Source organism: Aquila chrysaetos, chromosome 3, assembly GCF_900496995.4.
Source record: "Aquila chrysaetos chrysaetos chromosome 3, bAquChr1.4, whole genome shotgun sequence".
NCBI classification, from domain to species: Eukaryota; Metazoa; Chordata; class Aves; order Accipitriformes; family Accipitridae; genus Aquila; species Aquila chrysaetos.
This window is the reverse complement of record NC_044006.1, coordinates 11691616-11757652: the sequence shown is the minus strand read 5'-3', so window position 1 is coordinate 11757652 and position 66037 is coordinate 11691616. Positions and strand designations below refer to the sequence as shown.

General features: G+C 58.5%; 4 protein-coding genes and 1 long non-coding RNA gene across 15 annotated transcripts in view; 2 read left to right on the top strand and 3 right to left on the bottom strand.

Moving 5' to 3' along the window:
• Positions 1-24125, top strand: part of SRC (SRC proto-oncogene, non-receptor tyrosine kinase) — a 31300-nt gene extending 7175 nt beyond the window's left edge. The window contains exons 2-14 of one of the 4 annotated variants that reach the window (XM_030009606.2): positions 7483-7558; positions 11346-11595; positions 11846-11945; positions 12414-12431; positions 15999-16097; positions 16848-16951; positions 18532-18681; positions 18960-19115; positions 19263-19442; positions 19523-19599; positions 19983-20136; positions 20353-20484; positions 20951-24125. In XM_030009606.2, the coding sequence (XP_029865466.1) occupies positions 11355-11595; positions 11846-11945; positions 12414-12431; positions 15999-16097; positions 16848-16951; positions 18532-18681; positions 18960-19115; positions 19263-19442; positions 19523-19599; positions 19983-20136; positions 20353-20484; positions 20951-21159 (1620 nt within the window). In that variant the 5' untranslated portion in view covers positions 7483-7558; positions 11346-11354 and the 3' untranslated portion in view covers positions 21160-24125. Of the gene's footprint in view, positions 1-7482; positions 7559-9586; positions 10846-11345; positions 11596-11845; positions 11946-12413; positions 12432-15998; positions 16098-16847; positions 16952-17861; positions 18682-18959; positions 19116-19262; positions 19443-19522; positions 19600-19982; positions 20137-20352; positions 20485-20950 lie in introns of those variants that run through there. The other 3 variants (XM_041122446.1, XM_041122447.1, XM_041122448.1) reach the window with 3 other exon arrangements.
• A 5370-nt stretch (positions 24126-29495) lies between these two features.
• On the bottom strand, positions 29496-38127 carry LOC115339643 (BLCAP apoptosis inducing factor). Of its 6 annotated transcripts, XM_030009896.2 has the most exons (4): positions 37974-38127; positions 37332-37449; positions 33572-33699; positions 29496-31195 (listed from the first exon to the last, which is right to left on the bottom strand). In XM_030009896.2, exon 4 carries the CDS (start codon positions 31101-31103, stop codon positions 30840-30842), a length of 264 nt encoding a protein of 87 aa, XP_029865756.1. In that variant the 5' UTR covers positions 31104-31195; positions 33572-33699; positions 37332-37449; positions 37974-38127; the 3' UTR covers positions 29496-30839. The 6 variants fall into 6 exon arrangements, with proteins under 6 accessions (XP_029865756.1, XP_029865760.1, XP_029865758.1 ...); XM_030009900.2 differs by lacking the exons at positions 33572-33699; positions 37332-37449 and adding an exon at positions 35624-35716 and having other exon boundaries at positions 37974-38087; XM_030009898.2 differs by lacking the exon at positions 37332-37449 and having other exon boundaries at positions 37974-38079.
• A 3141-nt stretch (positions 38128-41268) lies between these two features.
• Positions 41269-47026, bottom strand: PIGT (phosphatidylinositol glycan anchor biosynthesis class T). 2 transcript variants are annotated; one of them, XM_030009609.2, is made up of 12 exons: positions 46519-47026; positions 46016-46193; positions 45014-45141; positions 44417-44517; positions 44174-44260; positions 43825-43912; positions 43644-43736; positions 43174-43341; positions 42869-43069; positions 42169-42334; positions 41951-42034; positions 41269-41815 (listed from the first exon to the last, which is right to left on the bottom strand). In XM_030009609.2, exons 1-12 carry the CDS (start codon positions 46763-46765, stop codon positions 41563-41565), a joined length of 1794 nt encoding a protein of 597 aa, XP_029865469.1. In that variant the 5' UTR covers positions 46766-47026; the 3' UTR covers positions 41269-41562. The 2 variants fall into 2 exon arrangements, with proteins under 2 accessions (XP_029865469.1, XP_029865468.1); XM_030009608.2 differs by having other exon boundaries at positions 43174-43339; positions 43639-43736; positions 46519-47024.
• A 1211-nt stretch (positions 47027-48237) lies between these two features.
• Positions 48238-55449, bottom strand: DBNDD2 (dysbindin domain containing 2). Its single transcript, XM_030009610.2, has 4 exons — positions 55196-55449; positions 50249-50404; positions 49634-49777; positions 48238-48830 (listed from the first exon to the last, which is right to left on the bottom strand). Exons 1-4 carry the CDS (start codon positions 55407-55409, stop codon positions 48622-48624), a joined length of 723 nt encoding a protein of 240 aa, XP_029865470.1. The 5' UTR covers positions 55410-55449; the 3' UTR covers positions 48238-48621.
• On the top strand, positions 48732-62677 carry LOC115339516. Of its 2 annotated transcripts, XR_005932078.1 has the most exons (6): positions 48732-48845; positions 48935-49803; positions 49975-50080; positions 50271-50416; positions 57256-57403; positions 62413-62677. It is a non-coding gene; the product is annotated as an uncharacterized LOC115339516 (long non-coding RNA). The 2 variants fall into 2 exon arrangements; XR_003922751.2 differs by lacking the exons at positions 57256-57403; positions 62413-62677 and adding an exon at positions 51033-52330.
• The last annotated feature ends 3360 nt before the right edge of the window (positions 62678-66037 follow it).

The window sequence follows — 66037 nt, the reverse complement described above, 5'->3', positions numbered from 1 at the left end:
AAATAAGCCAATAATCAGCATAAATTTGCTGTGTGGGATCCTGCTTATTTGTTTCGAACTGCTCAGGGGTCTGCAAAGTGGGAAGTGTTGGAAATCGGTGATGGAGGACCCTTGGTCTCTGCTTGGCTTCTCCTTCACACCCTCCTGTTGCAGTGAACCCTGCATGTGTCCTGCCAAGCCCCTGTGGCTCCCGGCCGGGAGCGGGGCGATGCCTCGCCCCACGGGGTTTGTGTTGAGGGTGCAAATACCCTCCCTGCATTTTCCCTTTTTTACCAGCAAGTGTTTCAGTTCCTATTCCATGTCAGGAGGGTTGCTGGAAGGTTTCCTGCCATGGGGGTCCCGCAGGACCCCTTTGCAGGGCCGGTGGGGCTGCAGCTCCAGCCCCGGAGGGCCGGTGGAGCCCCAGGGAGCTCCTCTCCTCGCTGGACTGGATGGGCTGGTTTCTCTGAAAGTGGAAATGTTTTAGCAGTGACGCCAGCGTGGCCAGGGGTGGTTGTAACTTGCTCAGATCCGGAGCTTTTCTGCCTCCTGCGTGTTCCTTGCCCCCTTCCCTCCCCCTGCCCTGGGGGTTTGCCGCCTGCCTGCTCTGCCATCCTTGCCCAGGGGTGAAATGGCTGCCGCGCTGTCGGGTGCTGTCGGGTGCGGCAGCCCTCGAGCCGAGGCACGCGCAGGTGGCACCACCGTTTCGGCCGGATCTGAGCCACCCGTGAGTCACATCAGCCTCTCGCTGCCACCTGCCCCTTCCCCAGGAGCTGGGCACAGGGTGGGCTGGGTGCTGCGGCACGGCCATCCCCAGAGAGCACCCGGGGCAGATGTCCCCTTCCAGAAAGCAGAAGCAAACTCTTGTTTCCCGAAGCCTGAGGCTGGCCATGCTGGGAGAGGCGCTGCAGAAATGGGGAACAGAAATCTTCCCTCCTCCTCAAGAGGCTAGCTTGTGTCACCGCGTCTCCGTCACCCCCTGCAGCGGGGCCGCCCAGTCCCTCGTCCTGGTGCTTCACCTGGAGGAGGATGGGAATGGTGTTGATGTGATGGGGGGCATGGGAAACTGGGGAATTAGGTGGCGGGTGGTGGGAGTGCATGGATGCCAGCATACCTGAGGGCTAGTATTAAAAATGTACATTTTGGGGGGCATTGAACCCCCAGTGCTGAGCTAGAGGGCTGTTTTGGGGAAGCATAACCCCATGGCTGCAGAAAGTCCTGGTGGATAGGAGCTCTGGCTCCTAGTGCTGGCCTGGCTTGACATCGGTGCTCCCCGGCCCCGCAGGCACTCCCGCCCTTGGAAGCATTTCCTTTCTGTTTTCTTCTCCTGGTCTTGGCAGGAGAGTGGTGCCCTCATCACCTGCCTGGGAGAAGCCAGCTTCAGGTTAATGCAGGCCAAAGGCTTTGTGTGCCTTTGGAAAGCATTTACTGGGGCTGGTTGGGCAATTCCTGGCTTTGGCTGGTGTCCTGGTGGGAATGCTGGAAGCACAGGCTGAGTCGGGCTGGGAGGCACTGGTAGGCATCCCTGCTCTGGCCCAGATCAGTGCCAGTGAGGTCAGGCTGCACAGCACCCAACCAGCTTTGAGCATCTCCTGCTGGAGATCCCACCGCCTCTCCAGCCCCTGTTCCTGTGCTGGACCACCCTTGTGGTGTGACAGCTTTTTTTCCCATCTCTCATTGCCAGGATGCCCTTGCAGTGCAGAAAGGGACGGGGGATGCGTGCTGGCCGGGAAGCGAGGTGCTCCTCACTCCTCTGTGGCTCCCCTTTCCTCTGTGTGTGCAAGCAGCAGACTCGGGCTGGGTTTGCAGGACCTGTGTGTTTGTTCTCCGCCTGTCCCAGAGCTCTCCCAGAGTGCTCATGCATGGATAGCAGGAGACAGCGGGGGCTCCAGGAGCCTTGAATCGACTTTCATTTCCTCCCTGAGCCCAAACACTTCCTAGCAGCGCCCTGAACCCAGGGGTTCTCCTTTGGACCAGGGCATGGGGCTGGCAGAGCTGTGGGAGCCCTGATTTTTGGGATGGCTTTGTTGCTGCACAGGGGTGGAAAGGGGTGGTGGGGCACCGCTGGCTGCTCACACTCCCTTATCGTAGCAGCGGCTCGCCATGCAGCCCTTTGCAAGGGGCTGCAGCTCCCAGCACCCACCGCACAGCACGGCTCGGTGTGTGATGCTGAGGAGTGGTGTGCCAGGAGCTCCCACAAGCTTTGCTCGGTGGCGTGCCAGTCAGGAAAGGCAGCTGCCAGCTCCCTCCGGAGCCGTCCGCGCCACTCGGTGATGGACATTAAAAACCCGCTGCCTTGGAGGAAACTTTGAGTGTGCACAGCTTTGCCGGCTCCCAAGGACCTGGTGTGTGGGGCCGTGGGTGAGCATCGCGGTGGGTCAGCCCAGGCTGCCCGCATCCGCACGCTGGGGCATCTGAAGACGTGGCCCCATCGGTACCCAGGTCTGCTGCGGTGCTGTGATGGGGATGTGACACGGCATGGCAATGGCCACCTTCCCTTCTCCCACCCGTTGGGGGAGAAGAAGGCTTAAAACCAAGCACTGGGCAGCTCAGCACCAGCAAGCATAACTTGCCACACGTCCCGCTCACTCCAGGCAGCCGGTTGCATTATTTCGGGGAGATAAGGCTCGTGACTTTTTCTTGCCAGCCTTACGCAAGATGGTGCTTGCTCTGCCCACTGTTGGGCTGCCCCTGCCCTCGCCCGGTTTCGGGGTGCTGCAGGGGTAGCGAGGGGGCACTGCCTGCAGCTGTGTGCAGCCGCTGGTGTTGGCAGATCCTCTGCCCATCTCCCTGGCAAGCCAAAATCTGTGTGTCGAGGGGCCGGCCCTGTGACAGTGGGGAGAGCTCGAGCTCCCTGTACGGCTCCCTGTGTGTGTATTTGGCGTTTCCCAGTTTCTTGGCCAGGTAAACATCTCGAACTTGCTTTTGTGCTTCTCAGGGGTTTGTTTTGGTCTTTTAAACTCCCTGTTTTGACATGTCTTTTTGGAGGCATTTTGCATTGCTCCTGACTGTGACTCTCACCCGTGCTTGAGGGGGGGTGAATTTGGATGGTTGATTTAATTATCCTTTCCCCTTTTGTGACCCACTGGCCCCTGCTAGCTTGGGCTGTGGAGCTTTAATTAAGATGGTTTTAAATTTAACGGGAGTTGACAGGGTCAGATGGGAGGGGCTGGGACTTACATATGTGGGGAGTGTGTAGCCGGGCCCCCGCACAGCAGCCGTGCTGCCCTCCCCTCTCCTCCACCAGCAATTCCTTTCATCTGGGCGAGTTTTCCATCAGCCAGAGGAAGCAGAGGAGGGCTGGGGTGCCTTAACTCAGCTGCCTTTGACATAAAGTTGCTGGGCAAAGTGGGGGTCCTGGGGGGGCATCAGGGGCACCTGCCCACGGCTTCCCTGGTCCCCGAATTGGAGCCGAGAGATGAAGTGAGCATCTCTGCATCTCTCCTTCTGCTTTAGGAATCAGTGCAGGCGAGAAACAAGCGTCCTTGTGGAGGAGAAGGGCTGGAGGCACAACCCAGGCGTGCCCTCACTGCGTCAGGCGGGCAGGGAGAGGATCTACAGCATCAAACCCTGGTTTGCAGGGCTGGGGGAGCAGCTCCCCCTTTTTACCAGCCCTTCAGACTCATTGCGGCAGGGCTGGTCCCAGCCGGGCAGAGATGTGCCCCTGTGTTGCCCCTTTGTACCGAGCAAAGCCCAATGACATGGGACAGGGGACAGGAATTGCTTTTTCTATGGGGGACATGGTGACCTGCTGTATTCATGTGGCAGGAGGGGATGGTGGGCTGAGCTGGGGCAGAAAGGCTTTCCCCAAAGCACCGGGGGCTGTGCTGCTCTTCGCTGGCCCCCAGCCTTGATGCTTGCCATGGGAGAAGGCAAAACTTCGGTAGCATCCCCTGGGACCAAAGGGGAAAATGCTGTGAGAGCGTGTCCGGGGCTGCGTTTCTAACCAAAATGCAGGGAGGGAGCAGGGGGTGATGCAGGAAGGGGAACGGGGTGCCGGGGCGCTGGCTGTTCGGGTACCACCCTCGCAGCGGTTACGGCAGCGCCGGCCAAGCAGCAATTCATCGTCCCTGGCGCAGCAGCCACCGTCTCCCCGCGGCGCGGTGCCGCGGCACCGACCCCCTGTCTGGGTGCTGCGATCGGGGCGGTCAGCCCTGCCGCCTCTTCGTGCTGCCTGCGCAGGGGGATGGCGAAGTGCCCTTTGGCTCTTGGCTGCCTGCCTGCCTCCAACCTGGGATCTGTGTTTTTAATGGCACAACTCGTAGGCGGCTTCTGTTTTGGCCTGCGTGGATCTGGCCCGGCTGGACCCCGGTCCTGCTGGGAGAGGGTCGGTTGCGTGCAAAGGGGGATGGAGCGGGTCGGGGTGGGTTTGGGATCGCCGCTCTCTGCTCCTTCCCATCCCCGCTGCCTGCTGCCGTGGGCTGGGTGCCGCGAGGCTGCTTTGTCTCGCCCGCCGTCCCGCGTGCTTCATTTTTCAGTCTGGCGTGAGACAGTTGCCATTATTAATCTCGCTGGGGCTTTGCGAGTCGGGGAGGCGGCTCGGCTCGCTCAGGCAGCGGGTGGGCACTGGTGTCCCTGGCCCCTCGCCCACCTCTCCCCCAGCACCCGCCCCATCCCGTCTGCCGGCGGTGCTGCTCAGCACCCACCCGGCTCCTTAGCAGCCCCAAGGACGGAGCCTGTTTTGCCGGAGATGTCTCCCTCCCCAAGGCTCGGTGTCTGGTGTTGGGCCCCAGCCTGTCACGGCATTTCCCAAGGTTTCTGCTTCTGCCTCGCAGAAGCCGTACTGCTGTGTTTTGTCTGCTCCCAATCAGTGTCTTTTGTTAGTGTCTTTGAAAAGAAGATAAGATCGCTTCCCCCTCCGCCGCCAACCCGCTATCAGCCTGGCGTTACCACGGCCATTGTATCCTTGAGCGATCCGGACACAACGGAAAACAGCCAGAGCGGGACCTCCGGAGAGCTGTGGTTCCCCTCGCTGTTCTCCTTCCAAGGGCATCTCTGCCGTGGGGAGGTAGGGCAGAGGATCGAGCCTTTTCCTCCATCCCAACTTGCCAGTCAATTTGGGGGTGGAGGGGAGAGAAGCCCTGGGGATGCGGGTGTCAGAGGAGCGGGGATGCTGGGCAGGTCAGGCGGCATTTCCAGTGCCGGCGGGGGAGGACGGGGACGCCGCTGTCTCGTGTGCCGTGATCTGATCCGAGCTGAGTTGTGCAGCTGAGTGTGCTTCATTTATAATTGCTTTTGGAGAGGGGAGGGTGGGGGTGGCCTCTTGCTGGGGCTCTCTCCTTGCTGCGGCCTCTGCCCCGGGCAGGGTGCGTGGCTGGGCTCAGCCCTGGCACTCTCTCCTCCGGCTGCGGCTCAGCCCAGCCATGGCCTGGGGGGTGGAATGGGGGGCCGGGAAGACCCTGAATGCAGAACCCGGCAGCACACAGAGACGTGTGGGGATGGCAGTGCTGGCCGGTTGCCTGAGCCTGGCCATGGTCGAGCCAGCGCTACGCTGGTTAGGAACGCAGCCCCGCTGCCAAACGGGCGGCAGGGCTGTGCCGGGCTGTGCGGGGCTGCTGCCACAGCAGCCACTTTCAGCCACCAAATACCCAGACCTGGGAGCGTGAGGGATGCAAGTGCATCCATCCGCCTGGCAGCTGTGCAGGGACCTTCCCTTCTCCTTCGGAGGACCTTGCACCTCACCGCCCCAGCTCGTGGCTGACCCCAGGCTGAGGCATATTTGGGTTTCCCTGGTGGCTTTTTTGGTCCTTTTTTGTCTAAACATGGCCATGGCCTCCACAGCGTGTGCCCGGGAGCCCAAGCAGCACAGCGTGCACGGGCGGCGGGGACATGGGCACCACGTGTGTACGCGGCGCAGCCTTATTTGTATGTGCTGCAGCCTGGAGTTGAGACTGCAGCTTCCCCCACCTTCCATCCTGCTGTGCAATTATTGCTAGTGAATATTAGTCAAGTACAAATTACAAACCATTCAAAGTCTTAAAGAGCTGTCAATCAGCTGCTGCTTATTATCCTAATCAAATGCACTAAAAATAGTGACAAAACTTTTTAGCAGGGGGAAGGGGGAGACCATCAAAATAAAGCTGTGGTGTGGCACATCCTCTACCTGGCAGCCACTGCCCCAGGTGCCCACCCAGCGAGAGGGACACGGGGTGGCTGCCTGGCATTACGCTGACCCCACGGAGGTTTGCTCAGTGGTCTCCACTATCACGCCGTGGCATTTGCAACGTAACAAGCCTGGTGTGCATACCGTGGGGCCACATGCCATGATCCAGGTAATGCACAGGCTGAGTGGATCGGGGCAGCTGGGGCAGCAGAGGCTGCGATGGCAGCCGGCAGTGCTGGGGGAGCAGCAGTGATTTCTTCTTTGCTGCCGTCTCTGTATGGGCCCTCTCCTCGCTACGCCTTTGTGGCTGATGGTCCTTGCTTAAAGGCAGGAGGCTGCGGCTGGTCTCTCTTCCAGCCTTGCTCCCAGCAGTTAGATGGCAGGGCAGCAAAAACCTGCCCGCCCTGTCCCCGTCAGTCTGGGATATTCCCCCTGGATGAGATGTGAAACCTGGGCTCCAGCCTTGGAGCAAGACAGGAGCCTGTTGGGATGCTGCTCAGGGCCATGAAGCTGGGGGTGCTGCGGGGCCTCAATCCCTTCTGTGCTGGGCAAGCTGAAGCCCCTCGGTTGTAGCTGAAGCCTCTGCCTGGGACCGGGTGAGCAGAGCTGGCTGGAGAGAGATTTCTTTTTCAGTATGGAGCGGGGGAGAAGGGGCAATTCCTGCAGAATCTGGGGGCTGGAAGGGGGTGGCAGAGCCAGGTGAGTGACTGCCCCAGCTCTGCGGGGCCCTGCCCTGCTCCGCTTTTGACCTCAAGCTCTGCCTTGAGCCTCTGCTGCTGACAAATATCCCCCCATCACACACACTTGTGACAGGAAACTGTCCCTTTTGAAAAATTTGGCCAAACTGTGCTTTTCTAGCTGAGTCAGGGCTTGAGCAGCACAAGGTGCTCCCGGTCCTTGTGCGTGGTTCATGCTGTAGCACATCTGTGCTGTTGGGGATGGAGAAGGTGACTCATCCCTGGGGACAAGGTCCCCGGTTGGTGGCCAACCCTCCCTGCCACCAGTCCCAGCTGTCCAGAGATGGAGCGGCAGGGCTGGAAACGCTGGTGTATCCGGAGGAACCAGCTTTGCTTCCCCCCCAAAAAATCCCTTGGCAGGCTGGGGGTGCCTTGCACTCCCCTCTCACCCTGGGACATCACTCGGGGTGGCTCCAGCCACCTCCTCTCCCATCCCCGGGTGGGTTTGATGAAGTGGAGCAGAGAATCGTCCCCTCTTCACACATGAGAGATCAGAGCGAGCGAGTGTGAGCTGCTGGCCCCGCGCTGGAGGGATGGCGAGGAGGAGGAGGAAGGCAGCGGCAGCCCTGGGCACCGGACCGTGGCACGGGGGGGAGAGGGCGGCGGGGTGCGGGGACGACGGCGGCGGCTGCCGCGGGTGCTGACGTCCCTTCTGTCTCGCAGGCTGCGGCGGGAGCTGAGCTGACTTCGCCGGCGGCCCCTCCCCACCCCGCAGCGAGGCCGTAGCCGGAAAGCGCTGGTAAGGCATCTCCGACAACCCTGGAAAGGGGGGACCAGGCTGCTTTGCTGATTGAACCTGCCTGGGAGAAGGGAAAACCTCCCAACCCCCTGGGGGGGCTCAGATCTGGGGTACCGGGTGCTCTGCAACAGCTGGATTTGGCCCTTGAGCATCCATGGGTGGGTAGGGTGCTGGGTGCAAGAGCAAAAGGCAGAACATTCCCTTTGTCCTTCCCACCCCCTGGTGCTCCCCACGGCGTGGCCGGCCCACGGGGGCAGAGCTGAGGCCTCGCAACTCGGAACCGTGGTGGTTTGCGATTTGCCGCCGGCGCTGAGCCCCCCGGAGCGGAAAGCAGGGGAGTTCCTGCAGGCTGCGACGTGCCCGGGGTGCTAATCCCCGCCGCAGGAAAGCTGCCTCCGTACGCCGCCTCGCATCAGTCGGAGGCGAGCACCGGGAATGCTGGCCGCACTCCAGCCTGCCGCTGCCGCACAAGCCTTGGAGGGGGGAAGCCCTGCCAAAAGCTGAGGGACCGGCCGGGACGGGGAGTGGTGCTGAGCCCCCCCCCCATCCCCGTGCTGTTGGCTGGGAAAAGCACAGGAGCAGGGAAATATTCCACTGGGCATCAGCTGGGCTGCCCTGGCTGGACACTGGTGGCTCTGAGCAGAAATACCGTCCGTTAGAGATAAATACAGCATAGCTGCTGGTGGTGGGTATTTTTTGTAATCTAGCTGTGTGCTGTCCCACAGCTCCCAGCAATGCTGCTGGGGTGTGCTGGGTGCTGTCATGGCCAGGCAGTGGGTTCACCCGCTTCCTTCTCTGCCCCTTGGCTCCGGGGGGGTTTTGTCGCCGGCTCTGCCAGAGGCAGGGGGGTCTCTCCGTGTCGGCAGTGCTGGTGCGTGGCCCCTCTTCTCCTGGAGACCCGAGCGCACAGCACATTCCTGCCATCATTAATAACTCCTCTGCCTGGCTCTTGCACAACCCCCTGCATCCTCCCAGGGGAATCTGCACCCTTTCCTCACCGGCTGCCGAGGCAGTGATGTGGGGTGGTAGGGGATTTCTCGGGCTCCCTTTTCCTCCCTGGGGGCAGGTGGGGAATGTCCCCCCCAGGGTGGCCACAGAGCTAAAGCCACATGGTCATGTTGGCTGAGTTACCTGGGGCTTGGAGTGGGGATAGTGCGAGGCTGCCAGCGCCTCTGGGCATGTTTTGGGGTTGCCAGCCTACATTTTGCACTAGCCAAATCGAAGCAAGCGTGTGCAGGTGTTTAGGTGCAAAGCTGTTTGCAATAGGAGAGCTTGGAGTGGGCCTCACTGCTCTGCAGCCCCTTCCTCAGAGGACCATGGGCTTGTGCCTCCTCCTCCTCCTCCTCTTCCTCTCCCATCTTCAGCTCCTGCAGCCAAAGCCCTGATGGCTGGATTGGGCCCCATCAGAGCAGTGCAGACCCAGCAAAGCCCTTGCCAAAGAGCGTTAGCACCCAGGCGCAAGCTGGGAGCTCGTGATGTGTGTTTGGAGAGCTCTCCCTCCCCAAAAGCACCGCGCAAGGAGCGGTGAACTCACGGTCCACGGTGTCGCTGGCTGGAACATGCCTGGAAGACACACGTCCTGTGCCCGCAGGCTAACGGGTGTGAAGGCGAGGACCCCTCCTGCTTTGGGGACATCGGGGAAGTGCCTGGGGGTTCCAACCTCCCCTTTCTGTGCTCTGCTCCCGGCTAATCTCTAGGCATATTGAGTATTTTACGCTCTGATTTTTCTCAGCACGCTGATATATCAGTTGCCGACCCAGGCTGGCAGCCCCACAGGGTGCGCTCGGGGGACGCTCGTCTCCCCAAAGTGCTGCTAAATCCACCGCCCCGGCTGGGGTGTTTTCCTGCCTGGGGAAGTGCTGCTTCCAGGGGAAACTCTGAGCGGCTGCGCCCCTTGCTCACGGTCGCGTGGGCAGTCACAAGCCGCGCGGTCACAGCCCCGCCGTGCCCCCGCTTTCCTCCCCGCGCTGCCGCTGCCACCCCGGGAGCGCCAGCGGGTGCCGGAGCCCCGGGCAGAGGTGAGCAAAGGGCTGGCTGGGGGACGGGGAGGTTCACTTTCCTTAGCGGTGGGGGCTTTTTCTCGTCGTTTCTAAGGTCCTGCTTTCCCCCGCAGTTCTGCTTTAGCATCTTCTGCACCAGGCTTTTAGAAGTGCATTTCTTTACGGGACAGACCCCCTCCCCTTCACCGCGGGATCTGCCTCTGGATTGCCGGCAGTGATGATTTGCATGTGCAAAGCTTATATTTGACCTTCCTTTGCGCCAAGGTCTCCAAAGCCTGGCACAGACGTGTGGGCCAAGTCCCATGGCAGATAGAGGCATTGGTCCCTCCTCATCGCCTGCATGTGTAGGAGGAAGGACAGCTCCACTCCCCACCGGAGCGGCTGCTGTAGCCATACCCAGCCTGAAAAATCAGTTTATTCCGATTCCCAAACCCTGGCAGGGTCTGATCCCACCAGCACGGTTGCAGCTGAAGCAAACACGCATGGAAGCGGGACAGGGGATGCTGCTGGTCCTCTGTGCAATTTGGGAGCTGGAAAACAGTAGGTGGAGGTTGGGTCTTTTGGAAAATAAGCTCTGATCGTCAGGCAAAGCCCTCGCCATGGGGAGGGGAGCTGGGAGGGGAGCAGAGCTTGTGCCTGGCACCCCTAAACGTCCCTGCAGCAGGAGCCGGGGGGCTCTGCCCCACCGACACTGGGGCTGTGCAGGCTGCTGGAGCTGCTCTGTGGCTCTGGCCCTGCTCGTGGAGGCCTGGCCTGAGCTTCTCTCGAAAGCTGGGTTAGAAAAACCACCTGTTGGGTGAGGCTGAGCCCTCGGCAAAGCCTTGTGGGTGGCTGCATCCAGGTCCACACCCTGCAGGCAGCGGCTGCCTCCTCTGTTCCTTCCCTGCCTGTTTTTTCTTATCAGAGATACTCTCCCTGGTTGTCTCCACCTCCCTTTTCCCTCCTGCCATGCGTGATCTAGCCTAAATATTTCCTTCCATAGCTTCAGGACACTGCTGGGTATCCTGCCATCTTTGGAGACTGCAAATAATTCCCTTCCTTCATTTATATCATTACCTTGAAGGTATTTATAGAGCACGATCTTGAGTGGAAAGGAAGGCATGACTATATATAAAGCGGAGATCCCTTGGTCCTTAGCTGCTAACTGCCTGAAACAGCTCTTGACTGAAACTTTTCTCCTGTTCGCTGCATGTTTTGGACTTCACAGGAACATCCTCAGCGTTTAAATCCCCATCCTGAGCAAGCAGAGTGATGCAGCTGTGGGTTCTCCAAATTTCTGCCGTCAGAGTAATCCAAACTCGTGAATATTTGTCTGGGTCTTGTCTTCTCCTGTCCATGCCCTGGTAGAAACCCTCATGTAGAAGGAAATGTGGCTGTATGGGGTGCTGAGCTACAGCCCACAGCGGGTGCCTGGCCCTGGGGCACCCACAGCCACGCTCCTAAGCACCAGTCCAGGCTCTGCGCTCAGCATCCTCACCCCACAATCCTGCGGCTAAGCGTGCTTCCCTCTGCTCCCAAAGCGTGCCCTGGCAGCTCCGTTCCCGGTGTTCCGCTGGCTGCTGCAGCCATGCGGGAGGTGGCTGGGTGTTAATGAGGGGCGATGCTATCCCAGGGCAAGGGCGGGATGGCCAAACTTTCCGGCAGCTGATGCTTGAACAGACTCCAGAGGTTGTTTCATTTCCTAGTGGGCAGGCGTCTGTCGTGCAAGCCCTGGGAATAATAATAATAATAATAATAATAATAATAATAATAATAATGCCCTCTGCATGTCTCTCTGTCTCCTCCAGCCCGGGACCATGGGGAGCAGCAAGAGCAAGCCCAAAGACCCCAGCCAGCGCCGGCGCAGCCTGGAGCCCGCCGACAACGCCCACCACGGGGGCTACCCGGCCTCGCAGACGCCCAGCAAGGCGGCAGCTCCCGACGCCCATCGCACTCCCAGCCGCTCCTTCGGGACCATGGCCGCTGAGTCCAAGCTCTTTGGAGGCTTCAACACCTCCGACACGGTCACCTCGCCGCAGCGTGCTGGGGCACTGGCTGGTCGGTGTAGGCTGGGGCTCGGTGGGGCGGGGAGGGTCTCGGTTGGGTCTTTGTGGGTTTGGTTCCAGCTGCTTCTTGTGATGATGGGGTCTCCTGCTTTTGAGGGACTCTGAGCTGGAGGGGGAGCAGATCTGTGTCTTATCGGCTGGTGGGAGGGTGGTGGGAGAGAAGGGTCCCCAGCGAGGGGCACCCAGCGCCGTGCCGCAGCAGCGCCGGCAGCAGTGCCCGACCTGAGTGCTCTCTGTCGCAGGTGGAGTCACCACCTTCGTGGCCCTCTACGACTATGAGTCCCGGACCGAAACAGACTTGTCCTTCAAGAAAGGAGAGCGCCTGCAAATCGTCAACAACACGTGAGTGTCCCTGTCGCTGCAGCCAAGCCCACGTGGGTGAGCTGCCACCAACAGCTCTCCTGCAGAGCCCCTGAGCCCAGCGCCGGCAGGGCCAGCTCTCCCTGGGGATGGGTGCTCCAAGAGGGATGTGCCAAAACTCACACGGACGCAGGGACTTGTCCAAAGACACCAGTGCTGGAGGTGATCATTTGCCCGCTCCCGCGTCCTCCTGGTCCCGCTGCTGGGCACCGTTGCCTTGCAGCATTGTGACCAAGCCACCTCCTCTGCTTGCTGGCCAGTCCGTGCCCTCCAGCGTGGGGCTGTGTCCCCTCCGGTCCCCTGTCCCCATCAGTGCTCAGCTCCCTCTTGTTTGCCTGGACACATCTTCTCAACTCCATGGGTGCTTTCCCCTGTGCTTGCACGGTGTCTCTGATCTCAGCTTCTCTCCTGACTCTATTTTTCTCTCCTCTGTGCCACGCTGTCATTTAGGAGAAAAGTGGACGTCAGGTGTGTATTGCAGATTATTACTATTATTATTGTTAACAATCTTAAATGATAAAAGCCCGTCTGCTGCCCACGTTAGGGTGAGGTTGGGTGGAACGGGGGTGGGAGAAGATGGTTGCCCGATGGTTCTGTGGTCAGTTGGGTTTGTCCGCCCTGAGTGACTGGGGCAGAGCAGGGAGCCCCTTCCCATGCCGGGGAACTGCTCCATCCGGAGCTGTGTCTGCACCCAGGAGCTCTGAACCTGGCCCACTTTCCTTGTCTGCACCTGGCACCCCTCTGCAGTCCCATTTCCGTTGGCTCTCTGCTCCCTCCTGGCCTTTTTTGCACTTATTTTTGCATTTTAAAATTTTATTTTTATTTTTTGTGAGTGGCTCAGGGGACTCAAACACTTCCTTAGGGGTCTGGCTCCCGCTTGTTTGCCCTCCATCCTGGTCATAGCAGCATACCCATCGCTTGCTGCGTAGAGCTGGGCAGTATGACCAGCTGGAAGGTGCTTCTAAACATCATCCTGTATTAAACCCACGTGTGGTCTGTCCTGACACATGGCATACACGGTCTGGAGCTTGGCTGGTGGAGCCAATGTCCCCAGCCATGGGGCTGCCATGGGGTCCCTAGGGTCTGCAGCTCCCGCTGACCCCTCTGCTGCTGCCTTCCAACCTGGGCACCCAAAACAGCTTTGCAAAGTCAAAGGGTGGAAAGTCAAGGGAACGTCGCGGGGCTGATATTTCTCCTGCAGTGGTCAGGCGGTGTTGCACAAATGCATTTTCAAATTGATCCTTGTTCTCCTTGTTCCAACACTGTTTATTAATGGTGATTCATTTAATCCATGAAGTCCAGGATGTGCAGGGCTTCAATGCTGCAGGAAAAGCCTGAACTTGGGGGTTTTGATGCTTCTTGTTTTCACAGCCTCAGCAGCGTACTAGCCCCAGGCTTGGGTTCTGGTTTGGGCTGTTACAGAGTGAGCTCTGCCCGTTGGGGGTCCAAATTGGGTCCATATATGAGAGTTTTTTCTTTATGCCTTCTTTCACTTCTGGGGTTTCCATACTTTTTTTCCTCTGCTGCTGTTTATCAAAGGCTTGGTCAGAGGGAAGGGTCAGGATGTGATGGGCTCTGCAGCACCCAGGGGAACAAAAGGGCTTTTTTTCCGTGATGCAGCCCATCAGGCTGGACAGTGCAGGATCTAGCTGCTGACCTTCCCGGTGTCTGCTGCGGCTGCATGGGTGGGATGTCCACAGGGAGAGAGGCGGTGGAGAAAGCTGTGCAGTTTGTGCAGTGCTCGGCGGGTAAATCTCTCTTCTCGCTGAGTGCCCAGAGATGCTCAGACGGTCCAGGAGCAGCTCAGGCTGCCACGCTTTGGGGATGGCAAAAGGCAGGTATGCGATGTCCCCTTCCTCTGGGCTCCCTGGGAGGGCACGGTCAGTGCCCTGGGGCACCAGGGGGGTGCTTGGGGTCAGCCCAGGAAGGGCTGGCAGGTCCTGGGCGCAGCAGGAGCCCACGGCCACGGGGACGACTGGCCACCAGCGGCTTTGCAGGGTGGCTGCAGGTTTCGGCTGCTCTAACAGGGCTGGGGTTGCGCAGGGTGAGAGGAGAAGCCTCCATGTCCCTCGCCTCCCTGCTCCTGTGTCCTGGCAAAGCCCAGGCTGTCTGCAGTGACCCTCAGCCTCCCAGACGGGCCAAATCCATCCACCCCAGTGCCAAAAGGCTCTCGTGGTACCATTTCCAGTGGGAGGAGGTCTCGTCCCAGCCAGCTGGCAGCCAGCGGGGATGTGGTGGGGTATTTTGGGTAAGATTGCGCAGGGAATTGTTGAAATGCTTTGTTTTGATGATGATGATTATTATTATTATTTTTTTCCCCACTGAGACATTTTTGGAATAGTTTGTTTTTGCTGAATTCCCGGCTTGCAGCCTTGCAGCCCAAGCTGGAATAAAGCCACAAGTCAAAAGCTGGGCATTTCTCAAGCAGATGTTTTCTCTGGTCCCGTGGGAAAGGAGCCCAACCAGCCTCCTGTCCCCTTCGGAGCCACCTCAGTAAAGGTGACTGGGGCAGCAGCTCTGGCTGGGGAGCCCAAGCTACCTGCCATGAGACGCGTCGGGACCAGGAGAAGTTAAAATACTGGCCGGGGCTGCTGTGAGGCTGGAGGTGGGCTCCGGGTGGGCAGCAGAGCCTGGCTGTGTGGTTGGGAGGAGATGCCCCGAGGGTCCCCGCTTTCCCTGGCCCTGCTGGCACCAGTGTGGGGAGCCAGGGGCCATGTCCGGCTTCTCCTGGCCATTTCCAAGCATCGCTGGTTTAGCTGGGACAAGCAAAAGTCACAAGCTTCTGGTGTGTCTGGAGCGAGGATGGAGGTTTATATGTCTGCAGGAGTCAGGGATGGGTCTGGATATGGTCTGATGGGTCTTCTAGTGGTGATTGAGGTTATAAAGGTTTTCCTGTAAAGTGTTTGTGGAGGTCATCCTGCCAAGTTCTTGCATCCTTGCGGCGCTGTTCCCACGAATCTGCAGTTTTCCCGTAGCCTCGTCTCCCTCGTGGTCAGGATAAATTAGGTGACTCCGTCTTTGATGGGTGAGAAGATGCAGGTGGTGGGAGGAAGCCCTGCTGTCTGTGGGGAAGGGGAAGCCGCCTCCCGCCGTCCTGTTGTTCGTCTCTATTTATTGTCCTTTCCTGCCCCATCCCGTGCAGGAGCCTGCGGGGAGGAGGGCAGAGCAGTGAGAAGGCTCCTGCGCCCTGCCGGCTCCTGGGGACGTGCTGAGGGCCACTGCGCCCGGGGCAGGAGGAGCAGCGGGTCAGCCCTGGGTTTTTGGGGACAGCGTGGGGGCTCCCGCAGGGCAGAGCCGTGCTCGGGGCGATGGGGCCAGCACCGTGGGGCTGTGTGGCTCCGTGCGAGCTGCATTCGTGGTTGTGCAGGCACAGCTCTCGCTGGGGCTGCGGGGAAGCTTGTGGTCAGGGGCTGCAGCTGTACAGGGTGCCCGTCCTGTGGCTGCAAGCGGGGCACCCGAGCTGGACGGAGCCCGCTGCATCCAGGCTGGGCATCACTGCGGGGCAGGACTCACCCCCCCCGCCCAAACCTCAGCTCTGTTCTGTTGCTTTTCTGCAGCCTGTGTTTAACAAACTCTCTTGGGTTTTCCTGGTGCTTTTTTTAATCACTGCCATAAATCTGTCGCTTTTTCCCATTTCCCCTCCCTCCCCCTCGCCTGTCGCTCCCCGCTGCCCTGCTGCCTTGGATCCCCAATGCCTCTCAACCTCCAGCCAGACCCCGTTCGCATTCAGGTGGCTCCAATGGTATTTTGGCTCGCTGGCTGCCCTGCCCGATTTAAGTTTAAAGCATCCCGTATGCGGATGGGTGGCCCCAATACCAAGAGTTTGCCCAAAAGGAGCCACGGGCAGGGGCTGGCAGCAGGAGCCCTCCTGGCTGGGGTCTGGCTGCAGGGCTGGGGGCTGCGGGGGCTGCGCTCCTTCCCGGCGGGGCTCTGCGCTTCCTTCCCCCCCCCCCCGGCCCCGGCGCCTGCGGGCAGGAGAGGGGCCGGCCGGGGGGCTCCTGGCTTCACACTGAGTGTGTTTTGGTTCTCTTGCAGGGAAGGTGACTGGTGGCTGGCTCATTCCCTCACTACAGGACAGACGGGCTACATCCCCAGTAACTATGTCGCGCCCTCAGACTCCATCCAGGCTGAAGAGTAATTGCCATCTTTGAGACAGTTTAAAGACGAGCGATAGCAAATGCACTCTGAGCGCTCCTTCCTCCCCCTGCCCCTCTCCTGGGCAAAGCCTGCAAGGCCTCCGGGTTTTTCCTTTTTGTTATTTTTCCCCTTTGAATTTGCAAACCCCTTAAAGGTTTTCCAGCCTTTCTTCAAGGCCCATCAAGTGCAGAGGTGCGGCGTGCTTGCGCGGTGGAGGGATGAGCGGTGGCATAGCAGGGACAGTGGTGGACCTGATGCTTTTGGTCTGGTTTTTACTTTTCTGCACGGACACGCATGCGTGCGTGAGGATGCTGCCGGCTCTGCCTGTGCCGATCAGGCTGAGTGCAGAGGTGACCATCACATGGGGAGAACAGGCAGGGGCAAAGCTGGCCATAAGTCCAAGAGCAGGAGGTGCCAGCTACGTCCCTGCAGCCCGTCCCCAGCCAGTGGCACAGCATCCTCCCCAGTAAGAGCTTAGGGGGCTTCAGGGGTCCCCGGAGCCGCTCATTTGGGGAGGCTTTTGGAGTGAAGGCGTTTCATGGTCCGTGGTGCAGGGTTGCTCCTCAGGTGATGCCCAGCCCGGGCTGCACACAGGCATGGTGCACCCCGAGGTGCCCCAGCCCAGAGACGCAGCCCGTGGTCTCTGAAGTCCGCAGCAGGGGGGGCCAGGACTGAGCCTGCTGCTTGGACAGGCGATGGAGGGGGCGGGCAAAGGCTGGGTACCGAGCCACTGCCTTGCTCTTGCAGGTGGTATTTTGGGAAGATCACTCGCCGGGAGTCCGAGCGGCTGCTGCTCAACCCCGAAAACCCCCGAGGGACCTTCCTGGTCCGGGAAAGTGAGACCACGAAAGGTGAGTGGGGCTGGGGGGGGGGCAGCCTGGGGGAGCCCCTCTCTGGGGGGCAGGGGGGCATCCACAGGAGGACCCCAGTCCCCTCGGTCACTCTCTGTGGTCCTGGTTCCCCCAGCTGAGGCTCACGGGGAGGGAGAAGGAGAAAAGAGTTGTACCTTGTAGGCAGGAGCCAATGTTTGGGGTTGCTGAGCGATGCCCCTCAGCACGGGCAGCCTCCTGGGGTCTCCCCTGCTGGTGCGGGTCCCCAGGGAGCAGGTGCTGACGCACCCGTTAAATCACTGGTGACATTTCTATGCTGAATGTGCTGTTACACCATCGAGCCTGCAGGGCTGGAGGGACACAGACGCTTCTCTCCCACTGCTGCCTGCCCAGCGGTCGCCCTTCGAAGAGATGATTCAGCTCATGGCAGGGTAGGAGCCGGTTGCCTCACCAGCTCCGGCAGGACCACCAGGCAGGATGCTCTATTTTTCTGGTTTTTTTTTTAACCACCCAATTAGATGATTTTTGTTTTTTCCTGGTCCCTATATAGTGGCAAAATCTTGAATATGTGCTTCCTGGGCAACCAGGCAGAGGCAGTGATGAATTTTTAGGTCCTTCTTTCAAGTCTAACAACTCTTTATACTTGTTTTGTGCCTCCTGAAAGTGCAAGTTGTGATCTTCGAAGTTCGGCTGCCTGAGGATGCTGTTTCTTACCTGGAAACGTCGTTTAGTTTGGCTCCAAATGCACCTTTGGGAAAAGCTCCTTGATGTTGCTTTCTGTTTTGATGCCTTGAACTTGCCACTATTTATTTCATTCTGGTGGAAACAGCTCATTCAAGCAGCAGCATAGATCTTCCTTTCTGTTATTTGTGGCTCCAGCAGCACAGTGTTGCTCTCATGTGGGCGGAGCAGAGACAGGCGCCCAAAGCAGTGCCCACAGTGGGATTTGTGGAGGAGGGAATCGGGCCCACCAGCCCCTTGGCTCCCCTCTGAGATGCCGAGGTGTTGGGGTTGTGGGTCAGCAGCTCTCCCCAGCCTGCCTCCTGTCCAGTCCTCTCCCCTGCTTCAGCATCCCCCCTTTGCTGCCAGAGCCGGGTTCATCCCTGCACCCCGGGGGGCTACTTGCCCTCCTGCCCACTGGGCCCTCCCAAACCCAATGGGGTCTCTTCCTCGGTGCCAGCCTGGGGGGCATGGTCCATCCCCATGGTGCCAGCTCCTCTGAGCCGTGGTGGCCGCTGTGTCCCCCGGCCAGAAGCGGCATTCGTTGCAGAGGAAGCGGCAGCAGTGCTGCATGCCGCGTGTTGCCGGAGAGAAGGACCCGGCAGGGCTGGGGGGGCTGGAGGGGATGGTGCCCCTTGTTAGCACATCCCGTGGGGATGCTGAGCCGGCTCTCGGCTGCCGGGGCTGGAGGAGCAGCAGGGATCACCCATGCCCAGGTGACGGACCTGACAGCCGCCTCCTTTCGCCTCCTCTGCTTTTGGGTGAAAGCAGCAGCCTGCATGCCCAGTCCTGCTCCCCCACACCCACCCCTCGGTGGGACCCCATGGGGAGCACCCGTCTGCGGCGCATCTCCCCCCCCAGCCCCTCGGTCCTGCCTGCAGGTGCCTACTGCCTCTCCGTCTCTGACTTTGACAACGCCAAGGGGCTCAACGTGAAGCACTACAAGATCCGCAAGCTGGACAGTGGCGGCTTCTACATCACCTCCCGCACCCAGTTCAACAGCCTGCAGCAGCTGGTGGCCTATTACTCCAGTAAGTAGCCACTTGGGGTCCCCTCGGGGTCTGGGTGACACCCTGGGTGCTGTGCCTGCCCTTGCTGCAGGACAGGGGCTGCTGGGAAGCCAGTGCCGGGCTGGGGGACCCCAAACCAGTTGGGGGGGAACCCTGGTGAAAAGCTGCTTGGGTTTTGGGGAAGAGGGTGAGGGTGAGGGTATGGGTCCCCGAGGTGTTTTGCGGGGAAGATGCGGGGTAAAGACATCACGTGCCTAAATGGCCAAGTGTCACCCTGGTGTTGTCCCCTCCTGTGCTAGAACACGCCGACGGCTTGTGCCACCGTCTCACCAACGTCTGCCCCACGTCCAAGCCCCAGACCCAAGGCCTTGCCAAAGATGCCTGGGAAATCCCCCGGGAATCGCTGCGGCTGGAGGTCAAGCTGGGACAGGGCTGCTTCGGAGAGGTGTGGATGGGTAAGGACCATTCCCACCCCGCTGTCCCCCCTGTGTCACCCCAGCCATCTGCAGGTGCCCGGAGCCTGCAGTGGGGTGGGGGAGCAGGCGAGGGACACAGCCCCCTGCCCCGTAAATGTGTCCTGAGCAGCGTGTCCTGTGCCACAGGGACCTGGAACGGCACCACCCGGGTGGCGATCAAGACACTGAAGCCTGGCACCATGTCCCCGGAGGCCTTCCTGCAGGAAGCCCAGGTCATGAAGAAGCTCCGGCACGAGAAGCTGGTTCAGCTCTACGCGGTGGTTTCGGAGGAGCCCATTTATATTGTCACTGAGTACATGAGCAAGGGTAAGCGTGAGAGGGATGCCGGGGGGCTGGCCAAGGGGCTCTGCTCCTCCGGATTGCTGTGACCGTGGTCTTCCTCGCAGGGAGCCTCCTGGACTTCCTGAAGGGTGAGATGGGCAAGTACCTGCGGCTGCCCCAGCTCGTGGATATGGCGGCTCAGGTGGGTTTGTGTATCCCGGGGCCTCCCACGTCCCCTTCCGAGGGCACTGGCTGCCCGAGCACCTTGCTGGGCTGTTGTGGCTGTTGCCTGTCAGGTGCTGGGGTGCTCCGCAGCCTCACTCGGGTGGGTGCCACCATCCCCGCTGGGTGCGCTTTCCAGAGCTGGGTTGCAGTCAGGGACCGTCATTTTGCCCTTTCCCATTGCTGCTGGCTCTCTCTGGCCAGCAAACCTGCGTCTGTGTGGGTTTTCTTGAGCAACCGGCTGTTCCCGCACACTGGGTAGGATCCTGCTGCAGAGCTGTTCCCCTTGGCAGTGCCAGGCACTCCCCGGGGACCCTCGTGTCACCCCGCCAGCCTCGGTGCCCCATGTGCTGGTCCCCACAGATCGCATCCGGCATGGCCTACGTGGAGAGGATGAACTACGTCCACCGAGACCTCCGGGCGGCCAACATCCTCGTGGGAGAGAACCTGGTGTGCAAAGTGGCCGACTTTGGCTTGGCACGCCTCATCGAGGACAACGAGTACACCGCTCGGCAAGGTGCGTGCCCGGCACTTCCCGGGGCTGCCAGCACCGTGCCCAGGCAGGCGGCACCGGAGCACTGGCCACTGGTCCCTGGTCCCCAGGGGTGTGCATTGCATCTGGAGCCAGCCCGTGGCCCTGGTTGCATGGGGGTCCCGGTGGCACTCACAGCCCCATGCACCCCCTGGGTAGCACGAGGCCGGGATCAGCCTCTCATCCTGCCTTTCCATCCAGGTGCAAAGTTCCCCATCAAGTGGACGGCCCCTGAAGCTGCTCTGTACGGCAGGTTTACCATCAAGTCAGACGTCTGGTCCTTTGGCATCCTCTTGACCGAGCTGACCACCAAGGGCAGAGTGCCGTACCCAGGTGAGGGATGGCACCCGCCAGCAGAAGCCCCGTCCCCACTGCAGTGCCACAACGCTGGCTGCCTGTGCCCAACGCTTGCCCCTGGCACTCCACGGCCCCCAGAGCCATCTTTGCAGAGGAGCAAACCGACGCAAAGTTTCTCCTGCAATTTGGGCAGGGAGGGTGGGTTCGGGGATAAGCTGCCCCTCCCTGCCCAGGTCGGATCCTGCCCTGCTGGGGTAGGGTGAGCGGAGCCCAGCCGGGATGCAGGGTCACAGCCACCCTGTCCTGCCCTAGTCCCCAAGCAAGGTGACGGGATGGCAGGGACAAGCGCTGTTGGGCTGGGGGGTCCCTCTCTCCCTGGGTCACTGAGGTCGCCCGTAAGGCTCGTCCCAGCATAATGCCCTTGGTGTCCACGCTGGAAAAGGCACGGTGCAGGATCTGGCCCGGCTCTAATCAACGCCGTGTCTCCTCTGGCTGCACGCAGGGATGGTGAACCGGGAGGTGCTGGACCAGGTGGAGCGGGGGTACCGCATGCCCTGCCCGCCCGAGTGCCCCGAGTCCCTGCACGACCTCATGTGCCAGTGCTGGCGGAAGGACCCAGAGGAGCGACCCACCTTCGAGTACCTGCAGGCTTTCCTGGAGGACTACTTCACCTCGACAGAGCCCCAGTACCAGCCTGGCGAGAACCTATAGACCCGGAGCTCCTCCTGGCACCAGGGACACTGCCGTCCTCGCCGTGGGGCGCTGAGGGCTGGCCTCCCCACCAAGGGGCCGTTTTTTGTGGAGCAGCCCCGGAGTGGGACGGGGCATCGTCTCCGGATGCGGCCAGGGGAGGTGCTGGGTCCCCTCATCACTCATTAAGACTTCTGGCCCATGTTTAACGAAGCGGCGCCGTCCCGCTGGCGAGAGGAGTCTGCGGGCGCTGGCGGAGCTGTCTTGGGAGGGTGAGCAGAGCATCTCCCACTGAGAGACTTGGCTTTCAGGAGACCTTTCCCCCCCAGCAGCTCTGGGGTGAGCCCGGAGGAATTGGGGGACAGCGTCACCCCATGTCGGACACACGGCCCCGGTCTCCTGCACCCCCTTTCTAAATCAGCACAAATTTCCCTGACCCTTCGCCCTCCCCCCCCTTGGCTCCGGTTCTCCTGAGTGCGCTGGCAGAGACATTTCACCATGGGGAAGGCACAATCCCCGGCTGGTTCAGACAGGCTAGCAGGTGCTGGGAGCGTGAAATGTGGCTGCTTGTGGCTCCAGTGACCGACACCATCCCATGGGAGCACCGAGGCACACGTTTGAGTCTTCCAGCTGCATCAGTCCCCCACAAGGGACCCATCTCTTCTCTCCTGGGAGCAGCACCCGGGGATTGCCGGCAGAGCCCTCGCCCTGCCTGCGGCCGGCCCTGCCACCCTGGCTGTGCTTTCTCCCACCGAGCACTCCTGGTCTTCCAGCCGGCCCCCTGGGAAGTGCACTACAGCCCCCGCAGCCGCCTTCCCTGGCTCCGCTGCCAGCTCTCCCACCGGCAGATTCCCCCGGGCCGCCCCTGCCACCAAACCCGGTGCCACCGCAGGGCTTGAGTGCACGGCACATGCGGCTGTTCAGGGTGTGGGAGTATTTTGGGGGAAATACTAATCTTTCACAGATGCTTTTGTCCACCCAGTATGTTTTTAGCTGCCTTCCCCACACCACTCACATCTCAACTGCTGGGCTGCAGTCTCCATGCAGTGGGATCATCCCCGGCCATGGGCCACCATCCTGCAGAAGAGTCCTGGGAAGCGCTGTGCTGCAGAGGAGACATTTGCATCCTCATCTTCCCCCCCTGCTTGCTCCCAAATGCCTCAGCCATGTTTTGGCAATGGGTGGCTATCCATGCCCAGTTTTGCCCCCGCACACATCCCGTGGGGCTGAACGGTGGGGTGGCACCCAGCCCCTGCGCTCTCCCACCCAGCATCTGCTTGTACATAGCCCTCGAGCGGTCCCTGCGCCCTCCCAAACATTGACTTAGTTGCATGTGTTGGTTTTCCCCCCCTCCTGCAGCTGTACCCAGCTGGAAACCCTTTGCCGTGGTGGCTCGCGAGGTTTTGCTCCCTCACCTCTCGGGTCCTGGGCACCCTTACTCAGAAAGACCTGGAGGCTCTTTGGATGCTTTCCTGGAGGAGGGGTGGGATGGAGGCTCGAGGGGGTGCTGTGGGGCAGGGGTGCTCGCATGCACCAGTGGGAAGGACCTGGAGAGGGGAGCCAGCAGCTTTGCCCACCTCTTGGTCCTCAGGTGGTGGGCTTTCTTTACTTCCCCGCGCTTGTGGGATGTGGTTTCCCTCCAGCACAGCCTCCGTGCAGCCAGCAGACCCAAACCACCTCTCGCCAGCCCCTGCTGTGGTGCCGGTGTCCCATGAAAGCCAGGTGGGAGCTGAGCATGGGCAGGGGGGTGGCCAAAACCCCCTACCCAAACCTCTGCTGGAGCAGGGCCTGGGCATGCCGCTGTCTTCTGCTTGCTCTCACAGCTCCCTGGCCGCTTATTTATGAACCAAGTGCTTGCTTGGTTGGTTGGTGGCTCCTTTTTAATGAGTAAAACCTTCAAAATCAGCTTGAAAACCTTCAAAATCGGCTCTTCAGTACGGAGAGATCCTGCTGGCTTGGAGAACAGTGACTGATTTAATGGATTTTTTTTTTAATCTTTTTGGGACTTGGAGCCTTTGATCCCCCTTCCTAGCAGATTTGCTGTGCCTGCATTTCTGTGTTTGGGCAGGGACCCTCCAAAGCAAAATGTTCTGGGTCTTTCTATGTTTGCATCCCTGGGACAGGTGGCTGCTGCATCCCCGTCGGCGCTGCCAGAGAAGCCCCGTCCCGCAGCAGCCGGTCCGAGGGGTGCCCTGTGCCATAGCTCTGCCTAAATTATACAAAATCCCCATCCCCAGGAGAAACCTCTTAAAACTGTAATGTGCGGAAGCCAGATTTGATCTGAAAGCTGGGGAGAGAGAAGGCAAGCGCACATGTTAAGGTTTGGCCTTCGGTTGTCTGCAGCACGTAGAGGGTCTTGAGCGAGCGCAGCGGGACGGGAACGGGCTTAACCCAGCGCTTTCATTTTCTGGCTCTTTCTGGCAAGCGGCAGAGCGGGAACGCAGCCTTGGCGCAAGGAATGCCCCAGGCTGGCTTAATTCCCCATAGCTTTTGGCAAGCTCTGACGAAGGAGACGTGCTGGGGACATTTCAGGGCAGAAGACAGTAGAGCAATCCCGGAGGAGCCCTCCTGCACGGGGCTGGGGCTGTGTGTCTGCATGTCCGTGTGTCCATCCGTGTTCCTGTGCAGCAGTTTTGGTTGGACTCAGCATCTCCAGACTCGCCACTGCAGCCGGCGTGACCCAGAGGCCCTGCAGATCGAGAGCCTCTCGTCCATCACCACTGTTGTCTGCCACTTTATTTTTTAAGCCAATAAACTCTAGAGGGGAAGCCCCACCTAAGGATGCTCTTTGGCTTCCCAAGGTCAATAATGCCCTACAAGTTATGCTCCTCTGCTGTTATCATTTTTTTAAACGGTGTTTTGTAAGATCTCCAACCAACTATGCAGAGAACATGTGGATCTGTGTCTCTCTCTCCCCAGCTCCCCTCTACCCCCACCTGCCTTTTTCAGTGTTGAAGTAAAATATTTAGCTTTTTTTTTTTTTTTTTGGATAATAATAAAACTTTGGAAAAAAAAACCTGAAAAGGTCCAGCTTTGTGGGTGGTGGGGGGTGGAGATGCTTTGAAACTCTAATGTTGATGTAAATACTTTGCAATTTGATAATTAAATACAAACAGACCTCACACAAAAAAAAAAAGCGTAGCTCATGTATAAGAGGACTCCTTTGCATCCCTATTACAGGAGTCGGTAGTTCCTGGAGCGTGTGCAATGCCCATGCGTGGCTCCAGGTGCTTCAGATGCTTTTTCTGGCTGATGCTTCTGGGATCTTGTGCCACTTCTGTGCTGCTGAAGCTATTCCTGTGTCCCCATGTGGGCTCGTGGTCCAGCACAGCCCCAGCGCCTGCTCCTGCAAGAGGAGCCTCATCCATCGTGTCCCTCCTGCTCCGAGGGCCGGGCCCAGCCGGCTGGCGGTGGCAGGCAAGCTCCCCATGCCCGGACCGCTCTGGTGCGGAAGCACTGCCACGGTGGGTGCAGAATCAGGCCAGCGTGCTCTGAGCCGAGCTGGGATGCAGCCTGCATCGCTGGTGGGATCCCAGCTGCAGCCGCTGATGCCGAGCAGAGGGCTGTGACACATGCCGCCGGCACGCGGTGTTAGCCACGAGGGACCCCACGGGCTCCTCCGCTGCATCCATCACTGCTTCCCAGCCTCTGCGTGCGGGGACACCGGGGTCTCTGCCCACACGGAGGGAGCACTAGCCCCCACGGGGCTGCAAGCGACATAGTGACCCTTGCGCACATTGATCTTGCCAAAGCCAGGGCCAGCAGAGCTGCCTCAAGCCCAGCAGGTGGGAGACCTGACTGCCAACCCCCATGGGCTGGGCTGGGGGGGGACAGGATGGGGGGCAGCCCTCCCTTCAGCAGAATCTGCTTCATCAGCAAGCTGACAAGAAGCAGGCCTGCTTTGTTGGGATAATTAGTGGGTGCTGATTGGGATCCCTCGCTCGGTGATTAAGTAATTGATATATAGCACAGCACTGGAGGGAGCAGGCCCTCTGAAAGCAGGGTGGTTGCTGCTGCTGGTCCTTCAGCACTGCCATGGTCTGGGGTGGCTTTAGTGCTCCTGAGCCCCCCCGGGTCTGGCTGCTCAGTGCTGATGTGTGGCTGCTCCTTCCTCCTCAGGGTGGCAAGTGACTCAGTCTTATCACCTTAAATGTTTAATGCTTTATGTTTTGCTTCTCTTTAAAGCAATTAAGTGATTGAGGGATTATCTCTCGGCAAGTCCCTTGGTCTGTGTGCAATGTGTGGGTTGGGGGTTGGTCCGTGAGGTCATCCCCGGGCGGGGGGATCTGGGGCCAGGGCTCTTCCAGCCCTCAGCTTTGCCCCTTCGGCATCGCTACTCCGGAGCAGGGTGGCCAAGGGGATGGCATACAGAGAAAGAGGTGCTGCGGGGTGCTGCGCTCCAGCCTGAGCCCTGGGGCAGCGAGGGTGTCTGCAGTGGGTCATGCCCAGGGGATGAGGGGGCTGGATTCGGTACTTCCAAGCCCTGCCTATGGCACCGCTTGTTTCCTCCTCTGCCTGTCCCCTTCACTCTGTGTATGGTCGTCAGCTTTGTAGGCAGCTGAGGCATCTTAAAAAGATGGCTGGGGGACTTGGCAGTACCCGCCGCCCTCCCTGGCTGTGCTTGGTGCCTGTTTTGCCACGGAGTCACTCCCCTCAGTCCACTCAGACCAGCGGGAGCCCCTGCCAGCCAGGCGTCCCCAGCCCAAGCCGGGCAGATGTGCCTGGGGATTACACCACATGCCTCCTTTACTGGACTTAATCTTGCTGTTTGCTTCACACTCATGTTTTGTCCTGTAAGCCCGAGAGAGGATTTGGGTGTTAGGGTGGGGGCTGTGGCTGCCCCCACAGCAGGTCTGGTGAGGAGGTGGGAGTCCTGTGCTGGGCAGTTTGTGTTGGTAATGGGTTTCTAAAACAGCAAGGATGAGTTTTTTGGCCTGAACATCCCCTTCACTGTCCCCAAAGCTCAGTGGTAGCACCCCCAAAGCACATCAAGTCCTGGCTCTTGATGCAGGCTCCCAGAGGATAAAGGGGGAAAACACTTGCGAGCATGTGGGGGGCAGCCCTGAACTGCTCCGCGTGCTGAGGATCCCCCGGAGCAAATCCTGGGCTGTGCTGCGGGTCTGGGGTCTCTCCCATAGCCCAGATGCAGCAGAAGGGCTCTTGGGGCAGGAGCAGGGTGTTTGTTAAAGGGCTGGCTCACGGCAGGGCTGTGCCCCAGTGCCAGGCGCCTGGGTCTCACTGGCTGTGCCACTCCAGCCCTCACTGTGCCTGCTGCTCACTGGTAGCAAGGTGTGAATGGGAAGCTACTGGCACATGTCAAGTCAGATGACAAAGCCTGTCTCTGTCCCCTGTGGACTCTGCCACTCAGCTCTCATCCCTCCCAGCAGCAGGTCTGGGTGGCACCTGAGCCATCTGTCCTCCCTTGCCCTGCTACCAGCAGATTTGCCTTTGCTTGGAGGAGTAGTAAAACCCTCTTGCCACAGGTTAATCTCCAGGCTCCCGAGGGAAGGGCTAAAGTCCTTACCTGAGGAGTAGCTTACCTCCCTCAGTGGCTGAGGGCTAGGAAACTGCTCTGGTGCAAGGAGCAAGAGACAGGCGAGACCGAAGAGCACTAGCAGGGCAGGGCTCTCTGGCCCTGAGTGATGTTTGTGGCTTCCCTGGCTCAGGGGGTTTGGCTGGACCAGCCCCAGGGTAACACCATGAGGGGAGAAGGTTGGAAGCTGTGGGAGCCCGGTGCTATCAGCAGTGGGGCTGCACTTCTGGACTTAGCTGCCTCTCTGAGCTGGCCAGTGGGTGCTTTCAGCCCAAACGGCTCCTCAGTGGGATCAATCTCTCTCCTCTGCCTGCTGCTAAGTTAGTAAGGCCATGTTACAGGCTTGTCTTGGGGTAAGCAGGGAGAGCATCCAGGCAGGAGGCACTAATTGCTGGGCAAGATCTAGGGATGGACAGGCAGATGCTGGGAGAGAGGGCTGGTAGCCATGGTGGCCCCAGACAGCTGGTTCCCTGCCTGCACCGCAAGTGGTGCCAGGAAGCTCAACTGCCAAACATCAGCCCCCGAGATGAGATGCACCGACATGGATGTCCAGCAGATTTAGGGTTCAAAAAGCCATACCAGCCTGGTAGTCATGGCCAAACCTTCTCCATGGGAAGTCTTGTGGTGTCCCAGTTGCTCATCCTGGGAATGCTGCCTCTCCCCGATGAGTGGTGAGGAGGGGAGTGAGAAGGCCCCGGACCCCGAGGATGCAGTGAGAAGCCTGAGGACTGCCTGAGCTAAGCTGCATGCTCTGTTTCTAGGGATCTGAGCCTGGGTTTGGGGTTGTGGTTTTTTTTCTTTCCTGACCCTGCTGTGTCACTGATCTCTTATGTGACCTAGAAAACAAAATGATCTCTCCTTCAAATGGAAAGACAAAGGAACAGCTTAAGGCTCCTGCTCCCTGTATCTAGGGAGCACCAGGCAGATGGACACTTTATAATACAGCAAGGTGATGAGACTCACTCTGCGCCAAAGCCCTTGCGGGCAGTGTCCAGGCTCCGTGGGACCTGGCACAACACAGTCGTTGTGTTTTAAACCCTACTGCTTTCAGAGTCACTAGTGTAGCTACCCCCTGCAGTGCCTGCCACTGGTGTGGTCCCCATGCAGAGACCCCCTCGGTGCCTCCAGGATAGCAGGGGACAGAGCCACCCTGCTGCTTTTCTGGCAGAGAAGCTCCTTGAGACCAGGGCAAAACACCTCCTCTGAGCTTTCTTCCATGTAGGCAGCAAATGCCTGCCCAAGAGCACAGGTGCTTCGTCTGTACGGGCTCAGTCCAATTTGCGGTGCACAAACAGGGAAGCTGTGATGATGCTTTTCAAAAGCCATCGGGTTCGACCTGTTCTGCAGTCATAGGCTGGTTTTTCATGGTCTCTTTATAGAGAAGGATGAGCAGGACATTAGCATGGGATGTGAGACCTAGTTGGGTTCCTCACTCTGCCTGAGGCTTTGTGTCTGACCATGATGAAGTTGCTTTAATTTTCTATCTTTAAAATGAAGATAGTATCTCAGTGCCCTAAAGAGGGTAAGACAGTGTGCTGAGGAGGGCTGCGTACATATCAAAGAGTGCTCTTTATCTACATTTGGGGTGGGAGGGCTGCAAAAAGTAGGTTTCATCCCCATCAGTCTGCTGAGATCTCTCCTGTCGCTACACTGGCAGCCTCCCTCTTTTGAAGTGCTTTTTTGCTCCAAGTTGGGTCTCACAGAAGTGAAAGCCTGCAGCTGCACCTTGTCTTGAACCCCACGTACAAAGCTAGGGCTTGCTCTCGTCCAAAGGACTGTCTGGCTTTGTGGCTAGGATTCATTTAAATTGCTGTAGAGTGCAACTTGGCTAGTTAGCAACAAAAATGTACTCTTATAAGAACTGACTGCATTAGCTTAGATTAAATTTAAACTTAAAAGGTGCTTAGAGCGCAGACAACAGTCTTGCCACAGCTTGCAAATGAGATGCCCTCCCCTCTCCTTTCTGTTTGTTATTTATGCTGTGGCTGATATGACAGCTACTGGGATTTCCCTCAGCTTGACAGGTGACAGAGCTGTCATATCTATTCTTGGTGATGCAGCACACGCTTTTTTTTTTTTTTAAAAACATGTAAACACTGATTGCTCTGAACCCTTTCCAACTTGGACTTGGTCTTCAGGGCTTGGAGCAAGGGTAGAGGAAGCTGGTTTCAACTCCAGCAGCGCAGCTCTTGCACCCTTTAACTCTCCGAGGTGTTCCTGGGTGCTGTCGAAGTCAATAGTCCTATGTCTGGCTGCAGCGTGTGTGCCCCTTTTCCCCGAGTACTACACAGCATCATGGCCAAAGCTGCAGAAGGGCCAACACAACCAAAACCTCTGCCTGGATGGCTCGTGGCAGCTGAGTTGCAGCCTGGTCTCTGCCCGCAGCAGGGGTACAGGGGACAGGTTAGGCAGATGTGGCGTCGTGGGACAGGCTTGCATGGCATAGGTGCCCAGCAGATAACACTTTTACTGCCGGCATTGGGGATTAGCGGCTTTCAGAACACCGCTCTGTGGTTTAATTTCATAAGTGGTAAGGAAAGGAGGAATCTGTCATGTGAGTGCAGAGATACGACCAGAAGCGACTTCCTGTGTTGTGTGTAAAACAAGTCTGTTTAAGAATCACCAGTATGGTTCTCAGTCTGCTCATGGTCAAGTTAAACAGTTAATGAGAAGAGTGAGTACAGGGCAAACAGGCTCTGCCTCTTGCTGGAGACTCTCTCGGGTTACTGTGCTGAGAACAGAACAATACAGAGACACATGATTGCTGGGCTAAGGCATCTGCAATGAGCAGCCAACGCATCATGCTGGGCAGGAGGCCATAGACCAAAGTTTATAAAGCTTTATTAAACATTTTGAACAGCTGTGCAATGAACAAACAATACTCTGGAAGTTTCACAACCTCATAGCTTGAACTTCCTTGGGACAGCAACAGCCACTTCTGCTGCTCTCCACTACGAGACTGAAGTAAAGACAATCTGATGGCAAAGGGAAGGGAAACCTTTAAAGTTTAGAGACAGTATTTTGTGTTAACCTCTAAGGCTTCTCACAAACAAACCTCTGCCCCAGGTTGGGGGCCTCAAGAGCCATGGCTGCACAGAGTAATGTATGCAGCATGGAGCTCTGCACAGCTGTGGCTGTAGGACTGACCCACTGCCACCTAGGCTTCTTGACATCCTTCTGCCAGGGGAGGTGGAGACACCAGGCACTCCTCTAGCCTCCTCCCTTCTCCAGTCAGTAGCACCAGCACCTTCTGTCACCCCTGGCCCAAAAACACTATCACTGAAAATGGCTGAAGCATTTACTGCCTCAAGACATGCCTCCACCTCGGGATCCTCTCCTGCACTGCCCACACCTGGCTTTTTGGGCTACCATGAGTTTTATAGGGTGAGGTTCACAGTGGCTTTCAAAACCCCACATCTTGCAGCATACTGGTTCTTTATCCCAACAGTCAATACCTTCATAAGCCCTGGAAATCTAGGAGGAGGGGAAAAGACAGTCTCCACTACCTGTGAGGCTTTATAAAAGCAGCAGCATAACTGAGGCTTTCAGGCTATGATCTCGGAGCATAAGTAGTTCAGAAAGCACTTCGGCAGTGCACGCATCTCTTTGGCAGGCTGAGCAGGTGGAGGTGACTCAACTGCCTCTGGCTCCAGCAGCTTTTGGCCAAGTGTATCTGTGAGCTGTTGAGCTTGCCCCTGATCAGCAAGGTGGGAAGGCTGGCTCCCCACAAACAGAAAGACGGAGAGAATCTTGTAGCTACTTGAGCAGAATCAGTGGGCCAAGAGCCCTGAGTTAGACCACCGTGGCCTAATGCAGACAAGTGAGTGACATACAACTCCACCACTGTGCAACAGCTGGGCAGAGGCCAGCAGCTCGGTCCTCCACCAGTTCTCAGTTAGGAGGGCTGGTGTCCATTCCCAGTGATATGGGAAGGAAAAGAGATTTCTGCTTCTAAAAAAGCAGGTGGTGCTGCCAGAGTTCACACAGTAAACAAGTCGAATTTCACAGGCAGAGTGGGAGAAATTTACCACTCTAGTCCACACACAGTTACAGGAAACAGGCTGTTTTTACTCCAGTCACATGCCTAACACACCCTCCCTCCTCCCTAGCCCACCCCCTTTTTAAAAGCAAAACAAGAGCCCTCAGCAGACTGGAAGATTATTGTTTTCTAGGTGCCCACTATGCTGGGATCGTGAGCTGATTCTGGTAACTGGGATCCTGTGCAGTGATACAAGAAGCAGTTCCCCCAGCAGCTGTAGCAGATGAGGAATAGAGCTGCCAGGAAGACCAAGGCACAGATTGTGCAAGGTTTCCGTTCCAGGAGGAAACTGAGCAGGTAGAAGCCCATGAACATTGAGTGACTGAACCACAACGCTGGGTTGAGGGGCTTGGGTATGAGCAGGACAGGTAGCAACCACTGAAGGCAGTACATTGTGGCTGGCTGGCTGGCTGGGGCCTTGTGGCAGCAGCAATCAGATGTACTCCGGAACAGTCTCCAGCAACTCCTCCGGCAGGAAAGCTGTTCTGTAGGGAGGGGTAAAATGTCAGACTGTCAGAAACAGCAAAAAATCAACATTCTTCTCATACAGCTTCATTTGCTCCCAAGCATCGTATGCTGATGCTTGAATTCCCAGTACTAAATTCTGGTGTGTCTCAGAGCTGGTGGGACGTTTGCTGCCTTCTGAACCACTCAGCTGGGGACACGATTATCTATTGCTGATGTAGAAGTGTATCCCTTGTGTGCTCTGTTTCTCAGGCTTTTACCCAGGCTAACAGTTGTGAGACCCTTTTCTTCAGCACAGTGCAGGAACAGAAAGGGAGAGGGGGAAACAGAAAGGCATACAAGCTGCCACAGCCTTCCCTACACATGTATTTATCCAAGACTGTCCAAAGACTTGAGTGATGGTACAAAGAAACGCAACTGAGAGGTAAACTATTAGGTGCTACAAAGAAGTGTTAAGGAAGCATTAGTGTAAGAAGTGTCTAGGAAGTGTTAAGTGCACAAACTGCTTCCTCCCCAGGCACAGACCCATTATAAAGTCTTCCAGCAGGACAATGTAAAATTCAGGCTATATATGTAGCTACTCAAGAAAGCCCCAACAGTGTCCAGGCTGCAAAAAAAAGGTGAGGACAGTCCCTGCTTAAAGGATTTATAATCCTTGCCAATCAGCTAAAGTCAGATAAGACAAAGTATGTGAATAGATCAAAGAGGGGACAGTCTCAAAATGGCAATTTTCATAAGTGCTGTAAACACAGGATTTCCTCACTTGGATTATTATAAAACCCTGTGGAAACAGTGAGCTTTAAGGGCTTCTCCAACCAGGGATGGCAGCACACTACAAATCCAGAAAAGATGCTTCTACCTTTAGCAACCACATCAACTGTACTGTGTAGGGTTTTTTTCCTTTCTAAGCAGTACAAACATCTTCATCCAAGAATTTCAGATGGCTTTAAAAATAATAAATTCCTCACAGGTGTTTTTACAGAGCCAGAACTGTTGAAAGGGGGCAGAAGAGTGGAGTTTAGCAGCCTAGGATAGCAATAGCAGGTCAGGCTAGAAGATACCAGTACTGTTGGGAGGGAATAACTGGAAGTTTTCCTTCAGCTCATGCAGTAAAGAAACCATGAGAAGAGGGTACTCTTAGCTTATTACCCCAAAAAGGCAAAACCATGCAGGGGAATGCTGGAGAAGGGAAGAGCTTGGGAAGCGTGCTCTTCCCTGCTATCCTGCAGCACATCATGATGACATGCAGCAACACTGAACAAAGCAGCTGCCAGCCAGGGTACAGAAAGACAGCCCCAGCCTTGCAGAATGCCACAGCCTCACCCCCACTAAGCAGAGCCTGGTCAGAACAGCTTCTTGCAGCAATCCTTTTATCTGAAAATACTCAACCGAGTAGTGCTCTGTCAGAAGGATGAAGGGCTGAGCCGAGCCTGTTAGGATTACAACTGGGGGGGTTGGAAGGTTAGTAGGATGAAGGAGTGAGAAGGTAAACAAACAGCGCATTCCGCTGGCTCCTGTTGGCAGGAGAAGGGATTTCCTGGCGAAGGGAGGGAGAATGAGGGATTGCACAGAAAAGCCAAGAGAAAACCACACATGGTTCTCTTCCAAAAAAACACTGAGGTCAGACTTGTCTTACAGCTCTGTAAGCTCGTAGGTACCGACCAGCTCTGTTGTCAAAAGCAGGAAGCATGCTGCCATCCACTGTGTTCTTAGCAACAGGATCTATTTTAATGTTAGTGAGAGAGAATGCAGGCCAAAATCTCTACCAGGGCAAACAGATTAAGAATATTTGGGGAAAGTATGTTGTGCTGGTGCTCCTGCAAGACAGTGTTCTCCAGCACAGAGAGGGCAGCTGCGGTTCAATTAGTAAAACAAGCTGCAGTTAGGCAGGCAAAGAATAAGGAAGAAGTTATTTTACATTGCAATATGGATAAAGTAAAGTTAAAGGAATAAAACTCCCAGTGTTAGTCCGGTTTTATGCAGGTCACTCATGCGTATCTGTAAGGGCAAGTCTAGTCCCAAGCCTGTTTCCCTCATCTATAAACTGGAAATAAGGATTACTTATTTCATAACAAAACACGCTGTCTGCTAGCCTTTGTGAAGTGCTTAGATGTTTCTGGAGTAAAAGTACTGCAGAAGTATTAGATAACTTTTTTCCAAGGGGAAGAATGGAGAGAAAAGATTTAGCAACAAATATTTGAACAGAAAGGTAATTTAACCCCACCACCCAACTATTTAGTTCAGATTGCATTGAATATAACAAAGTTGTACCAAATCAATGATCTGCAGCCACCTTAATCCTCCTGAAATGTTCCTTCCTTGAATTTTCCTACAGTCTTCCCCAAGTGCTCCAAACATTGAGTAGTACAAATCACTGCATAAGCATCATGTCATACTTTTGCTAGATCCAGCAGTCACATTAGCTTGACTTCTGTAGCTGGACGTGTGCGGCAGTCTTTGGGTCACCTGTTCTTGAAGCTTTAGTTTGAAGTGCCTACAGACAATAGCTTTGGGCTTTCTGTCTCTAGAGTAAAGAAATGAATAAAAACCAACCTCAGATGATGTGTCTGTCAGAAGAGCACAAGGCTGGAACAAAGCTCTAGAATCTTCCAGGACTAATGTCATCAATCTCAGCTTTAATAAGGCCATGTGTCACTATTGAGCCGTTAGCCTCCAAACTTTACAACTGACTGCAGTTTAAGAGTATAATTATAATTTGTGATGTAGCTGCATTTCACTCCATGGTCTGGCCTCCTCACCACAGCAAACACTTAAGCGATAATGCTCTAAACAGCAAGCTGATTCTAAGCGTGTAAGCATTACCTAAATGCTTCCTACAAACACAAATCCATCTCAGAACAAGTTACCCACTTTTAAATATTGGTATTTCCTGCAAAAGCCAGTTGCTTGTAGCAATCAATGTAACCACTCTGCAGAATAAAGAACCATTTAATAGTGGTTATTTTTACTATGAAGTTTCAGTGTCAATGCTCTTCAATCTGCAAACCTCTTGGACTTTTAACAAATGCAGACGTTCAAACAGTTAGTCTTGTATCTGTAGTCAGTTTGCTTGTATTTTCATATGCCCATTTGCTATCCACCAGTTAAAGGTTAAAGACCCTTTGTCTGCTGTATCCCACAGCTGATCCTAGATGAAGTCCCTACTACTTGAGACTTCTGCAGCTCTATCTTCCTCAAGGGGACTTTCCACTAGTAAGATACATACTCTTCCTAGCTCTTCACTGGAGATTCCTTTATACAGCTGGCAATGAGACTGAGCTCTCTTTCCACGCTATCGATCAAAGAGAAACAGCATCTCCTGCTATCAACTCTTTAACGAGCAGGGAACTATCACTCACCTTGGTGCCCAGGATAGGCAGTCCCTTCTTGAAGCCATAGCAATATTCAGTTTTGCCTAGATTCTCGAGCAAGGTGAAACTTGCAAATGAAAAATTCCTCCCTTGTTGTCTTTGTCCCCTCCTCATGATCCAAGCTAAAGATTACCACGTCCCAGAGCAAATAAGAACCTGTCACCCAACAGTATTTCTACCAGCTCCCTGTTTCACAATCACATCCTGCTTTTCCTCAACCAGTTGCTCTTGTTCTCCCCTGCCTGACTCATCTCTTTCCTTAGCCAGCCTGGTGTCTTGCTATCCTCAAGACTGCTTTCATGCTCCTGCCCCAGTCATCTGACTTGGCGGCCACTCATGTTTACCAGACAGCTCCTTTTCATCGCACCACCACTGCCTCCTCTCGCTCCTCTGCAGCTCTTAGCCACTTGAACTTGCTTCAGACACCTCCTTAGCATAGCGCAGGCCATGCTCCTGCTGCTCTCCCTGCAGTCAGCACTTGGCAGCTCCGTCTGATCTCCACGTGCTACCAGAGCCTCCTCCCTGCCAGTTCCTGCAGGCAGAGGAGCAGCCTGGGGAGGTTCCCCGCACACCTTATTAGTAAGCAAACACCAATACTTTTCCACAGGCTTATTAATTGGCTTCCATCGTGTTCACAGCCCTTCCCTCTGTCATCTTCCCTCCCAAGACCATTCAAGACCAGTAGGTCCTACTGGCATATGTTTGTAGGGAGGATTTTCAAATTCCAGTGTGAGGGCAGCGGCACACCTTTCCCAGCCAGAAACAAAACTTTAATTATGACAAGTCAAAAGTGAGTAGCACAGTGCAAGTCTATAGTGCTTTGCAATGGATCAGTCATATTTTAGAATAAATCCATCTGAGGAGCCAGCAAGCTCTTTCTTGATATTCTAGAAGCTAATTCAGCAATTGAGCGGCTGAGACATGTTCCTACACCATAGGTTCTATACATCAGTATGCCAACACCAAGCCTGTACCTTTCTCAAGAATGTCTTAATTCCTTAACAGTCCATTTACCCTAACAGGGGAGAATAATCAGCCTGCTTTCACTAAGCACTTAAAAGGTAAGCTTGTTCAGACCTTATTAAGGCAGCTATTAAGCCAGTACTGTCCACAAGGAACTTCCCCAGCAGGTGCTCCAGAAACAGTCACCCAGGCTGTCAGCCGAACAGTCTGCAATAAAAGACCAAGTACCCTTTTTATTGGGGGGTGGGGGTGGTGCCAATCTCCCCCTTTTCCAGAAGCCAAAGTTTCTGCTTGGGAATGAAAAGCCACACTGTCTAGATAAAAATCTCTCAAGTTACACAGTGCACATAAACTCACGAGTAAGCCTCAGGGACTTGCACTGAGTTTCTTACCGATAAGGCTCACCTGTAGTACGGTTTGCTTAAAATTGTTTAAATCAAAACCCCTGCCACAGCCATGTAACTTGAACTGATGTGTGTGGGCAGTGCTTCAGGTTGCCAGCATGTGTTCAAAACCAGCTCCCAAATACCATGTAGCACCCAAAACAGCTGCTAAAAAATACACAGTATCCAAAGCATTGGGGAAAAAGAAGAGGCAAAAGAGCTACCAAGTGATGAGTTTGAGGAGTTCAGCTAAGAAAAGCAAGAGCAGACCAGCTTTCTAGATGCCAACCCACCCTCTTAAGAAAAAAAAAAATAAAAAAACAAACCAAGAACCATTAGCTGTTCAAACTTTTAAGACCTATTTGCAGTATCAGTGATTTAACTTCAGGGTTTTTTTTGGCCTTGCTGCTGTCTTTTCTATTTTTTTAAAGCTTTATCTGCTGGTATGACTCAGCTGGAAAAAGTAAGCCTTCAATTTTTGCAAAGGCCTTACCCCAGTCTTTGATAAGTTGATGCCTTGAACACTTGATGTAGACTCAGAAATGGTGCAATATAATTGCAAACAGTTTCCAAAAGAGCAGCAAATCCTTGACTAACCAAGCCTCGGGTTACAAAGTGTTCTGATTTCTCAAGCTAGAGACAAGCCAAAGCAACTCATTTCATGAAAAGCGGAGGCTTTCTGTTGAGCCACTCTTTTCATCACTTCCATAGCTGCTCTCCAAGCTTTGTTACCGACTGGGGGATTGATTAGCCTGTGTCCAGAGGTACAGCAGTGCCCGCTCCATTTGGACTGCAGTGCACTCACAGCACCAGGGTGAATAAACCTCCACCTGTGAGCACGAAGGCAGCAGTATGATCCTTGTTTCTCTGAACAGTAAATCACAGGAGCAGAATCTTAAGTCAGCCAGCTCTGTGGCGGGAAGAGATGTCAACATCAACAGTTGTCATCTGAAGTATCACTACTTTCATTTGTACTAATTTATTAATTCTCAGTGGTCCTTATTCTCACCCTCTGCCTTTGTTTAATTGCCAAAGGTCATGAATTCCAGGCCCATTCCAAGTTCCCTGAAAAACATAATTATTTTGAGTTTTAATTTGGGTCTCTTCTCTACCTTTTGTGCCTTCGACAGGCTTCAGAATTCTGAATACAGCTTGATAAAGGCCAGTTTTCTGTGTCTCGGGTAAAAAGAGGCAAAAATGCAGTATTGGCAAGGGGTTCTGGGGAGTTATGACATATAGGTTGGGAAGGCAAAGGTTACTCCGCTATGACAGCACTTGCAAGATCAATTGTAACGTTTCAGTACAGGGGTAATGAAGTATAGAAGGGTTCAGTGTGTTGTGGACTGCATCTAAGAGCTTAGTTTTTTGTCTTCTCTTGCACTTGCACGTTTGGTATGTAATGACCGATGTTTGTACAGCGGAACGGCTTGTAAACTCGCTTTGCAACTGGCTCAAAGGGTCCATGGGGTCGCAGGGAGAGTGCCTGGCCGGGCACAGCAGCACTGCGGAGTGCCGTGTTCTCTGCTGGACAAAAGGATGTCAGGGAGTTGCCTTGCTCTGGGGAGAAACGGGCTCGAGTTTGCATTTGGAAGGTGCTAGAGCGAGCTGCGAGACGTTGCTGACTGAGAACAGAGGCACAGCGGGGTGGAAAGAGAGCCTTGGCGATGGGGGGGAAGCATACGGTGTTGTTGTTTTCATGTTAGGTCGGCAATACTCTGAGCATGCTCGCGGGCGGCTGAAACCGGCTCTTTTATAACCCGCGCACGCTTGGCTAGGGGAGCGCGGCTCTCCCGCCGCCACGGCACTGGGAACCCCCCCGAGCGCTTCCTCCCGGTCCCCGAAGTTAGCCAATTGTCACCCCCGGCTCCGGCAGACTCCCCCCGCTTGCCCGCTGACAGGGCGAACGCCGCGCCGAGGCTGGGCGGGACGCGGATGGCTTCGGGGGCGGGGGGGGGGGTGTCCTCTCCCCGCCCGCCGCCGGTCCGCAGGCAGGCTGGGCCCCGGCGGCGGCCCCCCGCCCGCCCGCTCGCTCGCCCGCCCGCTCCCCTCCTCCCGCCCCCCCCCCCGCGGCCCGTACTCACGGCGCGGTGCCGCCGCCTCACGCCGCCATCGCGGGCCCGCCCGCGTCGCGCCCTGAGGAGGGAAGGGAGAGGCCGCCCGCGGAGCCGGCCGCGCCGCCCGGGGGACGCCCCCCGCCTGCGCGCCCCGACACGGCGCCGCCGTCCCACCAGGGCCCCGCCGCGGCTGCCCGCCGCCCGCCTGTCCGCGGGGCCTGCACCGGACCGCACCGGACCGGCCCCTCCGCGGAGCAGCTCCGCCGCGGGCCCGCGCGCCGCCGGTGGGGGGGGAGGGGGGGGGGCGCGAGTGCGGGAGCGCCGCTCCGTGAGGCGGCGGCGCGGGCAGCCCCGGAGGGCGGGCAATGCGCCTGCGCGGCAGAGGGCGGCGGGTAGTGCGCCTGCGCGGGGCGGGGCGGTGCGAGGTCGAGCAGCGGAGGGCGCCGACGCGCGCGTCGCGTGGTGTTTCTTGAGCGCTTTGTTGCTCTTTTAAAAACCATATGTATTTTTTTCTTTTTAACGTAAAGTACCGCTTGCGCGCTTCTTTGCACCGCGTGGCATGATTCTTGCAGGCTTGTCTTGCGTGGGTGTGCAGCTGGCACGCTTTGCACTGTGCGTGCGTGCGCGGCGTTGCAGGCTGCCTGCGCGGCGCAGCGTCCTTCTGGCTTGCCTTGCTGCGTGGCACGCTCTTCGCACAGATTTTTGCGTGCTGCTTCGCACTCTGTGGCGTCCTGTTTGCCTGCTTTCTAGCGTGTTGCAGGGCACTGCAGTTTTGCATGCAGCTTGCACGATTCTCTGCAGGGTGGCCGGCTTTTTTGCATGCTTTCTTACATGTAGTTGCGTGCTGTTTGCAGGGTTTTCTTTTCGTGCAGTTGGCATTTGTCCTTGTACGCCATTGCATGCCGTTCACGTGCTCACAGAGTTGGCACTGTGTGGCACGCCGAGTCCATGCTTTCTTGCGTTCCATTGCATACTATTTTTAGGCTTGCTTGCATGCCGTTTCCTTTTCATACAGGGCAGTGCACTTTTGTTGCTGACTTAGCCCTATCGAGCCCCAAGGGGCCCCAGTTTTCTGTGCTGCAGTAGGTGGGCACCTGCAGCCCTGTGCACCACCCACTGCCCAGTCCTTGCCTGGCGCTACCTCTCGGACGTAGAGCAGAGACAGCTCCATGGCCTCTCCCCTTAAACACTTTTATTTTTGATGTCACTTGCTGGCAGCCCTCTGGCCAAGCGTCACTGGGCTGGCAGCAAAGCCTGGGCTGCTTGCAGCAGCCCAGCTCCAGCCCTTCTCTCTGCAGACACCCAGCAGCAGGTTACCAAGCACAGCTCAGCCATGCTCAGCTCCAGCTGGGTTCCTAAGGAGGCCATGCAGGGAAGAGAGGGAAATAGTCTAGGAAAAAAAACCCTAAACACTTAAGGTTTGGGGTTTTCCCAGCAATTTAAAACCCACCCAGCTGTGGTTGCAGGGACTGCCCGCTTTTCCCCACAGGATTTTCCACTTGGCTGACCCATGCGTTTGATGGATGTGATAAGACTGACTACCTCAACGGCCCAGCAGGCATGAATCCGGCCAGGGACAGTTTCCCTCCTGCTCTGCCATTATTCTGGGCTGACCTCTTTACGGGCTGTTTAAATTCCTGGTTTATGGTACCGCATGGGAATGGCCCCAAAGCCTTTGGCTGATGCCAGCTCCGGCACCCTTTGCCCGTGGCAGCTCCCAGCTGGCCCTGGCACAGGCTGCCCTTGTCATCCTCAGCATGGGGACCTTTTTTCCTGCAGAAGTGACGGTTGGGTTTGCAGCAGTGCCATGTTTCTTGCACTATTTTTGGCTGGTTTGGCTTGCGGTGCCAGGTGCGTCCGTGGGCACTGGCCTTGGCGCTCGGTGGGCTTTGCTGGATCCCACATAACCCCTGTGGCACACAGGCTTCGCCTGGGGAGCCAGACTGGGGGGGACCTTGGCCGCTCTGAGCTGCTCTGGCACGTGCTGATGGCTGCAGTCTGCAGAATTTATCCTGGACCCAGCCTGAAACAACTTGAGGTCTCCAAATCCTTTTGCAAACTGCAATGTGGACCCTCGTACCTGAGACTCCTGGCCACGTCCCCCTGCCCCTGCACTGCTGCGGGAGCTGCATGCTCGCTTGCGTTTTGTTTGGTTGTAGTTCTAGCTTTCTATAAAGAAATTCTGTTTTGCACTTGAAGCCTGGCTGGCAGAGCTGCAGCAGCAGTCCTGTGGTTGGAAGCAGCATGAGCTCCCAGCAAGCATCCTTCTCAGCAAGCAGGGATAGAGAGGGATCGTCCCAAACTCATGTGTTTCAGCAGTTCTGCAGGCTGCATGGAGCCATCCAGTGGAGTGGATCCATAAGGAGCTGCAGAGAGAAGGGCACCTCCAGTAGGGAAAGGAAAGGTAATCCGAGGCCGGTGGGAACAGGCTGTTCTGTGCAGGACAGGAGGCAATGGGGGGTTTTTATGGTCTTCCTGTTCAGGCGGAAGCTTTTAAAGGACCTCGGGCTGGGCTTTGCTTTGATTCTGGGGAAGACTTCTAGTGATTTCCTTGGGCTTTGTTTAGCTGCTTGCAGCCGGTTTGCCATTCCTGTCACAAAAGCCACATCCAAGATGCAAAGGACGTTCCCCTGAAAACAGCACCATCGGAGGCCGAGCAGCACCACCAGGGTCCTCTCGCTGCTCTCTGTGAACCACAGCAGAGGCGGTACCTTGTATTTTATGAAAATAACTGAAGAGCACAGTGGTGCCAGTGTTCCTGCATTCCCACTCCAGGGAAAGCTAAGACTGCTGCCCACCAGCAGAGCCTGTGTGGCCACAGCTCAGCACTTGGGGTCTGCTGAGCCCAGAGACTCCCTGAAGCTTTGGGGACACCGTGGGTGCAGGGGAGCCATCGGGCAGATGTGCAGAAATGATACTGAGGAGGCAGAGGAGAATCTTGTGCTGCAGCAGAGGGGTAAGCAGGTGGAAGGGTTTCAAAATGCTGCAAATAGAAGCTGGAAGCAAGAGAAGCTTTTTACGGAGAAAGAAAATAAACCCTTGCCATGGCTGAGGGGACAGACATACACTATGCCCAACAATTAATTTGCAAACTGGCTCAAATGTGGTGAAGTGTGGCAGGAGGAAGCTGTGGAAGGTGAGATGGTACAGCAGATGAACCCATCTCTTTGCTGCACATCACACCCCTGCCCCTTACCATGCCTGCATTTCCTCCCAGCTGACTCGGGTAGCATGCTAGAGACTTAGAAGCTCACAGAGTCTTACAGAGTCAACTCTGCCTCTGAGGTTGAGAAAGTAAAACCAACCAGGAGCAGCACAAATGTACAAAACAGCTCAAGTTTACTGCTAGCATCATTCCCAGCACATAAGTTACCCCTCTCCCAAACAGAAGTCTTACACCTTTCCCAATCCCATAGCACTGAGTTCAGTAGTCATTGGGCTTAGAGCCGTTTCCCATCTTAATGATGGAAGCAACCCCTCAGCTTGTTGGATCCCAAAGAGATGCAGGCAGCAAAATGGAGCAGGCTGCTTCCAGCAAAGACAAGAGGCAGCAGCGCTCTGCTCCCTGGGTCTCCCCACAGAGCCCTGCAGCCAGCACTGGCTGCCCTGGTTTCTCTCAGAGGGGAGGCACCCCCCTGAATTTGCGGATGATGTTAGCCAGCCGCTTGGCCAGCCCTCCCCGGCTCGGCTCTTCCACGTGAAACGTTCTGGTCAGCAGGTTGTAGAAGGAGCCGTAGCACACTGCCACCACGGTGCAGGTCAGGCAGATGACATTATAAGGCATGCTGAAGTCTGGCGTCGGCAAGTTCACCAGCAGCGGCTCCGTGTACAGGCGCACAAAATAGCTGGAGCCATCAGAGGAAGGAAACCTGGAGAGTGGAAGCAGGGAAGGGTGTGTCAGCCCGCACAGGACCACCGCTTCGTGCTCACCAGACAGGATAGCAGCGGCCGGCAGCCCGCTGGCACTGTGGTATAGCCCCGCTCCCCAGCACAGGCACACTCACAGTGAGGTGAAGAGAGGGCTCTGCTCCACATCCACGTCCTTCATCGCAATGACGCTGGGCACCAGGGCACTAAGCACAGATGAACTAAGGAGACAAAGGACACACTAGTGTCAGTCCTGCCAGCAAAGAGATGGCAAGTTTTTCCTGTCCCCAGAGACCTGGGCAGCAAGTCCTACACAAGGCCCAGGAGGGGATGAGGAGCTGAGGTATGTCGTTACCTGACGTAAAAGCCATGATTGGGGTCAGGCGTGTACTCTGTCCACTTCAATAAGGCCCTCTCAAACTGGATTGTGATCTTGGTGACAGAGTTGGCTGGCAGCTGGATCAGCATTTCTAAGAGGTGAGGCCGTCTCCGGTCCTGGGCTGGCTGGTAGTGGATATAACCTAACCCCAAAGAGATGCGTCAGTGACACTGGGGCGACCCGTGTCTAATCTCACACTGCCTGGACATCTCCCGTGGGGTGGGTGCTCCTGCTTCCACTGTCCTGGGAGAGGTTTTCTGGGCAAGTGAAGATGCACAGGTAACAAAGATCATGTGTTAAAGCTAAATCTGGTTGGTCTTTAGAGCTGATGACCTGTGAAACTCAGGTGTTCATAAGGAAAAGTACAACTCCAAAATAAGACCCAGTCATCAGTTCTACATTGAGCCTCCTTTACTACAAAAATCAATTCATTTTGGTTTAGACCCTTGTTGGATTATGAAACACCATCCATGTGCCTCTTACAAAAGAGACTTAATAAAGTCTCATCTGCTGTGAGCACTGAACTGAAGGCTAGGAAAACATCCCAAGACGTTTTATTTCCAGTCCAGTTTCCCACTGATCACTGAGGCCCAAGGGAGGGACCAAGCCATCTCTGGAACAAGCTGTTTGAGCCAAGGGAATCGTGTGGCATGTGCTCCCGGGAGAGTTTACTTACTTGGCTTGTTTTCCTTCCCCTTCGTGATGATAGTCAGAGTGTGCACATAGAGTCGCAGATACCACGGCACAGTCTCCAGCAGGATCACGGGGAAGGCCCGGTATGGGTGAGTGTTGTAGATGAGAGTGCTGATCTCTCCAGTCTGCAGACCATAGCCACTCACATAGCGTTGAGCATGGAGTATGGGTGTCGGCAGCTCCGCTGCGAAAGAGAAAAGGACATAGGAATGGGGGGTCATGCCAGGTGATTTTTAGGCCTGGAGCACTGACCAGTGGTGCAGGTGGAGTGATGTTCTGGTTACTCACAGCTGTCTTGGGGCCGCTTCCACTTCAGCTGCACATTGAGGCTGCGAGATGTATTGAAGAGCGAGGGGCTCAGCAGGTCATAGACAGCATAGGTTCTCTTGTCTCCCTGGACAATAGCTTCATGTACAGATGCCGGAGGGGGAGTCACTTCCAGTAACTCCTTTTCCTGAGAAAGCAAATGGACCACGAAAGGAAAAGTGTGCCTTGAAGTAACTGGCAGTGCTGGGCAAAGCCCCTCTGGCTGGCCCGCAGCTTTCCCACCCAACAGCCAGCTCAGCACTTTTACTAACACCACCACACTCATCCCTGCACACCTGCTCAGGGGAAGGAAACCACCTCCCTTTGTTAGCTGCGGAGGGTTCCTGGGGGGCCCAGCCATGCAGGGGGTGGAGGCGAGGATGTTTCAGAGTCACATGAAGTGGCTGAACTGAGGGAGCAGGGTGTTCTCTGGTCCGTGAGCATTACCTTGTTCTTAGGGGAGATGTCAACGTAGACTTTGCTCTGCGATGCCAGAGGACATGCATCAGTAAGTGTGCGAGAGAACATCTTAAAGAGGGACCAGTCTGTGGGAAGCAAAGTCAGTGGCAGGTGGAGTGAAGTGGTGCAGACTGGGGGCACTCGAAGACTGCAGCGCACTGCTGCCAAGCTTACCTTTCTTTCCTTGGCCACTGGAAAAGGTGTCAAAGACCACAGTGAGGGTCTGTCTGAGCTCCCAGGACACAGCCAGGCAGGAGGCATCCTGGACAAGAGAGAGAAAGGTGGCTCTGATCACACCTTGTGGAGGGGAAGGACATGACGATGGAGCTGGAATTCCACTGGGACTGCAACAATCCCATCGGGATGCAGGTGAGACCAGAGAAACAGGACGACAGCTGTTAGACACAGTGAACCCACCACAGGGGAGCTGGGCAAACCGGTGTGTCACCTTGCAGTGTCACAAGAAGGCTTTGGATTTTCTCTTGGGGGTGTTAAAGGAGGGAGCTCCGAGCCTCGCACTTACCCTGCAGATGGGGCGGATGTGCACTGCCTGCGAGTGATAGCTGCTGTGGAACAAGCGCTCGGCCTTCAGCAGCACAGCAAGCCCAGCCTGCAGGGAGAAAAGGAGAAACTCAGCCCCAGGTCTGTTCTCTGCTCCCACTGAGAGAAAGGCCCTGCTAAGACTTCCCAGTGCACGCTCCCGGATTGCTGTCGGGAGCCCAGCTCTATCGGACTGGCTCGACAAGGCAACAGGACTTGCCGTTACCTTTGAGCCACATGGCAGCAGCTTCTTCCAAGGAGTGAGGTTCTCTGTGCAGACAACCTCCCGGGGCAGGACAGCATATCGCAGGAGATGGTGATCTGTCCCTGGGCAGGGAGGTGGAGGGTCAACAGGCTGGTACTGCTACAGGCATGAGAACAGAAGCAGACCTGTTCCACCCCCCAGTGTACCCCACAGCCCACCACCCTCTCAATATGCCTGAAATGCCACAAGCTCAATCAGGAATAGATCCCACTCTGTTCAGAGTGATTTGGAAAGAGTAAGTAAGGGTATATTCTAGCAGATTCTTTTCATGAGTGCCTTAAATCCTCTAGCCGTCACTGCTTCATAAAATACTTTTCACAGAGACAGACGAGGGCCTGGGAGCATCTGCTATGTACTCCTTGTGGGTTTCCTCTGTTCAAATCTAAGCCCCATTTGTAGGGAGAGGAAGTGCTTCCAGGAGGAGGTTAACAGACCCTGTTGTACACACCCAGACCCAGGACCTGTGCCCGGACTCCCCGTAGTGGCATGGGGCAGAACTAAAGCTAGAGGCAAGAGTGAGAGGGCAGAGCTGGGCAGCCAAGTGCAGGCTGGGCTCACCGTTGGCTAAGCCCAGGGGTTTGAAGGATGCTGTTGGAGTGACTGTGTTGGTCGAGTCAATGAAGTTGAGAGAAGCACAGAAAATTCCTGAGAGGATGTTACTCAGTTCTTTCCAGGCTTTGTCAACACTGTGTGAGAACAGATACCAGGGATTACTCAGCAGCTCAAATCCTCAGAACAACAAGCATTAAGACAGTAACATTCAATAAATACACCGGGGTGACCACGCTGGCTTTCAGAAGCTGCAAGGAGCGTGTAGGCAGAGGATGCTGGTCATGCACTGTTCAGCTCTCCTGGTATTTTATTCTAACGCGTGAGATCTGGGGGACATTCACTGCAGGGGCAGCCCCCAGGGTGGCAACGCTTCACACAGCTGGGGATCTGGTGATAGGTGCAGCTGGTACGCAAGGAGAGGGGCTGGCAGAGCAGGGAGCATGTGGGAGGTGACATGTAGTTCATGGGAAAGAGGCTGTGAGACCTAAAGCAACACCCTGGTGCAGCTCTGAAGGCTGACCCAACCGGCAGACATGGAACAGGCCATTTGTAGGGAGGAGAGAGCTCTGCGAGTCCACGCAGAGCTGCTGTGGGTCAGCCGGGGGCTGTGTGCTAAGGGAGATGGTGACAGGTATCGGACAGGAGTCAAGGAAAGCGAGTCAGGGATGAGAGGTCAAGGTACAGCCCTGTAGTATTAGTGCGGCGAGGGGTTTGTCATCACAGAGCCCGTAAGGGAACTACTTGCTCCTTAAGGGAAATACTTGCTCCTTTAGCGAACAAGGGTTTGCCCTCAGCACCGTATCCTGCCCTGCCCGCTGAGCGGGGCTACATTCTGCTTTTCCTTAGAGCTGCTCCTGGGGTCGCGGGCCCTTTATTCCAGCAGACGTTTTCCAACCCAGGAGGCCCCCACGCACGCCACGGCTGTCTCGCGCAAGAAGGGTGACGGCTCCCGGGAGCGGTGGCCGCGGAGGGGACGCCCCGGGACGGACCCGCGGCCGGGGTACCTACTCGGTGACGGTGGGCTGGAACCAGACCCAGAGCTCGGCGCCGGCGGGTGCCTGGAGAGGCGGCTGCCCCCAGGCCCGGGTACGCCAGAAGCCCTGCGTGAGGGCCAGGTGGAGCTCCCGCACGCCCAGCGCCGCCACCAGCCGCCCCAGCGCCTTCGGGAAGAGCCTGTAGTGAGAGACTGCAGGCGGCGTTAGCCCCCGCCCCCCGGCCCCTTCTCCTGACATCACACCAGGGCCCGGCCAAACATGACGTCATACCCCGGCTCGCGTCGCTGCGCCGAGCCCCCTCGTGCTGACGTCACCGCAACCCTCAGCCCCCCCCCCCCCCCCCGTCGCCTCGCTCTGCCCCGTTCCTCCTCACCTCAGGGCCCCACAGCGCGACAACCCCGCCCCTGACGTCACCCCAGTGCGTGCCATCACGTCGCCCCGCGAAACGGCTCCGCCCCCTGCGCCGCGCCCCAGCCAATAGCGGCCCGCCCTGCCCTCGGCCCCGCCCCGCCCTACCCGCGCCCCGCGGCAGGTCGGCGTCCCATCGCGTGCGGAACTGGAAGGTGGCGGCCACGTCGCCGGCGGGCAGCGGGCTCAGCAGCAGCTCCTCCCGCAGCGCGTCCCGCCGCGCCCGCCCGGGTCCCGCCGCCGCCAGCAGCAGCAGCAGCGGCGGCAGGAGCAGCACCGCCGCCATCCCGGCGCCCGCCCGCCCCTCCGCCGGCTTCCGCTTCCGGCCGATGGCGGCCGCTTCCGGGGTCGCCATGGAGACGCGGCGCCGCAGCCCCGGCCCGGCCCGCGGCCGGAGGGTCTTCTTCTGGCGGGGTCTGCGAGCCGAGGAGCGGCTGGGAGGAGCGGGTCTGGAGCCTGCCCCGCGGCGGGAGCGGGGGAAGCGCCTGCCTGGCCGTGCCGGCGCCCGGCCGAGGGAGAGCACCTGGCAGCGGCTGCCCCCAGCCTGGGAGCGAGGGCGTCCATTTTGTGGAAGGCTCCCCGGAGGCTCCCCGTGGTTTCTGCGCTGCCTGCTCCAGCAACCACGTTCTCCTTGCGCCGGCTGGGCCAAGAGCGGCAAGAGAGGGAATCGGGAACGGCTGAGGTCAAACACCAGCCTGCGAACAGCTGGGGCCACCAGCCACAGCCCCTCTCGGGGCGTTCCCTGCAAGGCTTTGCCGTGCACCAGGACTCTGCAAGGACTGTGCCCGTCCCCGGCGTGACTTCCTCTCTCAGCTCTTCCCGCTGTTGTCTGCTCTCCCTCTCTCCTTGACGTCTCTTTTCCGGAGGACAGCGTCTATCTCCTGGCGCAGAGCCGTCTGGAAGCGCCCTGCTTCCACCGGCTGCCAGCCCAGGCCAGCCTGGGGCCACCCCAGGAGGAAGCAAACTGCAGCCGCAGCAAGGCAGCACTGGGGGTGGCACTCCGACGGAGCTCACGACGCCTCCCGCTCCCGGCCGGTTGTTCCCAGATAACTGGGGTGCTCCAGCCAGTCTCACAAAGGGTTGGCTGACGCCGGAGGGTGTGCAGTAAGGTCCGAACGCCCCCTGGGAAGCAGCCGGGATGAGGAGCGTTCCTTGGCTCCTGTTGCTTATCTCCCAGGCTCCTTTCCTCGTGGGGGTGACCACGGTTGTGCTGACACAACCCGAGCAGGGACAGCGCTTTCCTGGCCTGCAGCCACTGATAGCGGCAGCAGAGCTCTGGCTGGCTTTGTGCCTGACTCCTCTTGACCTGTCGTGCAGGGAGCAAGCGTAGCGGGCTGCAAAGTGGCTTTATTCCGATGGCTCTTCCTTCGCTCCTCTAAAGCAGCCTCCAGCCAGGGCTGCTGCCATCATGCTGTGCTGGGGGAGCCGTGGCTGCTGGTGCTGCCTGTGCTGAAGTTCTTCACTCAGCCGATTTGCATGGGAAATCCCTCAGTGTACTCATGGAGGGTAGTTACAGGTCACCAGCAGCTCTGCTTAGGTCAGCTGTGTCTGTACTGCAGCTGCTGGCTCTGTCCCTCCTGGAGGCAGCACCCAAGTTGCTCAGTATGGTGACCTGCTCCGCTAACAGCCACCCTTCTCTGCCGAGGTCTGTGCTGTCTGCCCCCACCCTGGGCGCAGGAACCGTCCCTGCACTGGAGGTGGGCTGCACAACAGGAGGCTTTGTTTGCACCCTTAGCACATGGGCTTTACACCACTCTCCCTCCTGCAATCCCCACCTAACCCTCACCCCCAGTGCTGTTTTCTCCCAATAACACACACACCCACCGCTTGTTTAGACTGGAGTGTTATTTCTTTGTATGCCATCGTTAAATGCTTGTCTGGACAGGACCTTTGTCAGTAGGACGGGGGGAACTGGGATCCCAAGGGATGGCTTTCTGGGAATGGTGGGGCTGTGGGATGCTGAGCATTTTGGGGAATGAAGCAGGGAGTGTTAGCAGCAAAGCCTGAAGAGTTAATTTTGGGAGCCTACAATACCCCCTTCCTTTTCCTTTGGCTGCCAGTAGAACCTGCGGAGGGAGAGGAGGGGAAAACCATCTCTCCCTTCCTGCAGGGCAGCAGTCCAGGATGGGGTTTACTGAATGCCAGTGGCTTTCCTTCCTCTGGGCTGGCAGGTCTGTATGGAGGAGGCTGGGAGCAGGGCTGAGCTGGCTGCTAGCTTCTTGCCACCTGCTCTTTGGGACTGTCCTCCTGCAGGTCCTCCTCATCTGACTGCACCACGGGGGTCTCGGCCCCCTCCTCGCTGGTGTCCAGGCTATTCAGATCCGTGGAGACAGAAGACGTGGAGGAAATGCGTGACTTGCTCTCGGCTGCATTGGGCACTTGCAGGGTGATTTCCTCTGGGCACTGGTGGGTATCTGCTCCTGGAAGAGAGAGCGGTAAGAGAAAGAAAAAGGCTTCTGGAGGTTTATTGCTCCCTAAGCTTCATGGATAGCCCCTCCAACACACATGTCCTATTCCTTGGCAGGCTATGCTTTCCTGGCTGCTCCCCATGCGGCTGCTGTGGCTGTTGCCTACCTCACACCCCCGGCTTGGCTCTGGGCAGTGCCGCACATTCCTTCCCCGTTTTTGGCAGTGGAGCCTTTTCCATCTTGCGTGAAACATGGCTTGGAGCCATGCTGTGTGAGGCCATTGGCTGTAGCAGGCAAGGAGACATTTGGCTTGGCCTCGGTGAATCACTACAGCGTGTGTGGATGGGGAGGAAGCTGCTGGCGCTCCAGGCTTTCCCTGCAGGACCCAAGGCCAGCTCTCTGGGGTCTGGCTGGGAGGTGGAGAGGTCCTGCAGCCTTCCCGCTCAGCACAGTGAGCTCTGCAGCGCAGTGGGGACCTGGGAAGTCGTGACAAGACACTGGCCACTCCAGAGGAGCTTCAGGACAAGAGGATTTGCCCCACGGACTCTGGAAAGTGCCTGGGCTCTCCTGTCTTCTGCAGCATAAGGTATTTACAGGGGTCTGCACCTCTGGGATGTGGAGGTGGATACTGACATGGACCAGCCCAGGGTGAAGTCCCTCCAACCTCACCGACCCCAGCACCACGTGTCTGTCTTTGTATGGGTGCATGTAGATCTGCACACAGGGTGGCCAGGGCTGAGGAACAAGCCAATGTGGGCACTGGGGGCAGGAAGGCCTCCCAGTGTGGCCCGCAAAAGGCTTGGGACTGCACATACCTGGCAGGGGCCCAGCAACACTGCTTTCCTCTGTCCCACAGCCCAGAAACACGTCCACGGTGTCCTGGTCTGACAGGTCCATCATGTCCATCTGCTCCAGCATGTCCACGTTCACCTCCATGGAGGAAATGCTGCCTAAGGGGGCTGCAGAGACAGAGGTCAGCGAAAAGGTGAGTGCTAGTGCCAGGCAAAGGGCACTGTGAGCCCTGTGCAGGCAGGACCCCGAGGAGGGAGGCCAGCCTTGTCATGGGGAACTGAATTCTACCTGCTGGTAAGAGGTCCCCAGGAAAATCGTGTTTCCTTAAAACATCCCTCTGGAAGCCCCTGCTGTCTCCTTGCAGTCCTTGTCCCTGCCCCAAACTGCTGTCTGGAGGAGCCTGCCTGAAGCCAGTGACTATGCAGGGCGCCATCCTGGGTACCCATGTGCAGTGACTTCAGTTAAATGATGTGAGTAATCCACAGCACACCCACATGCAGCGTGTGTGGTCCTGCCTCAGTGCAGGACATGCATGTCCCTGGCCGCCTTTAGACTGTGGATGTCCCACTGATCTCTAACGCCTGTGTCACTGTTCCCTGAAATGCCCCCAGCCCCGTGCTGGTGCCCACAGCACTTACGTCTCCGATGCTCTATCTGCAGGTGAGACATAGGGAAGAAGAAATCCACGTCATGCTGGAAAACCTCCTCAAAGAACTTCTGCCGGTCCCGTAGTTTCAGCTGCTGCTGCTGCATCTGCTCTGCGTCCAGGCTCCTCTGTGCCTGCTCCATGTCACCTGGGGAGAAAGGTGAGGAGGGTTGGACCAGGTGGGGCTGTCCAAGCCCTTCAGCCTACCCAGCTCATGTGGTATGGCTGTGCTGGAGGGTAGGCAATTCCCTTCTGCTCCGCTTTACCAGCGCACATTGATTTAGTCACTATGAATAGATGTTACACGCTGGAACGGCAGCGTCACCAGCACTTGCTGTGCTGGAGCCTCAGATCTCACTTCCGAAATGCAGGGCAGCCAGGAGTGGGGAGCTCATATGCTGCGTTCACTACTGCTGAACTGAATTATTGAGGGGGGAAAGGGTGTTTTTTTGAGATCAGCCGCGGTTTGCACATGTTCAAGTTTCAGTTTCCTTGCTACAAAACAGAGGGCTGTCTCTGAATGCTAACAAGCAGGGGAAACTCCCAGGGACAAGAACTGGCATTAGTGCTCCAGGCTTTCTGGGCTGAGGGATGCATAAGGTATAAAAGGCATCAGAAACCCTGTCACCCCTGCACATGCGCACCCCTGCCACCACCGTCACTATAAATACAGCCGCACCCACGCTCACAGGCTCCCTCGTTCGCATCCCCCGCTTGCACAGCCAGCTTGGCTTCTGCCTGCACAAACATTTTCATTCTTCTAATTCCTCCCGCAGTCCAGCGCCAGTGCCTGTGTCCTTGGCTCACACGGGAGGGAGCGATGGGAGCCCTCAGGCTGTTGTTGAAGGAGCTTGTTGCTGCATCCCTGGGCCTGGTACCTCCCTTTCAGGCTGGGTACCCACAACAGCAAGGACCCAAATGGCACAGAGAGGCTGTGGCCTCAGCTGTTCCCAGGCTGGTGTTTGACCTCAGCCATTCCAGATTTCATCTCTTGCTGCTCTTGGCCCAGCCAGCACGAGGAAAATGTGATTACTGGAGCAGGCAGTGCAGTAACCAGGGAAACCAAACAAACATCCTCTGCCTGCCCAAACCCCTCCGCTCCTCCAGGCTGGGGAGGAGGGAACAGAGGGAGCAGCATCCCCACCCTGTCTGGCAGGAGCGGGGGCGATGACAGCGGGGGGGGGGCTGGCTGTCAGCAATAGGTAGCAGCATAGGACCCAAATGGGAGAGAGGCCACGGGCCTGATGAGATGTCCTGGAGATCAGTGTCACATCTTCCTGAGAGCTCTTCCAGGACTCCTCCGCGCCCCGCTTCTGGGGCATCCTTCAGCTAAACCCCATCGTCTGCAGGCGCCTGCCCCAGGAGGCTGGGTGGTGCCTGCAGCACAGCGCAGGGATGCACCGTGACTCAGGGCCAGTCACCATGCACTTTCTGGAAGAGGCTCTGGACCTCTTCTGGCTGCTCAGCGTCTTCCTGCGATGCCTGGGGTGGCAATCCTGGCTGCCTGAAGGGGCCTTTGCCTTGGTATGTCTGACCTAAGTACTGGGTGCCTACTCTGGTGCAGAGGCTCAGTGTGCTGTGCAGTGCCCAGGCTAACAGCTGCAGTGGTGGATGCACTGTGCCAGTGAAGCTTTCCTCGCAAGGCTGACCAGTGGCTGCAGCCCAGCGCTGCTGGGGTAAGGCAAAAACCTCCTGCCTCCCCTGTGCTATCTGCAAAAGAGAATGGAGCCAGGGACAAGGAGGGGGTGAGCAGGGCACTGATTATGGAGCCGGCTCTCTTCAGCAGCTGGCGCCAGCCCTGTCCTGTCTGTCCCAGGCAGAGCTCTGCCACCCAGCCCAGCTGTGCCAAATCCATGGCAAACTGCCGCAGTTCACCACACCGAGGAAAGCCCATCGGACTCCAGCTGCAGGGAGGCCGGGCTCAGGGCAGAGGCTGCGCTGGCTCCCAGATTCAGGGGTGACAGAGCGGCTCTCCGTGCGGCATCTTGCCAAAGGGACCCCATTGTGGAGGTAAGGAGGAGAGTTTGCAGTGCAAATACAAAATAAACCAAAATGCTAGCAGGCGCTGCCCTGAGTGTGGCTGATCTGTGCCAATAATGTTCTCACTGCCCATCTCTCCCTGGCACGTGACCGATACTCAGGGTAAGGGTGCTTGGGGAGAGTCAGGACGGGTGCTGGTGGCAGCATTCCTGTGGGCGCTGGGATTTCTCTTGTGGGAGAAATTAGCAGGACCTGTTTATGAACTTGTTTTCGAGCTCTCGCTCTCTCTCAGGCACGAGCACTGAGATCCCATTATGTAAGGAATGCCGGCAGCGGGAGACGGCAGCTGGGCTGTGCTTGGCCCTGCCTGACCCGTGACCGCGGTGAGAGTCGGGGATGGAGCCTTCCCCCCTCCTGGGGCTCTTCCGGGCCTGGGGGGAGCGAACAGCCCTGCTAGTGTAGCCGCTCCTCAGCAACCCTCGACAGGGAAATAAAGGAGAGCGGCATTCCCTGCCGCGGCCCTTCCCCATGTGACGGCCGGTCACACTCCCCGGCTGTCAGTTGTGGGGATTGTCTCATCCGGCTGGCATGTTCCCACCGCGGGACACGTTCGCGCACACAATGCAGCCCCTGTGCACCGTGGGGGATCTGTCGGTACCTGCTGGTGGCCTGGCTTTTATTACAATTGTCATGGTTATTACTACAGCCCACTCAGCCAAGGGGCTGGAGGCTTATCAGCATTCAGAGCCAGGCTCTTCCCCACTGGCTGAAACGCCCAGCACGGCTGCGGTGGCACCAGGCACCCCGCTGCCTTCAAATCCTTCCGGCTCTCACAGCTTATTAGCCAGCGTGGCTTGAAGAGGAACCAGGGCCAAACACTGGTGCAGAGGTTGCTTTTCCCCACCTAGCAGGTGCAGGCAGGGATTTCCTACTCGCCTGCTCGTGGGCAGCTGCCCAGCGTGGGCTGTGGGCGAGGACGCTGCCAGGGCATGCCAAGGAGCCACCTTGCATGGTGTGGGCTCGTGGCCACTGCCGTGGTGGGGAAAGATGCGGGAGGGCTGGCTGCAAAGCAAACCACTGCGAGCTCTCCCATCCGCGCCCTCGCCAAAGTGGGGTGGGAGAGGAGCAATTCCTGGGGTGCAGTTAGCATGGGGGGAGGGCCAGACAGGGCTTGAGGGTGCTGGGAGCACCAGCTTAGGGTGTTCTCCGACCCAGCATCTGGGCCAGGAGCAGAGCACGGTTCAATTCTCTGGCTGCGTTTCTGCTGGGAGCGGATGCGTTTTTCATTCCTCCTTGGCCCGTGGGATGCCGGTACAACCCCTGCTCTATGCTGGTGAATAGGAGGGGTGTATTTGAGAGTGGGAGAAGGCTTGTTAGTGGAGGCACAAGGCCAAGAGAGGATGGGAATGGCCTTTTCTTGAGGCCACGGCTCTGCAATACCTTGCAGAGATTTTGAGGGACTTAAAGAAGGCCCTGAAAAATAATCTGGGCTGTGGAAAGGGACAGGGTCTGACGTGGAGGTGAGCAGAGTTTAAGCGAGGTGTCGTTCCAAGCATGGGCCAGTTCCCTGGTGAATGAAAGAGCTGGGGGCAGGCTGGCCCAGCCAGATTTTGCCTTCCTCCCTGCACTTTCACAGAGCCTGATCCCCTGACCCTGCTCCTCCAGAGAGGCTCGGGGCACCCCACCGCTGCCCGGCTTGCTGGACTGCACCTTGTGCTCCTGGTCCCTGTGAGCAGTGCTGCAAGGAGATCGGGTGGGGGGAAGCTGCAACTCCTCGGCTGCCACAGCATCTTCCAGGAGGCTCTGCAGAGATCGCAAGCCTTTCCCTATCACCCTGCCCCAGCAAAACTGCTGTGGGACAAGGGTAAATCCCGAGGGCTTTCTGCTCCTTTAGCCTTGGGAGAAGCAGCTGGTGTGGAGAGCTGGGAACGCTCCAGAGAATCGTGCAGGGGCAGGCCATGCGGAGATGGGATGCCTGGGCACGCCGGCTGCCTGAGCGTTAATTCCCTGCACGGTCTTTTCTCGACTGGTACATCTGACCTCGTGTTGCAGCACAGCAAAAAATAACCGTAGCCCCGGTGAGAGGAAATGCACCAGGCGAATGCGAGGGAGGCAGTGGTTTTGGCAGAACCGCTTGCTGGGAAAAGCGGGGGGATGGAACTAGAGAGGGAGGACATGGCACCTTGTAACCCCTGTCTGTGCTGCGGTTTCATTGCCTGCACTCCTCCGAGCAATCTCCAAATCCCTTGCGTCTCAGCTCTAAAAATATCCCTGCCGCCCAGAGCTCCTTCCCCAGCAGAGGCTGTGTCATAAGACCCTGCTATTTACAGGGCCCTGCTTCGGTTCGTGCAGGAAGAAGCGTGAGGACAAGAAAGCCAGGAGGGCAGCGCGGTGCCCGAGACACGGCGTCCAAGCCCCGGGCACGGATCCGTGGCAGGCTGTCCCCTTGCAAGCCCCCGGTCACCCCGGCTGCCGCTCACCCTGCCACGCTCGCTGATGTGTTTGCTCTGCTCAGCCTCCTCTTCCCCCAAACCCCGAGGGTGCAGGGTGATCCGCTCCTCCCGGGGGCCTCGGGGCTCCGAGGGCTACCGGTGCCACTCCGCAGCGAGCCCGTGGCTCAACAGGTCCCCGAGCTCAGCCGCTTCCCAGGCAGGTGCCCCCCCGCCCCGGCTCCGGCCCCGGCCCCGGCCCCGAGCATCCCCATCCCAGGCACGGAGCTTCCCGGGCAGCCCCTGCCCAAAGCAGCCCGGGAGCGGTGCCGGCGTAGCAGGTTGTTGCAGCGGGAGCTCGGGGGTGGAAGCGGGGGGGCATGGCTGCTTTGCAAGGGGCATCGGGTGGGTGTTGCGGAGGAGGAGGGATGCGGGCAGCCCGAGCCCTGCCCGCCCGCCCGCCCGGTGCCGGTGCCGGTGCCGGTGCCCCGCTCCCCTCCCGCCAAGCGCACCCCGCGGCCGGCACTTACCGGGCAGCCGCCGGCTGCGGCTCTGCGCCCCGGGCCCGGACATGCGGCGGAGCGGCTGCTGCGACCGGGGTCGGGATGGGGTCGGGGCGGCCGGGCTCAGCGCGGGGCGGCCAGCCCCCCCGCCGCCGCCGGCCGCCGTTCGCCCATGCTGCGCGCTGCGGGGCGGTGCTCGGCGCTGCGCGGGGCGGTGCCAGCGCGCCCAGCCCCGCGGCATCGCGGCGGCGCCTGCCGGCCGCTGCCCCTGCCGGGGTCCCGGCCCCACGGCTGCTCGCCGCTCGCTGCTGGGGGGGCCTGGGGTGGGCGGGGGGGGGACCGGGCCGCGGGAGTTCTGGGGAGGGGGTCTCCGGTCCCCAGGGAGGGTGCTTGCGGAGGGTCCCCCTGCAGGGTCCCCGTGCACGGTACCCGGTCCTCAGGGAGGGTCTCTGCGTCCCCGGGACACGTAGAGAGTCCCCATGCGGGGTCCCTGGTCCCCAAGGAGCGTCCCTGCAGAGGGTCCCCCCCGCCATCCGTGCCCCGCAGTGCCTGGCTGCAGGTGCTGTGCTCCGGCAGGAGCTCTGCCACGGGTGGCGGTGGGCAGGGCTGGAGGCAGGGGTCTCTGTGCCTGGGCAAGGAGCACAGTTACCATTCATGCTTGCTTTTTGGTTTTTTTGCTTTTCTTCTCTAAATGCCCCGCGGACACGATCACGACAGCACGCTGCGTGGATGGGTGGTGGGCTCCCTCCCCAGCTCACCCCCGGCCTTCTGAGACCCTCAATCCCCAGCAGATCCCGCTCTGGAGTGTTTTCTCCCACGTTCAGCCCTGCACATCAGGGCTGATCCTTGGCAGAGAAGCGGACTTGGCCGCCTGCCTCCTTCCTCTATCTCAGCAGGGTGAGTCAGTGCCTCGCTGTGCCCAGCGCCAGCTCTGCCCGCAGCCTGGTCACTGCCAAGCCGGGATGGGGGGCCATCCACTCTGCCCTTTTCTCTGGCTGAGAGGGAGTTTCCAGCGTCTGTGGCGTGTCCCGCCTGCCCCGTTCTCACTGTGTTTCTCTCACTGTCTGGGTGACTAAAGATAACTGGGTATTGTTTGTTTCCCAGCTCTGTTTTGGCTACTGTTGCTTTGCTGTCCCCTCCATGTCTCTTGGGAGCTCCTGCTGCCAAAAACTGGCTTTGTGCTGGGGACCCAGTGCCCACATCCTGTGCACTTTGCCCGTAGCTGCTGGCTTCAGCTCACACAGTGGTTACGAGGGATGAACTTTGTCCATGTGAATGTTTATCCGTATCCAAAAAGCACCCTCAGTCCTGCCTGATGGTTTCCACCTGTGTGTGGGATGCCAGCACTGTGGCTTGGCCCTGGAGGGGCGGGGGGGCAGGCTGGTGTAGCAAGACGGCAGGGCTTATGTTCTCCAAGGAGCCACAGGAGCAAATCTCTGCTGGGTACCTGCCGATTCTGGCTTGCTCGCAGCTCTGTGTCGTCTGGCACGGCATCTGGGCAGCATCAGCCATTCACCACCGTCCCTGCTGACCCCCTGCCCTGCCCTGCTAGCAGGGAGGCGAGGAGGCAGGGCTGGGGAATTAGCTCAGGTCTCTGCTATGTGACATGTCTGTGTCGATTGGCACCAGTTACTACTGAGAGGCGTGGAGACTGTTTCTGTGTACATGAGTCCCCCCGTGCACCCCGAGTTCCTTAGGGCTCACGGCGGCCCAAGTCCCCGCTGTGAGGATGGCACACGTGGGTGCTGCCTGAGCAGAGTGACACGCACCCAGGCCCCCCACTGCTGTGGCCCCTCCGTCCTGCCTCGCTGGGAGGGGGTTGGAAAAGCAGTGATATCATCAGCACGGAGCCTGACTCATCCCAGCTCTTCAGCACAAGCCGTGCCGCTCAGCGGGGCACACATTTTATTTCAATTAAACCAACGCAGGCAAGCCAGCTCCACATAATGATTTTTTTTTTTGCTCGTGGCCAAGCGTGCCTGCCCCTGGCCAAAAGGTGAGAGGGGACAGAGGTGACACTGAAGTCAGTGGAGAGTCTCCACTTCTGGTAGGGAGCCCTAAGAATAAGCCTTGCCATATACCTGCAGGGTCTGCCTCAGCTGCCGCACCATCCCTGCCTCCCTTGTGCCTCCAGCACAAGCTGATGGAACCGTCTTGTGTCAACAGCCCTCACCCTAACCGCAAATGCCCAGGTCCTTCAGAGTTGTTCCCTGGAGATCCAGGTCACAAGCCCAGGTAGGAATGACGCCTCTTTTCTCCACCGCGCAGAGTTCAGGTCCTGCCAAAAGTCCCCAGGGGAGCCAGCATCAAAGTGCACCCGTCACCAGGAGAAAATGTAACATGACCTGTTCCTCCTGCCCTTCCCGCTCAGGTTTCTCCCCTCTATTAGAGGTTTGGGAGGTGAGTCAGGGAGCTGCAGGGCAAGGATGGAGCTGGGAAGGAGTCAGCTGCTAAGGGAAAGGTGAACCAGTGCCAGGCAGGTGAATCACTTGCTGGTGAAAATAGATCTTATTCTCTAGAAGGCGTGCGTGGACGGGGCTGGGAGTGAGCCGCAGCTTGACTCGATCAGTAAACTGTGGAGTCAAGAGAAACGCAAGGCAAGGCTGCTTTCCCGGTAAATGAGGCGATACATTGCAAGGGAGCAGCCTGCAGCCGGCAAGGCTCCAGCAACCCGTGGTCCTGCGGCTCCCTTAAAAGGGGCGATTTTAGCTTGGGACAGTGGGGAGACAGAAAAGCCATAAACACCCTCGAAGGAATGTGGCTGCTGAGAAATGAGCATCTCTGCAGGGCCGAGGAGGCGAGGCAGGGGGAGCTGGGCTGTGCCAAGGAGTTGCCTGGCCGGGGTTCGCAGCACCGCTCTGTGCCAGGAGCCGGCTCCTTGGCCATGTCCTGCCCCGAGGGAGGGGACCCCAGTCCCGGTGCTAGCGGTCCCTGTGTCGTGCTGGGGGAGGCTTCTGCCAAGCCCCAGGGATGTCATGTCCCCACGTCCTCGGGCTCCACACTATGCAGACATCCCCGACGGCCAACTGCTGGCACGGGAGCTGGTAGAGCTGGAAGGTCGTGTGCGGGCAGCAGGACACCCAGCCCCGGCCCAGGGTGAAGAAGGGGTGTTCCTGGAGCACCTCAGCAGACACCTGAGCAGAGTGAGGAGAGGTCCCGCATCAGGCTGGAGTGGGGGCAGCCCCCCGGCCGTCCACTCTCGCCTGCTCGCCCTGCAGTTTGGGCAGGCTGTCTCCTTCCCAGCTGCGCCGGCAGCCGCGCTCAGCTGTGGTGTGTTTGTCCCCAGTAAACCCACCAGCCTCACTGGGTCCCACAGCTCCTTTTTATCCTCCTGCATCAAAAGAGGTGATCGAGGCCATGCAGCACACCAGTGGCAGAGCTGGGGTTCACCTGCTCCGGCCCTCCCCGACCATTGACCCCCTCCACTGAAGGCACAGGGCCAGCCTGGCCTTGAGAAATGGTACTGATCCAGCCATCAGGAAGCCAGGAGCCACTCAGGGCTGGCCAGTCCCGCCCTACAATAACATTTGCAGAGCCCATGGAGTTGATTTGGGTAACAAGAGCTGCAGGAGTGCAAACGACGGTTGCTTGTGTTGGTGACTGCCACGTACCCTGCGTGTTTGGGCAGGGTGAGCAGGGGGTCCCCGGCTTCCCTAGTGTTCCCTTCTCTCTGTAGGATGATATCTTACGCACCTGCCTGTCCTGGTCCCCGAGGTAGACCTGCAGGCAGGCGAAGCCGGCGTGTGGGCTCTTCCAGATGCCCTGCACCAGACAGGGGCTGAGGCGCAGCTCCGTACTTGCTGTGCACCCCAGGAAATCCTCTGCCTGCAGCTCTTCCACCCTCTTCTGCTGGCCCCCGGGCAGCACCGTCAGGGAGCCCCGCTGGAAATGGGGCAGCGCAAAGGCTGTGCTCGCCGTCGGCAGCAGCAGGGACCAGAGCCCACCAGCACAGGACGGGGCTCGACGCTGCCAGTACGCGACCGCGGGGCAGAGCGGCTGGGAATAGACCAATGCGTAGGATGGTCCCGTGGGAGACAGCAAGATGGAGGCAGAAAGGTGGGTAGGAACCGGCATGGGCACCGTGGGGACGTCCCTTTTGTTGGCAGGTGGCTTCTCCTCACCCTTCCCGTGCAGGGAAGCAGCCCTGGGACGTGGCTGCAGAGGGGCAGCGCCAGCTGAAGGCTGAGGTGTGGGGCTGGGGGGCTCTAAGGGGCTTGGGGGGGGAACCCTGGCTGCCAAGCAGGGCACAGGCAGCGTGGCTGGGGCAGTCCCAGCATCCTGCAAGCTGGCCCCCTCCCTGTCCAGCTCGTTTGTAGCCACTGCCAAATTGGGGGCAGGCAGTCCATAATACATCTGTGCCTGCATAATACAGGCTGTGGGCAGTGGTGTGGCCAGGGGGAGCTCCCCACCTGGCTCTATGTCCCCCCCAGGCTCAGCCCCTGCTGGTGCAATAGGGCTTGCTGGAGACCAGTGCCCTGGCAGGGCCACCACTGTCCCAAGCCCCCTGGCTTGCCTGCCTGTATGCTGCCTGCTGAGTGATGTCCAGGTGACGGTGTGCAGGTAGCTCCTGTCTCTGTGATAGTTTTGGGGGGAGCCCTCAGTGTTGGAGGTGCCCCAGCCCATTCCGCAAGCAGCTGCTGTGCCCGGAGGCTGCCCGCAACCCAGTGCTGCCCCATCAGCAGTGCCTACCATGCCGTCAGCATCCCTCACGTGCCCTGGCAGAGTGGATCTCACCTGTGGCTGCCGCATCCCCACAGGAGCCGCTGGCTTTGCCCAGCTAGACAAGAGCCAGGCAGCCCTGGGCAGCACCCGGGCAGCTGCCTGCTGCCTCCCGGGCAGGCAGGGCTGGCAGAGGGTGGCTGGCACGGCGCTGCCAGAGCCCCGCTGCCCGGGGCTGCCCTCGGCTGGGAGGGCTTTCCTCTCCATCAGCTCTCGTTTCTTCGGGGGCAGGCTGAGCTGTCCTGTGCGGGGTCTACTCTTGCTGCCGTCAGGCAGCCCTGTGTCCTGGGGCATTGCACGGGCTGTGAGCAGGTCCCAGAAATGCTGCTTCACCTGTCCAGCCCCGAGAGCAGCAGCATCTAGGAGAGCACCGAGCAGAGAGTTACAGGGGATGGGGAACACCGGGTGCTCAGTGGCTGCGATGCTGGCAGGGATCCTGGGCTGGCATCATCATTCCCCGTGACAGGAGAGCATTAGGCACATATAGCACTGGGGGGAAGCACCCTCGGGGCTGGCTTGTCCCTGCAGCCTTTGAGGGTTGCAGATGCTGTGGGGATGCAGTGGCAGCTCCGGGGCCAGGCTGGTGCCCATCCACAGGGGAAGGGGAGCAGGGCCAGGCTGGGCTGGCTCCTGCCCCCACCTCACTGGGACAGATCAAGGCCACCGTGGGCAATGTGGGGAGGGGTAATGAGGGGTAAGAAAAACCTCTTATAGGGGTTGGGGCTGATGTGACCCATGGCCAGGTCAGGCCAGAGCACCAGGAGGCAGAATGAGTGCAAGGACAAGGGGTCGAACCCCCTTGTACAGGGGTACACCAAGGAGGGGACAGAGGAGAGGAGAGGAGAGGCTGAGGCTGCTCCTCCAGCTGTGGGAGGGGGGGGTGAAGCCATGGTGTCGCAGGGAGGCCCTGGCTGTTGCAGAGGTTTGCCAGGTGCTGCGTTACCCATCTGGCTTTCTGAGCTTTGGCTGCAGTTCCCACCACCCCTGTGGGTTTTGCCTCCCGTCTCTTCTCAGTGAGGTCCTGGCCCTGGCTGCCCTATGGATGCTCCCCACACCGGTGAAATCCCACCAGCTCTTTTTACTGCCACAAGCGCTACAAATGCAGCGAGGGTTAGTGCCAGAGGCCTGTCATGCAGGATGCTCTTTTCTGCCATGACTTTTTTCCCCCATCAGCTTTAAAACTCTGTTGGCTTTAACGGAAAGGCAGTGTGAGCCAGCCCCAAGCAGGGCTGTGCCATGGCCCTGCTCTGCAGCACCATCCTGGGTGTGCAGAATCAGCCCTTGAACGGGGTCTGCGACCTCCCTGCTTGTCTGTGGGGGTCTCTGAAGGCAGGACACCCCTTCCCTGTGGGACGGGAGCTCCGTGTGCGTGGCCCTGGCAAAGCCTGGAGCAGGGATGGCCACCCTGGGCACTCAAATGGGTGCAAAGCCACGCAGCCAAGCCTGCTGCAGAGGTAGTGGCATTGCCTCTCCCTCCTGCTCACCCCTGGAACAGTCCTGCTGAGCTCTGGGCTTTCCCCAAACGCCCATTATTCCCTTCCACAGAGGATGGACACCCCATCGCCTCCCAACTCCGTGAGCAAGCAGCCAAGCCATGTGCTCCCTGCACCCTGCCCCACACCTGGAGCCCCTCACCAGCATGGCTGGACACTTCCCACCTGGGCAAGGGGATGGTGCAGCCCTTACCTCCTCGCCGGGCTGAGCCGGAGGGTGTGGAAGCTCGCCCTGTCTCCTGCGCTGTGCTGCCGGCACTGAGCACCGGCAGAAAAGGTCACCCCGCGGGGCAGCGTGGGAGGCTGCTCGCACACGTGTTCCCGATCTCCCCGCTGCCACGCTGCAGCCCCCTGTCCCCTGGGAAACCCGAGCCTGCAGGGTGGGAAGAGGGTCTGAGGTCGGAGGTGAATGGGGACACAGGGACCGGTGGGCGGCAGCCCTCACCGGGGTGACCCCGCCAGCACTACCATGTAGGGACCCGGTGGGGCAGAGGGTGGCACTGGGAAATTGCCCATGGAGCCGGTGCCACTCGAGTGCTGGGCATCCTGGCATGGCCTTGGCCCCTGCAGCAGTCCCGGCAGCCTGGGGTCCTGAGACCCCCCTGGGCCCTGCTCACCCACGGGGGATGTGGGAGGAGGAGCAGAGCCAAAACCGCCTCCTCCAGCCCCTGACATTTAAGGCACACGCTCTGCCTGTGTTTTGTGGTTAAACACTGCTGTGTGAAAACACCTTCCCCGTCTTGGCAAAGCGCTGCTCACAGTCATCTCGGTACATCGAGAAGGGGATGGTGGCGGGGAAGCACACCGAGACAGTGACGCAGGATAGGCTGCCAGACTGGGGGGAAGCATGGCTGGCAGTGAGCACCCAGCCTCAGCTCAAAGGAGAGGAGAGATGCCCAGGCACAGGGGGGTGCCGGGAGCTCGGGAGAAGGGGAAGCCAGAGCTGCCCCCTCGGGACTGCAGGGCTGGGTGCTGGGCTCCGGAGGGGGAACCCCGCTCCCAGCTGAGCCTCGAGCTGCGTCCCCCTCCCAGGCTGGTCCCCGAAGGGGCAATTCAGATTGCAACCGAATCTCAGCGGGGGGCGTTTGTGAGCGAGGAATGACCTGGCGTGGAGGACAAGGTGGCGCAGCTGCAGAAGGGTGTGAGAGACGGAAAGAGTTAACGTCTCAAACATTGTGGTGGGGCAAGTCCAGCTTAAAGACAAACCCTGCAGAGCAAGGAACCGAGGTGGGTAGCCCATCAGCTCAGACATCAGCAGCTCGGACAGGAGGGGGCGGGCGTGCTGGTGCTGGAGGGTGCCCAGCTCCCTGTTCTGATAAGCTCTTCTGATACAAAGATCAAACACTGGCCACGTCTGCAGGGAAGGAGCAGTTACTCCACAAAGGACCCCCAAGCCCAAAGGCTCACAAACTGCTCATTAGCCCGACGAGTTCGGGTGCCCGCCCGAAGGAGGGGCAAGGATGGTGAAAGGACGCAAACTAAAGCCCCGGTCGCGCAAGCCCACTGGAGCCGGACCCCTCGGCTGACTGAACCGACGCTGGACCCAGGGCCGGTGAAATCGCTCTCTCTTCCTTTCTCCATCTCTCTGTCGTCTTCTCTCTTTCCTTTTCCTTTCCCACAATCCCTACAGCTCATCCGTTTCGAGACATAAACCGCTGACCAAGTCTGAGACGAAGAGTGGATCCAGCCGCCCCTGGGCCCTTCTCTGAGGAGGAGTCTAGAAAGCAAGGGGGTCTGCTCCGAACCTCGTGGCTCAACGGGAGGGATCTCCTCATTCCCTGAACTGATGTGCATGGTTACCCTGGCTTACCAAGTTTACAGAAGTAGTCTCATGCCAATTCCGGCTGTGAGAAACCTTGCCGCCTACTACCACGCCTCCCCAGTGCAGTTTGCTCCTGCCAGGAATGAAATCTTTAACTGATGGTTTGGTGTCGCTTCACCTTAGTTTAGGCCGAGGGAATTCCGAATTAAACACGACTCCCTGGTCTGTCCAGTCTGGGTCGTGACAAAGGGCTCGAGCTGGCTGGCGGCAGGGATGGCAGGACCAGCGGGACTCCCTGCGAGGGAATGGGGTTGCCCTTGGGGAGGAGGGCAGAAGCAGCCACGGCGTTGTCCTGCAGCCGTCCCGGGATGGGAGCGCTCAGGGGCCGCCTTTGGGCAGCGGAGCTGGGCTGGGGGACGGACCCCCAGCCGGGCTGAGGTGCCCCGTGCGACTGCTCGGGGCTGGGTGCCGGGGCAAGCGGCTACGAGGGATCTCCTCGTGACGCAGCTCTGCAGACTCCTCGGAGAACCGCTGGCGGCAGCAGGACTCTGCCCAGCGCGGCGTTCCTTCGTTTCGGCCTCTATCGAAGCGCGACAGCGTGCTTCGTTCATCTCGAGGGGCAACAGGAAAATTCCCCGACGTTCCCCGTGAGGCTGCAGCCCCTCGAGGGGCTGTCCCCAGTCCCCCGCTGCGCAGCCGGCACCGGAGCTCCCGTGTCACAGAGGTGTGATGTCACGGCCCGCGTTCCAGCGGCAACTGCCAGTGCCCGGCGACGAGCACAAGGCGGACGACCTTCTTGTCCCCCGCTCCCGACGCAGCCCTTCTGCCCTGCTCCCAGCCCAGCCCTTCTCCTGTGCCCCCGGTGCCTCGGAGTCATGAGCCAGCCCTTCTCGCCTCTCCCAGCGCCTCGCTCCCCATCTTGGTGCCGCCACCTCGGTGGCACGGTGAAGGCCCGGAGGAGGAGGACGCTTGTGCCGCTGGAGGTACAGCCCCGCTCCACGGAGGCGGGCAGCCCCGCACTGCCCGGGCAGGCTGGAGCAGGCACCGCGGGGGTGGCGTGGGCTGGGGACCCCGCTGGGGGAAGCTCGGGGGGCCGGGAGCTTGGCTTGCCCTTGCCACCCCTCCCTGCAAGGCCGAGGGCTGGGAGAAGTCCTTCTGGGCCGCTCGTGCCCTGCTGAAATCGTCGAGCATCCCTGCCTGGGGGGACATGTCAGCAGGGGAAGCCCGAGCGCCCTGGGCTGCTGCCGGAGGGAGAGATGCTCGCCGGGAGCAGCCGGGTCCTGCCCGGAGCCTGAGCCGGTGCCTCCTCTGCCCCTTTCCAGGCTGGAGCCAAGGGAGCTCAGCCCTGCCCGTGGAGCGGCACGGAGCCGAAAAGCCGCCTGCGCCCGAGTAAGGAGCTTCTGGGTGCCGAGGCAGGCACGGGGTGTGCGCCTGGCGGGGCCGGGGTCTGTGCCCGGGGGCGGGGCAGGGAGCGGGAGGGGGAGCGGGGAGCGGGGCCGCTCACCCCTGCCCTCTCTGCTCCGGCAGATCCGGAGGACGTTGCCGCTTCCCAAGCTGCTGAAGGGCGTGAGGCGCAGGATGGTCCGGCTGCGGGCGCTGGCCCGTCAGTGCTGGTGGGTGCTGGTGGCGAAGGAGCTGCCAGCCAGCTCCTTCTGGAGCTCCAGCTCCCGCTGGGGACGTGCCCAGGGGCCCCATCGCCCCACGGCTCTCCCCAGGCGGTGAGAGGGGGCAGGGGTGCCGAGAGCCCCGTCCCACAGGTCCGCTCGGCTGGCCAGGGCACGACCAACGCACTTTTCCGCTGGGCTTTCGCCTTAGGGTTTTCCGCCTCGCGCTGGAGGCTCTGGAGCCGGCTGCCAGCAGCGTGGAAGCGGAGCCAGAGATGGAGGAGGAGATGGAGTGGGAGGCAGCGACGGACCCACCAGCAGCAGGACAGGCACCTGCTCCCCACCCACTGCCCGCAGTCACCGGGGGCTGCCTGCCGCCGGGCTGGGGCTGGGGCTGGGGCTGGGGCTGGGGGGCCCCGCTGCAGGGACTCGGCGCCTGGTCCCCTTGTCCCGGCGGCACAGCCGCCACCACCGCACTGCCCTGCGCTTTCTTTGGGCCGGGCAGCCCAAGCCTCACCGGGTAGTGCCCGGCCCCCAGCCCCAGCCAGGGCTTAACCCTGGCGGCAGAGTCCCGCTCTCCCCGACGGAGATGTGGGGCTTGGCGGGGCTGGAGGGGAGCTTGCCAGAAAAAGGTTCATAGTTTGTCGTAGTTAGCCGTTGTTTTGTGAATAAAGAGGTTTACTTAGGTCTTTCGGACCCCAGCTGCCTTTGCCTTTCTTTGCTTTGGGCACAGGTGGCATTTGCCGAGCTGTAGTTTCCACTTGCTCTGGGTTCCCAGGGCTGGAGGCGGCTGGGGCTGCTGGCACGGCCACCCCGGGGGCAGGGGGTCCCTGTGTAGCGCGGGGGTCCCTCCCACTCACGGGGGTCACGGCACTGGGCACCAGGGAGGTTCGGGGGCTGGTGGAGAGCGGTGTCCCCAGCAAACAGCAAAGCTGTCCCCAGCAAAGAGTGAGCTCGGAGGTGACCGACCCGTGCAGCGATGCCACCAAAGCAGGCGGGAGCCCTTCTGCTCCCCTTCCTGCCGGAGGAAAAGAAAAGGGACTCCCGGGGGAAGAGCCAGGGTCAGGCCGTAAAGTGCAAGATCTCGGAGGCTTTGAATGAACCTACACCCGCGCAGGGCTTTGTTCCGCGTCCCGCTTCGCTCTGCCCCGCGCCGTCGGGAGCGTGGAAAGCGTGGGTGCACGGAGAGAGACCAGACGGGGAGCAGAGCAATCCTTGCCCTGCCCGGATTGTTGCTGCCGCGCGGCAGCGGGCACCGGGACACTGGGGCTGACGCGCGGAGTGGGCAGGC

Coding starts and splice junctions, on each gene's coding strand:
- LOC115339643 (XM_041122636.1), bottom strand. CDS start 37,356: ATGGACCCTTTGAGCCAGTTGCAAA. Junction 31,196..37,331: donor CCCTTTGAGCCAGTTGCAAA/GCGAGTTTACAA, acceptor CCCTCCCTACAG/AACAGCTTTCCTGCCGGAGG.
- PIGT (XM_030009608.2), bottom strand. CDS start 46,765: ATGGCGACCCCGGAAGCGGCCGCCATCGGCCGGAAGCGGAAGCCGGCG. Junction 46,194..46,518: donor CGACCTGCCGCGGGGCGCGG/GTAGGGCGGGGC, acceptor CGCCGCCTGCAG/TCTCTCACTACAGGCTCTTC. Junction 44,261..44,416: donor TGCTGCCATGTGGCTCAAAG/GTAACGGCAAGT, acceptor TTCTCCCTGCAG/GCTGGGCTTGCTGTGCTGCT.
- DBNDD2 (XM_030009610.2), bottom strand. CDS start 55,409: ATGCCGCGGGGCTGGGCGCGCTGGCACCGCCCCGCGCAGCGCCGAGCA. Junction 50,405..55,195: donor CCGCAGCCGGCGGCTGCCCG/GTAAGTGCCGGC, acceptor CTTTCTCCCCAG/GTGACATGGAGCAGGCACAG. Junction 49,778..50,248: donor GCAGATAGAGCATCGGAGAC/GTAAGTGCTGTG, acceptor CTGTCTCTGCAG/CCCCCTTAGGCAGCATTTCC.